The 60,948-nt window shown below is 37.7% G+C and overlaps 4 protein-coding genes across 5 annotated transcripts in view; 1 reads left to right on the top strand and 3 right to left on the bottom strand.

Moving 5' to 3' along the window:
* Nucleotides 1-510: 510 nt before the first annotated feature.
* fkbp11 (FKBP prolyl isomerase 11) lies at nucleotides 511-9,364 on the top strand. The gene is made up of 6 exons (XM_067458278.1): nucleotides 511-1,436; nucleotides 1,652-1,714; nucleotides 3,358-3,445; nucleotides 3,759-3,792; nucleotides 4,121-4,191; nucleotides 8,950-9,364. Exons 1-6 carry the CDS (start codon nucleotides 1,323-1,325, stop codon nucleotides 9,156-9,158), a joined length of 579 nt encoding a protein of 192 aa, XP_067314379.1. The 5' UTR covers nucleotides 511-1,322; the 3' UTR covers nucleotides 9,159-9,364.
* Nucleotides 9,365-16,200: 6,836 nt separating this feature from the next.
* ccdc65 (coiled-coil domain containing 65) lies at nucleotides 16,201-26,615 on the bottom strand. Its single transcript, XM_067458611.1, has 8 exons — nucleotides 26,472-26,615; nucleotides 24,427-24,594; nucleotides 22,726-22,895; nucleotides 21,877-22,015; nucleotides 19,549-19,746; nucleotides 19,233-19,445; nucleotides 16,809-16,961; nucleotides 16,201-16,494 (listed from the first exon to the last, which is right to left on the bottom strand). The coding sequence occupies exons 1-8, from the start codon at nucleotides 26,613-26,615 to the stop codon at nucleotides 16,201-16,203; spliced, it is 1,479 nt and encodes a 492-aa protein (XP_067314712.1).
* Nucleotides 26,616-30,480: 3,865 nt separating this feature from the next.
* Nucleotides 30,481-31,838, bottom strand: sox21a (SRY-box transcription factor 21a). Its single transcript, XM_067458277.1, has one exon. The coding sequence runs from the start codon at nucleotides 31,290-31,292 to the stop codon at nucleotides 30,576-30,578; it is 717 nt and encodes a 238-aa protein (XP_067314378.1). The 5' UTR covers nucleotides 31,293-31,838; the 3' UTR covers nucleotides 30,481-30,575.
* A 12,506-nt stretch (nucleotides 31,839-44,344) lies between these two features.
* The window catches only part of LOC137093936 (ATP-binding cassette sub-family C member 4-like), a 50,776-nt gene continuing 34,172 nt past the window's right edge, over nucleotides 44,345-60,948 (bottom strand). The window contains exons 18-28 of one of the 2 annotated variants that reach the window (XM_067458993.1): nucleotides 60,637-60,716; nucleotides 57,056-57,206; nucleotides 56,813-56,932; nucleotides 56,614-56,724; nucleotides 55,312-55,412; nucleotides 52,829-53,020; nucleotides 52,502-52,747; nucleotides 50,362-50,534; nucleotides 48,443-48,548; nucleotides 47,160-47,294; nucleotides 44,345-44,870 (exon numbers count right to left, since the gene is read on the bottom strand). In XM_067458993.1, coding sequence (XP_067315094.1) covers nucleotides 44,841-44,870; nucleotides 47,160-47,294; nucleotides 48,443-48,548; nucleotides 50,362-50,534; nucleotides 52,502-52,747; nucleotides 52,829-53,020; nucleotides 55,312-55,412; nucleotides 56,614-56,724; nucleotides 56,813-56,932; nucleotides 57,056-57,206; nucleotides 60,637-60,716 — 1,445 coding nt within the window. In that variant the 3' untranslated portion in view covers nucleotides 44,345-44,840. The remainder of the gene's footprint in view (nucleotides 44,871-47,159; nucleotides 47,295-48,442; nucleotides 48,549-50,361; nucleotides 50,535-52,501; nucleotides 52,748-52,828; nucleotides 53,021-55,311; nucleotides 55,413-56,613; nucleotides 56,725-56,812; nucleotides 56,933-57,055; nucleotides 57,207-60,636; nucleotides 60,717-60,948) is intronic. The other variant, XM_067458994.1, reaches the window with a different exon arrangement.

Raw genomic sequence — 60,948 nt, 5'->3', positions numbered from 1 at the left:
TCAGAACAGCTTATCGGAATCCTATGGGTGACATCATGGACACGTCGTCCACATTTTTTTTACAGTCTATGATTAAAATACCCAACTTTACATCAGAAAATAACATGTTTATAACCTGGTACAAATTGTGGTTTTGGTCTACACGGCAAATTTTGCCCTTCATGACAACTGTGAGGGGGTGATTTTCTTTTTATATAACTCATTCATTTACATTATATAAAGTCTTAAAGTTCTGCATAATTAAGGAGCCTGGTCACTTTGAGTGACAGGTGGATAGCCATTTATCTGCTGTCTGTTGCGTCATTGCGTCACCTAAGCTCCGCCCACATCCCGCCTCTTTGTCCATTTTCTGATCTCCGGGCGCACGTGGAACACTTTTATGATGGATAGATGCACTTTTATGGACTTCAACACAGACACAGCCATTCACTGTCATTACAAAGCTTGCCATGTTTTAAAAAATGTTTTAATATAACTCTGATTGCATTAGTCTGAAAGAAGAATGTAATAGGCTACACCTAGAAAGGCATTGAGGGTGAGTAAATCATGGGCTATAATTTCATTTTTGGGTGAACTATCCCAATGTTGGGCAGTGCTTGATTTTGTCCATGGGGAATTGATAGGAGTGTTTGGTGTTTTGCTATTGGTCGATCTAAGTTTGCTCTGCCCTCGTAAACACGTCATCAGAGAGTCATAAAATTAATATACATAATGATGTGCATGCATGGATAAACCATTTATGATAAATACGGCAATATTCTATAACAAATAATAATTGTTTAAGAATAATATTTTTTCATGGTTACTTAGTTCATAACATTGTTTGGTTAAACAATGGCCTGAGTTTTGGGGCCGGGCTATCTGTTAGTATGACCAAGTAATATTTTTGCAGTTCCGTTTAGTGGCGCAGAAATGATACATTTTCCTTTAAAAGAACCAAGGGAAAAAAAACAGCAGAAGGATGCAGTGCGTTTCTCAACCTCAGATTAAACGCCCACTAGCGGGGAACTTCTCTAACAGCAGTGGCCATGTGGAGGGACTTCTGGGATGCTGGCGGATTATGAGGCGGGGATTCCAGTGACCCAGGTATTGGTCCAGTATTCGAGGGTCATCTTACCCGCCGTTATCTTTTCACTAGAATAACACATCAGCTTTAACTGGCCTCTCGCCTTGAGTGACTTCTTAAATCCGATCCGCTCGAGTATTCATTGCCTCCCTCACGCTGCAGTGGCGAGACTCTGTGACGGAAGTGAGCCAGTACAGTAGCTTTTATCCTTTCTGTGGTTATTGTTAGTGCTGGTTTTCACATAACGTGAGACAAGATGAGAATTCGGACGGGGATCGTCCTGATGTTTCTCGCAGCTTTTGCATTTGTTGCAGCCGAGGACGGAGAAAGCAAGGAAGACGTGATCGAACAGTTGGTCGTGGAGACATTGGTAAGTTGGTTCAAGTTTTTACAAATGACTATTATTATTACAAGAGTCCACGTAGCCGATCACTGCATGTGTGCTTTTATCACAAATGCATGTTAACGTCTCTGTGCAAACATGCAATGTTGTACCTATTTTAGTGCAGTCAATGTTCTGCGCATTTCATTTCCGAATACCACTCTTTAATATTTCTAAATAATATATGTTTTTGACTATTTTAGGTGATGCCGGAGGCATGCACGATTACATCAGAGATGGGAGACACGCTTCAAATCCATTACACGGTATTAACACAGCTCTTGTTAAAGCCTATTTATGTTGTAAAACGACGCACGCCCTCTATGACATTTCTTGGTATTATGACATTATAGCATGCGAAATGGACTCATGCATGCGTTTTTATTTTTGCACTTGGAATCATTCAGTGATGTGGCAGCTCGAGCTGACATCTGGACTCGTCATATATAGATTTGCAATGCATGCATTAGCCTACGTGTGAAAGATGACCACGATTAACACCACGAATAACAAATTATCACGAAGTCACGTGCCAGTATCGAAATGCAATTATTTGTAATAGTATTTTAGTTTTAAGCGAAACCAAATGTTCTAGGGGAGGCGGAGCAACACGTCAGCATTTGAGTCAGAGCAGCGTCGAGTCGGACTCGAGGAAATGCACGAGAGGCGTGTGCGCGCGCACTCGCGCTACAGGGAACGTTTTTTTTTTTAAATTCCACTCCAGTGAATTAATCTTAACTTCTTAGTTTTTAAAGTTCCTTTGCCTACAAATATGATCCCCCCCCCCCCCGTAAATGAATAATTAATTTAACATAATTACATTGTGACAACATGCCCCAACTATTTTCATATGGGGTACTAAACGTGCCATTAACAAAAAATGCCCCTGACCACAAAACCGGTCACAGGGGTATTTTAGTTTTTGAAATTGAAATTGATATACCATCTGAAAGCTGACAAAAATAAGCTTTTATTCAGTTTGTTAGGACAGGACAATATTTTGCTGAGATACAACTTTTTGAAAATCTGGAATATTAGGGTTTTAAAAAAGCGAAATATTGAGAAAATTGACTTTGCATATTAGTAATAATAATACAAATTTTATATATTTACTGGAAATTTACAGGAAATTTACAAAATATCTACACGGGACATGATCTTTACTTAATATCCTAATGATTTTTGGCATAAAAGAAAATCTATAATTTTTACCAATATGTATTGTTGGCTATTGCCACAAATATGCCTGTGCAACTTATGACTGGTTTTGTGGCCCAGGGTCACATATTATAAATGAACCAGTGTGTGTGTGTGTGTGTGTGTGTGTGTGTGTGTCTGTGTGTGTGTCTGTCTGTGTGTGTGTGAGCAAGAAAGAATATGAACTTTAACTGAAATAAAAAATAAAAAATAAAAAAAAATCTTCATGTATATCACATTTTGTTTAGTTTCAGAAGTACTAAAAAAACTACATCTAAATAAACAAAAAAAAGAGAAAAAAGAAAGTATAAAAAGGTATATAAAATCTAAATAATCTAAAATATAAAACTATTTAAATAAACATATTAACTATATATAGTTGATTAAAAAAAATTTGATGACATTTTTTTAAAATCAACTATATATAGTTAATATATATATAAATCTAAAAATTTGAAATGTAAATATTCACCAAAAAAATTGTTTTGGCAAACAGAAATTGTAATTAACAAAATGTATAACATTTTTACATATAAAACACATGACAGCTGTGTGACAACATACCTCAACTTGATAATTTTCCTTTTAAAATCTGCCTTCCTTATATAGTTATTTCTTGTCTTGATGCAGGCTGATGTGGTTCTTTTACGCTAGTGTGTCAAACCATAATTCCAGTTACCTGGCAGTGACCTGTTTTTAATCTCCTGTGCAGGGCCGATTAATGGACGGGAAGGTGATTGACACCTCTCTGTCTCGTGAACCTCTGGTCGTGGAGTTGGGCAAGAGGTCTGTTATCACAGGTATAAGGCTAAGTCATCACAATGCAACCCGAAATTCTATGATGTTCATAACAGAAGTAAAACAGAGCAAAAATTTCATATCTTGCATGAGTTTCTTTCTTTTCTTGAACACAAAGATCTGTAACCAGACAGCTGACAGCATCCGTTGACCTAGGAAAGAAAAAAAATACTATGGAGTTCAATGGGTGCCATCATGGTTACCAACATTCTTTAGAATATCTTTTTGTGCTCTTTTGTAAAACCGTTTAATAATCAGCAATGATGTGGTGTTTCCACTATTGTACATACACTTTATTTGTGTTTTGCTTGGCAGGTCTAGAGCAAGCCCTGGTTGGAGTGTGTGAAGGGTAAGTCAACGTTAAAGGGTTAGTTCACCCAAAAATGAAATGGATGTCATTAATGACTCACCTTAATGTTGTTCCACACCCGTAAGACCTCCGTTGATCTTCAGAACACAGTTTAAGATATTTTATATTTAGTCCGAGAGCGTATCTAAGTGTATGCACACTTTACTGTCCATGTCCAGAAAGGGAATAAGATAAAGCCATATGGTGAAAGTTTAGCTATTGAACAATATGTTCAAGACCACTTAAAGAAAAGATCTTCTAGGATGAAGTTTGAATCACTCACTTGAAAGTCTTTTTTCAGTCTTTTCTGTTTACTTTTTTTGCACAGGCAAAAAATCAAGGCCACGATTCCAGCTCATCTAGCGTATGGAAAGAGAGGATACCCTCCAACCATTCCAGGTACCATGGCAACACACTTAAAGAGGACCAATTATGCCATTTTACAAGTCTTGATTTTGTTTTGGGGGTCTAGAATAGAAGTAGAACAGCTTCAAATCCAAAAAACACCTTATTTTCCACATATTTAACATTGTTGCAGCACCTCTCTGATCAGTCTGGCAGTAAAGCTCTGGGATGCATTTCTCGAAGCCAACTACGGTCGCAATTTCTGTCATTACCAACACAATTCAACGGAACTTGCGCCCATAGTTGGCTGATGATGCTCTTGGGAAATGCACTGTCCATGGTCATACCCACCATTGAGGTCCAGACCTCGGCATTCTTCCAAAGTGTATATAATAAAGATTGTGAAATAATAGTCTAATATTAACTCTACTTTGGTGCTGCAAAGATATTGCAGAACAGCAAGATTACCAATCGTCTCATCTGAGCTGCTTCAGCAATCTTAAGACCGCTCATCAATGTCAAAATGTCTGAGATGACCAATTCAATCAAAGTAGGCCGGCTTAATTGATATTCACAGAAAGTACGAGATAAGATGGAAGTAGCTAAACTAAACATTTCATATTTCACAGCTGTTTTACGATAGAAATGTTAAATGGCCAAAATAAATAATCAGGGATGCAAACTACTTTTCTGTAATTTCTCCATTTTGGATTGAAAATAGATTTACATTATTCATGCAATGTAATTCGCAACTGTCAATGTGAAGAGACAAGAAACATTAACGGTTTCATCATATTAGGCATATGATTAATTATGCATATGCACATATTGTAAATTAATTAAATAAACTTAGTTACCTAGCTTTCCTGGTGTTAGCCTTCAGTAAATTCACTTATCTAAAATAATTCATAAAACATAAATATCAGTTTGATTTTTTCTTAACTGACAGACGAAAATGTCTCAATCAAAACTCAGCCTGGTGAGGGATGAGATACACGGCAAGATAAGGAGACTGAGAGAAAAAGAAAGAGAAAAGGTGATGGAGATAAGATAAGGCATGCTACTGCCCACTGATATGGTTTAAACTATCCGTTTCCTCGTTTTGGCATTTAAACATCTTGCAGTTGTTCACAATTGCTAAGACACTAAACGCTATTTTCTGAACCAAATTCATAATAGCCTAAAACATTTGTTGAATAAATCACTATTTCTGCCTATTTTTAAATCTTCAGGCAGTTAGATACACTATTTGCAAATCTCCTGCACTCTTTTTACAAATCTCTAAAGTTTAAACTCATTCTCACTCACAACACAAGAGGCAAAAGTTAAACACAATTAAAACACAGTTGTCATCGTTTACACACAACGATTTAAAATTGTTCGCAGTTATTTCTAATCATGTGATCAAACCAACTGTACAAAGTTAAACTATAAGCCAGTTTAGGTGAAACAGATGCACTGAATGTTGACACAAAGAGCAAGGTGTGGACAGTGTTGTCAAGGCTGGAGATGTCAGACTAGAGGGTTTTCCCTTTGCCTGACAAGAGACAACATTGCGTGTGATGTGGACAATCCTCAGGCCAGAGCCAGCATGAATGCTGAAGCAGAATCAATCTCTCGTTAACTTTGATTTTGCTGTAACACGCTTGTTGTTTCGTTTTATTTTGCAGTTGGAATGCAGTAGTTTTACAACGCTGAACATTCAGTAGACTACAATTAAATATTCAGTACAATACTATAATTGCAATACATACAGTATACACAAATATATATAATATATTTGAAATATATATAATTTATATATTATATTTGATAATATGTAAATATAATATATAATCCACACTGTTGCAATTACTATACTTGTTATGCAATTTTAAAAAAAAATGTTCACCAATATATATTTTTTTTCTGTAATGTTCTGGGGTCTCGTTTATAAAGCGTGCATACAAACAAAACGGGGGTGGAAGCGTACGTACGTCAGTTCCCACAAAGGTTGTGATCTATAAAAACAAACTTGAGAATGTTTAAAGGTGCTTTAAGCAAACTTTGAGCAGTGCGTACTCACATTCGCGAGACAAAGGGAATTGGCGACACAGATGGTGAGGTCGTGAACTGAAGTTAGATTGTAGAAAATAAATGTAAGAAGAACGATTATAAGAATTAATGACATTTCGTTTTCACTCCATTTCATACGTTATATCCACATTATCATGAAGATTAAATCCAACAGTGTTATTTGTCGATAGTTTTAGATTATATACATCTAGTAAAATCCAAACGTAATTCAAAATGTATTAAAATAATAATAATCAGTGCTGCAAATGGAATGCTTTTGAATGTGAGCATACAGTTTTCATACAGAACAAGACATTCATTGCAAAAACGGTGGATTGCATGTTTTGCATGCAAATACCTGTACAACTGAAACATAAAAGTCTATGCAGTTTTTGTAATGTTAACAATACTGCATGTACCTTGTGAAGTGAAAACAAGTGTTATTCTTTGACAATCATTTTGAGTCAGATTTCCAGTGTTTTGATAAACGTGTGAGAAACATGATCTATTTTGAAATGAAGAGTTAAGTATATATTTAACAAAATGTGTTTTTGAGAAGAAAATGGTCTATTTGGCCAATTGTGTTTTGTAGATGTGAGTCTGTGTTAAGAGTTTGGAAAAAGTATCCAAAGTAAGGGTAAGCGCGTGTTAGCGATTGAAAAAAAAACTGTAAAACACAAATGTAATATGTTGGTAAAAACCCACTGCTGTGACCACCAAATAACAGTTTTCAGAGCCTCCACCTCCCCTACAAGTGTTTCAATCTCAGTGTCTGAGAAATGAGTTTTTTTCCTTCTTTTTTTCTTCACCTGTCGCCATTATTCAAAGTAACAGAAATACACGTTTTCACTTTCTTGGAATAATTGGTGGGTCGCATGCCAGTTTTCCAGGTATATATGGGATTCCACTTTCATTTACATGCCGATCAGCAATCATGAGGTGATTTGCATTGACTATTTATGGTTAAAAATGGGTGTGTACAGGGCGGGATATGAGGCTGGTTCACGTACGCACATCTGCGGGTGATCTCTGATTTCTAAAGGGAACATTGCTTAAAGGTGTGCGTACGCACGGTTTTATAAATCAGAATATTTTTTGGTGTACTCATTTTTTGGCTTTTGGGCACACGTAAACTTTAAGTAGAGATCCTACGCACAGTTTTATAAATGAGGCCCCTGGACTCTTCTGGATTTTTTTTAATGTTATGTCTGATGAATGATCTGTGTTTATATTATTGACACGTTTGTATGATCTGAAAGGATTGTTTTACTTTAAGTACAGGAGTTGTTTTGAAGCAATTGTTTGACTTTGCTTAAAGAGTCATAGGTTTAGTTTGAAAATTTGGATTTGTGGTTTATTTTGTGAGAAAACGAGTTAAGGTTTCAACACATAACTAACACAAATCAACCAGGCCTCAGCCTCTTTAGGAATTATATAAATGAAGAATATTGTGACGTGTACGTTCCCTAGAAGAAAACTTAAGACTACAATGGAGGCGTTTCAGGGAGTTCAGAAACGGTGCTGATAGTTAAAGAGAATGACTCCCTTTAGAGTGACTTTGTAACTTTGCAGACCTTTTTCATGCTCAAACAGCAACATTGCACACTAAAGAAAGTTGAAAATGCATGCTGGGCCCTCTTTAATGTGACTTTAACGCTTGTGAATTTTACTTGACAGTGACAGTGACAGTGAAAAAGTTTTTTGACAGTGAAAAAATTGCAATTAATAGAAAGAAAAATTAAGAGTAGAATTACTTAAGAATTAGTTTGCAGTTTCAAAAGAAGCCAGTTTCGTATGCCTCTCACCATCTCGTTGCCTTGCCCTAGCGTACATACAATTGTCCCAACAGTTATACCATTTTCACGGTCTTATCCACGTCATTACTGCAATGTGGATGGTTCTAATTGGCTCAGAGACGATACACAGTCATGGTAAATTTCCACTCATGTCAGTTAATCTGATGCACGTTTCCATAGACGTGTCACTTGTTGACGCTTTCACCCCGGAATTAGGCCGGTAGTGACCTTCCAGATCTGGAGCAGGCGCCAGCTTGCCTAGAACAACAAGTCCACCCATCTCTTAGGGTGCCCATTGTACACCATTCTCAACACTGCTCTGTTACAGAATATTGCGCACATACACAGATACAGTCTCTCCAAGGTTGGAGCTGATTAAGCTCCAGTTCTAACTAAAACATATTGATAACATGTGCTTTCTTTCAGTGAGAGGGACACACAATAGTACAGGCAATATTTATATATTCATCTTGAGTCTTTAGTGTTTTAGTAAAAGGAAATATAAAAGGTATAAAATATAATAAATTAAATAAAAGACAAATCCATATTTTATCTCTGGAAGCCGGGCTAAGTGAGCAAACGCTGTTACCGCACTCCTGACATGTTAGGGGTGTGTGATGCCTCAAAAATCCAAACACACGACCTTGTTGCAAGTGTTTAGTGACACATCACACATCTCTAGGCCAGACCCTCAGTCACTCCTCAGAGACCAAATATACACTTTAGAAAACAAGACACTAAAAGCAAAATCATAACTGGAAAGAATCATTATAATAATATAGGAAGATAAATATTGATTAAAGTTTTATGAAGTTAATTAGGATATAAATATATACAGGTATATTGAAGCGGCAGTGGATTTTAGAATCGCCCTTTCACTAGATTTTAACGTATAGTAAAACTGAATAGTGATGATTAAATCGCATTCTTCTTCATCTCACCATCTGTCTTTTCCTCACAGGGGACAGCACACTTGAGTTCGAGGTGGAGGTGATCTCTCTGTCCCAGCAAACGCCCTGGCAGAAGCTTGTTAACGACGTCCTGCCCCTTTTGTGCTTGGCGCTGGTTCCCACACTACTGGGCTTAGTGGGTCTCTACCTCTACAACAAAGCACACGCACAACCTCAAGGCAAGAAGAAGAGCAAAGACAAGAAAAGCAAGAAGAAGTGAGAGCAAAGCCAAAAAGAATAAACTATTTAAATAAAAAAATGTTTTGTTTGGTGCTTTCTATTTTTTCTTGTGACTCCATTTGAGATGTTCTGCTTAAAGTGTGTCATTCAGCCTACATTTTAGACTTGTCTTTTTTCGTCAACGATATTGCATGTTTATATAACGTTAGTCACAATGTAGGCTAACGTTACGCAGTGACTGATGTAGCCTAATCTGAAATACAAATAAGCAGAAACATCATAGGAAACACCATACTAAATATATAACTTATATTTTTACAAAATGAATAGCCTTGTCAAATGACTATCGTTTTAACTTATATGGTGGAAAGATCTAGTGAACGATCTAAGCAAAGTATCCATGGTTGTATTTTTGTAATACAAAATAATATTAACCTTTGTCATTAGACACACTAATTTATTTAGTTTTGTATGGTACTTGGTGTTTCCTGTTGTTACTGTAAGCATCTTGCATTATCTAGACAATGCTGTCTCTCTAAGAAACTTTCACTTTAATCAGAAATTGTTTAAACAGTCAATAAGTGGATAAATCGCTACTTACTGCTTGCAGGAATACAGTTGCCACTTTCTTCAGTTTAAGACACTGAGCGAAGCTTGCTTGAAATGGGCCGAATAAATGAACAATCTTGGATTAAATTGTTGTGGTATCGGATTATAAACATCAACCATGACTGTTGACATTTTTTATCTGTGGGAAGGGTAGAAAAGTCTCCTGCACAGCCTGTAACATGAAGTGTGTCCGTGCGAGCAGCTTGTTTACCTAATGATTCGCTCCGTCAGTTCCGCCTGACAATGAACATGTTTGGACAGATGCAAATGTTGGGGGCGTGCATATAAATGATCCCCAATGTTTGCATCACTGTTGGGTTTATGTTGAGAAGCACTTTTTTTCCCATGGTGTTTTGGATTCATGAGATTTACATAAGTAGGAGGCAATGATGTTTGAGACCTCACAATATTTGATGTCCATGTACTGGACTCTTATTATTTCACTATGGCAAGGTTCATTCAATTTTTCATTCTAGGGCACCTTCTTGCAACGTCCTTCGGCCTGATAAGAGATCAGAGACCATTCCTTCATACAGAATCTCTCCAGATCCTTCAGATTCCCAGCTTTTCTCTTCAGTTCACACCACTCATTTTCTATAGGGTTCAGGTCTGGGGACTGAGATGGTCATGGCAGAAACTTCATTTTGTGCTCAGTGACATTTGTGTGTTGATTTTGATGTTTGTTTTGGATCTTTGTCCTGATAGAAGATCCAAACACGGCCCATTGTAAGATCAGGTTTAGGTGAGGTTTAGATTTTTTTTAAATCTGTTGTTATGTGCTAGAATCCGTTATACCGTGTATCTGAACAAGATTTCCAGGACCTCAAGCAAAAAATAGGCCCTCAACATTAAAGATCCAGCAGTATATTTAACCTTGGGCATTGGGTACTTTTTATCCATGTTTGCACCAAATCCATCTGGTGGCCAAATTTTATTTTAGTATTTGGCCACTCAAACTATCCTCCTCTTTTAGGCAGATTCGTAACATCTTTAGTTGATTGGAACTTCTTAATTATTGCTGTGATAGTGGAAATGGGTTTTCAATGCTTCGCCTATTTTCTTACATCCACTTTCTATTATGTTAAGCTCAACAATCTTTTGCTGCACATCAGAACTATATTCTTTTGTACTCACCATGATGAGTGATTAAGGGAATTTTGGTTTTGTGTTTCCTCATATTTAGTCCTGTGGAACAGGAATTCATATCTAGACAACTGTATCCTCCTATTCACCCTGGTGTGTTAAAAAACATCAATATGAATGGCAATATACTTTGGAGACATTTTATTTTAAAAATATTTATTTCATAATGTGACTTTCCCCAAACTTTCAATTGTTTTACTTCAATGTAGGGTTATAATTTTGTGATTTTAAAAAAAATCAAAAAGATAAAAAGTGCAGATTTATTTTCACAGCTTCCTTTGCTCATATTCACCAAGGGTGCCAATATTAGTGGAGGGCACTGTAGATTAGGAGTGATTATCCCAAGAAGTGAGTTTTGTCTTTATTCGTTGAATAAAAATTAACTTTAGGGATGAATTGCTTTCATTGTGAACTTGCTTTAGTATGTGTGATGTAGATAACACCAGCTGCCCTTATGACCTGTCCTGTGCAATTAACAGGGAACGTTCTCACTTCTCAGAACTACAGGTTGTTCTCAAAAAAATTGCATATTGTGATAAAGTTCATTATTTTCCATAATGTAATGATAAAAATTTAACTTTCATATATTTTAGATTCATTGCACTCCAACTGATTGCAGGTCTTTTGTTGTTTTAATACTGATGATTTTGGCATACAGCTCATGAAAACCCAAAATCTCAAAAAATTAGCATATCATGAAAAGGTTCTCTAAACGAGCTATTAACCTAATCATCTGAATCAACTAATAAACACCTGCAAAAGATTCCTGAGGCTTTTAAAAACTCCCAGCCTGGTTCATTACTCAAAACCACAATCATGGGTAAGACTGCCGACCTGACTGCTGTCCAGAAGGCCATCATTGACACCCTCAAGCGAGAGGGTAAGACACAGAAAGAAATTTCTGAACGAATAGGCTGTATCAAGGCACCTCAGTGGGAAGTCTGTGGGAAGGAAAAAGTGTGGCAAAAAACGCTACACAACGAGAAGAGGTGACCGGACCCTGAGGAAGATTGTGGAGAAGGACCGATTCTAGACCTTGGGGGACCTGCGGAAGCAGTGGACTGAGTCTGGAGTAGAAACATCCAGAGCCACCGTGTGCCGGAAATGGGCTACAGGTGCTGCATTCCCCAGGTCAAGCCTCTTTTGGGCTACAGAGAAGCAGCACTGGACTGTTGCTCGGTGGTCCAAAGTACTTTTTTCGGATGAAAGCAAATGTTGCATGTCATTCGGAAATCAAGGTGCCAGAGTCTGGAGGAAGACTGGGGAGAAGGAAATGCCCAAATGCCTGAAGTCCAGTGTCAAGTACCCACAGTCAGTGATGGTCTGGGGTGCCATGTCAGCTGCTGGTGTTGGTCCACTGTGTTTTATCAAGGGCAGGGTCAATGCAGCTAGCTATCAGGAGATTTTGGAGCACTTCATGCTTCCATCTGCTGAAAAGCTTTATGGAGATGAAGATTTGGTTTTTCAGCACGACCTGGCACCTGCTCACAGTGCCAAAACCACTGGTAAATGGTTTACTGACCACGGTATTACTGTGCTCAATTGGCCTGCTAACTCTCCTGACCTGAACCCCATAGAGAATCTGTGGGATATTGTGAAGAGAAAGTTGAGAGACGCGCAAGACCCAACACTCTGGATGAGCTTAAGGCAGCTATCGAAGCATCCTGGGCCTCCATAACACCTCAGCAGTGCCACAGGCTGATCGCCTCCATGCCACGCCGCACTGAAGCAGTCATTTCTGCAAAAGGATTCCCGACCAAGTATTGAGTGCATAACTGAATATAATTATTTGAAGATTTACTTTTTTTGTATTAAAAACATTCTTTTTTTTAATGGTGGGATGAAATATGCTATTTTTTTATGTAAACAGAACGTTCGTTCAAAGTGTGGCATTTAATAACGTTAACAGCACAAAAACATTATGTAGGCTATACATCGTTCATGTAATGTTTTCCCCCGTTTTTACTGTGTAAGATTGCTGAAGTGAACAGTGGCGCCTCCAGAAATTTTTCATAGGGGTGGCCAGATGGGGCCACTTAAAATCTTGGGGTGGCACACCAAAACTAGAAACCATAATTTCAGAATTTTATTCTACCGGCCTGTAGCACGTCACGACACATAATTCCCCGTCGTCTTTTATTAAAAAATATTTTTTGACTTATTTACTTACCAGTAGTCTTCGTCTCCTAACGTTAACTTCTTTTGAAATTGTTGACTGACGGGCAAGCGCTGACCTGTTGCTGTCTGAGCGCGCAAAGTTTATTAAATAAGTCTATTAATTTATGAGGCTCTTCAGTTCAAATTATCCAGTACCAAAATAATAATACTCTTTATTTTCCAAGTTCATAAATGATTTTCAAAACGGATTTGGAAAAAAAAAAAACATACACACAAAATGACTTATTTTAAATATAAAATATATATATATAAAAGTCTTGGGCATGTCAAAGATTAGTAACAACTTTAGCTTTGATGCATTGTTAGTTTTTGTGCAGCATCAGATTTTTTTCTCTCTCATTTACTGTTCGTGGCTGTTTTTGCCCCATTGACTTCCAATATAGCCACATTTTTTGATTGGAAAGCCATGACACCATATACTCATGCATTCCTGATTGTTGGTGGTTTTCCCAGTTGGGAAGAGGTAAAATGTGTATTTTTTACAGTTGATAACCAGGTGGCACCATTACCCCTTTAGATAGGCCTGTGCTGAAGAAAAAAAGAAGAAGCTTAGTTTCTGGCATTTGTATAGAGTATAATAACTGCATATAAATGAGGGATTAAAAAAATGTAAATCTGATGCTGCACACAAACTAACAATGCATCAGAGCCAGTGTTGTTACTAATCTTTTACATGTCCAAGACTGTGATAAAAGGTCAAAAAATATCCAGTCCACAATCACTTTTTATATTGAAAATAAGTTATTTTGTGTGTGTGTGTGTGTGTGTGTGTGTGTTTTTTTCCAAATCAGTTTTGAATCAGTTTTTGAAAATAATTTATGAACTTGGCAATTAAAGAGTGATAAGAGTGACAATGAAACAATGACAGCAGCTCAACAATAAACATGGAATCAATGCAACAGTATGTAAACTTGCAACAGAACACATTTTAAATGATTTTACTTTTGATTATTTTATTTATTTCTGAAGAACTCTTTAGAAGCCTGTATTGGTGTACTTTAAAGGGATAGTTCACCCAAAAATGAAATTTCTGTCATCATTTACTCTCCCTCATGATGTTCCAAACCTGTATGAGTTTCTTCGTTCTGTTGAACATAAAATAATATATTTTGAAGAAGGTTTGTAACCAAATGTTTGCTTTGGGGGCAACATTGACTTTCATTGTAGGAATGTGTCTTCATATGTGTTCTACATAAAGAAATGCATACAGGTTTGGAACAACTTGAGGGTGAGGAAATTATGACAGATTTTTCATTTTTGGGTGCACTGTCTCTTTAAGCAGTCATTCTGAACCAGTAACCACTTTACTGACAATTCTGAAATTTAAAAATGTTTAATCCCCTTTATTAATTTACTATTATGACTATATTATTAATTATTTGTCCCATTTTAATCTAAATATTTTTTTAAATATTAAACTGCTAAATGATAACTTGATAACATTAATAGGCTATAATCTATTAATTAACCGTTCTAATGTCTAGAAAAGTAAGTCTGCCAAGCTCTGATAATGTATGGAATATTATATTATATTATCCATTAAAAAAACAATAGGCCTACCTTTAGTTCACGGATGTGTCTGTCATCGCATGCTTTAAGTCAGACAGTCTGAGACACTGAAATGCTTCCCTGCAAAGGGTGCAGTTTGTCTTAGGTTCATCTTAAGTTACTGGACAGCCCAATATCAGGAAATCCTCTTGCGTTCAAACTGTGGACGCGAGCTCGACATGTTTTTAAAAAAAACCGGGCAACTTTCCAGCGCATGTTCTCGAGACTCCGTCGCTATGGCAGCAAAGCGCCGCTAAAACGCAATCTTGTGCATCGCGTCCCGTATTGGTTTGATACGGGACGCGTCATTTTGCTTATTCTAAATATTGATTGGGACTAGTACCTAGCGTCCCCCCCAAACCCCATGGCCAGTGGGGTGGCCAGGGGTTTGCCAGGGGTGGCCGTGGCCACCCCTGGCCACCCCCCTGGTGGCGCCACTGGAAGTGAATCGTACAGGTGTTCATTCTCAGTGAATGCATTCTGATACTTTTAGGCCTAACGTTACCTTGAATGCGATTCAAATCTCTTTGGATAAACAGTTTTAAAATGATCAAGATAACCATCACTAATACTGCATGTGTAGCAGGTTAAAAGTCTTTCTGCTGGCCAACACTCAAACACGAAAGCAATAGGCTCTGTGCACAAAGCGTAGTGACGAACTTCCGCTGTCGCCAGAAGTCGGCATTTCTGTTTCCGGTTTTCTAACGCATCGGCCAGAATGTCTTGCTTTACTAGATGTCATATTTCTTTTTCCGTACAACAACAGCAGCACACATCTTGTTTGTTTGTTTATAGCGGATGAAGACAGGAAGTAAACCGGAAACTGATATGCCGACTTCTGACAATAGCGGAAGTTCGTCACTGCGCTTGTGCACGTAGGCTATAGAGCTCAGCGCGAACACACACACACACACACACACACACACACACGTACTGCTCTGGAAAGAATGTTTTTCTCCAGGTGACAGACAAGCATGCAGACAAGCAGTGGGAGAAGGGTTAAAGTTCAAATACAAAAGGTTAGGAGATTTGCAAGGCACGACAGATCTTAAGGCATACTTTTCATTTTTGGGCGAACATACCCTAACAAGTATTCTCATAAAATGGCTTCATACTATTTGTTGCCCTGTTTTGTTAGTACACCACGTATTTATGCTTCTTTGTCATCATGCATCAAAGTTTGAAGGTTTTCATTTATCTAGTCATGTATCCATGAGTGTTCGATCTATTATTATAGCTGGGCTTATTTGTCATTACATGAGTTACGAATTAACGTCACTTTACATTCCGATTCGTCGACATGTTTTCCTAATGTGTAAAGGACAATCTTCAAAGATTTGGCGCCATCTTGAGGCATCGAAACAGCATCGGTCAAATGCAGTCCTAAAGTATGGTGTATTGCAGGCAGGCAGATAATATTGCTTTTTGCTCTAGAAATGTCACACAATTGCACGAGTTGATATACAGTTGTAAACAAAGGCTGTGAGTAAAGTGTCTGCTAAAATCATAAATTTTATATAAAATATACTGAGATCATTGCAATACCAATTGAATGCCATTTTAATTGCTTCCACAAACACTGCATTACACGTTTCAGTTATTCCTTAATGCTGTTTCTGCACAATATTAGCTGCTTCTTGGACCACATATCGCTTTTGATCACGTCTCTCGGTGGCAGCGGGGGCCTGGAGAGGTGAAGACGACACCACCAGAAGCTTTTGTTGCTGAAAACTTTCATCAGAAACAGAAACTTCATCTAGGTACTGCTTCAGATAGAGCCTCAGTCGTTCATTCTCCTGTAACAGAAGCATTTTCTCTCGCTTCAGACACAAACTGTCAAGCTGAACTTTGTTGTAACGTTGCCAGAACTTCCCAAGAGGAGAGTAGTCATGTATTAGCTGTGGACAGAGGACAAGCCAAGGGGAGAAATGTCAAATGACAACAAAATGATATATAGCCTGGATTTAACAGATGATAAGAATAATGGAATGCTACTTCGAATTAAAGTAATAGAACAACTTGAAATATCCTGTTTTACTTTCCCAAAGCGACATATTTCCAAGGGAAACAGGATATTCATTGAGAAATGAATGATTTTTTCCTATCGTCAATGTATTGTAAAAAGCCTTCACTCCATGGCAGAATGGTGGCAGATCTGAAAGCAAGTTTACAGTAGATTGTGGGATTGTGACGGAGTGTGATTTTAATAAACCTGAGTGAGTTTCTCTGTTGGTGACTTCATGGCGTTGGCTCTCTCCTGACTCAGCTCTTCTTCAGTCAATGATGATTTGTAGAAGGGTAGAACCTTCTCATGCTCCGTCTCCATCTTACTACACACCTCAGAGAGACGCAACAACCTTTCCCCCTATGGACCGGACAGAATTGTGAATGATTGGATTTATTTAAATCCAGAATTACAATCTCTACTCCCAAAACAATTTATGCATCCCTGTTGTAAGAAGAAAGATTCTGGTCTACTAATGATACAAGACAGTTTCTCCTTGTTCAGCTTGATGGAGTTATTAACTAATAGAGTTGTGTAATTTATGCATGAAAATGCTTAAATGGAAACATTAAAAAGCATTCTGTGTTCTGATTATGGTTTTGCATGTAGCATGAAATTATGATGTTTTTGCCAATATTTAACAGGTATGACCATGATTCTGAGCATTTAATTGGATAATATTTTATAGAGATATATCTACATTCTAAGGTTTTGACATCTCATTTGAAGCATGTAAATTATATTAAAGTATAATATTAAAATATTAGTTTATTCTTAGTTAAAACACTTAGCTCTTTCAAAAATATATGTGCTCATTAATGTATATTTACTTCTTTCAAGTAATAAAGTATTTTCGTAAGTTTATAATATGCCATTGAAAATACATACGGGTGAGGGGTTCGAAAGCTGGTCGCCATGTTGCCCCTCCATCTTGAAAATGCATTAGCCAAAGAGGGACATACCCATAAATTCAAGATTTGCTTTTCGCGTTTTAACAGTCGATGGCAGTCATGAACGAGATCGAACTGGAAGCCATGTTAATCTTGGACTAAATCGGCCACCGTAGGAGTTAAAATGAAATCGGAATTGAGAGGAACAGAAACTAATGTTCACTGGATTGTCATATACCTTTACACCACTAGATGGGGGAAAATATCACACAGTGTAGCTTTAAATATAATAGATTTAAAATAGTGGTGATTAAAGTTATTGTCTAGGCTCAGAGGGTAAGAATATTGTATAAAGCAATTTAAAATTGCATCTCACCAAGCTGAACATGTTCCAACATCCTTGCTGATCCTGGAACAACATTCCAATCAACCAATCAGATTTAAAGGCGAAGGTTTACTGTTATTGTCCAGTTCCACCCCGGGGGGGGGGTGAAACACTCAGTTTCAGTTAATCTCATGTCAATCTTGAGTACCTATAGAGTAGTATTGCATCTTTCATATCTCCGAAAAGTCTTTAGTTTTATTATATTTATAAAAGAAATATGGGCTGAAATAAATTGAACAGGAGAAACGGCAACAGCAGGACGTCCGTCTCTGTGGTATTTACTGTATTTAGTGGGCTGTCAACATTTGTGTGTCTTTACTCGCAGTTTATGAGGACATGATTCGGTTTATGGATTATTGTATGCGACTAAACCTTAGTAGTAGCAAGCAAAACTGTTTTGCACATCAGACCAGTGTAACGTTATAAATAGAACAACAATGGAGTCCGTTAGCGCATTTGAATGACGAAGCACGCGATCGTGTCGTTTACTGATGTTTGCATGTGACGATAGCCAACAGCACAGACATTTGAAGCAGTTTTACTCACCACCTGCTTCCAAAGCAGGACCGAACCTTTATCGCTGGGACCGCTCCGTCAAAAACACACTTCTTTGGCATGATTTGGTGAAGTCCTGACAGCAGTGAATGGTGGAGATCCACTTTGCGACGCGACTGAAGCGATGTTGTGAAGCTTCCCGTCATTTCTGCGTTCAAATCGGTTCAAATGCAGCGCTGCCTTCCCGGAATGCTGTGCTGAAGCGTTGAAGTCGCTCGACGTCACCCATAGGAATAAAGTGGAGCGCGGCGCGGACTATAACGACATAAGTGTTCACGGACGACTGGATCTGCAGCTAAGAGAGTGTTTATGGGCGTGCATTTCCTCTCTCGCTCTAGTCACGTGTGTGCGCACCCTACTGGGAGAAGAGCCCATACGGCCCATACAAGGACCTTCCGCTCTATTAATGTCAAGCTGACCCATACTCGAAAAAAACTCTCCGAAACTTGTGAGAAACCGGATGGAGTATTTTAACACAGAAATACTCCATCAAAAGTCCAACATTAGTTTTTGAAACTTTGTCTATGTTTAGGATGGGAATCCAAGTCTTTAACAGTGTAAAAAGCTCAGTATGCATGAAACAGCATTTCACCCTCCCTTTAATAATCTATCATTTCCCTCTGATTTTAGAAGTTATGGTTAGGATTTGGACAGGAATGTTGTTCCAAGATCAACAAAAGATGTTGTTCCAGGAACATGTTTTGGTAAAATCACAGCGACCATTACTTAAAGGGATAAAGCAGTTGTTGGAAAATGTTAAATAATTTTTACATACATTAAATGTTGGTGCAACAGATTTACCATTGATACGGTCTCCTGTATTTTTTTAGCAGCATTGCTACTTTGAATGGTAAGTTTAGTGAGCTGCTTTCTCCGATTGGTTTGTGCCACACCGAGCTGGACTCTGAGATGTTGAACTTCCTGGCCGAGCTCATCACGGTCTGAACGAAGCTGCTGAGCTGATTCTCCGGTTTGACTAGAGCTTAGCTGACAGCGCAGAGCAGAGATGGACTCCTGCAAAAGTTTGAAACATTTGAAATGACAATAAATCATCAAAATTACAAAATAACACAATTGGGAGAAAAATGGCTGTCCAAAGTAGTTGTTTTTGTCTGACCTGCAACTTCTGAATGTGCTTTTTATGTGCGTCAATCTCTTTAGCACTTTGTTCATCCTTGACATACAGAGCGTCAGCTGCGATTTTTTTGTCTTTGGTGGACACATTATATTCATGTAAAACCTCCTGCATGTCTTGCCACAGTTTTTCAATAGCCCCTCCCATCTGATCTTTCACTGTTTGCATTTCCTCTTTGTTCTGTAGAAAAAATCCAACAACATTATATATATTTTTTTCACTCTGTATTTTTTTATTTAGTTGTAAAACCCCCATGAACAATTCAGAATATTAAATTATACAGTTAAAGAATACACTCCCCCGAATCTCCCCCTCAAAAAAACACCTATACTGAACATTTACAAACTTATTTAAATACATACTTGTACACATAAATAAACACAAATTTAACATGTGGATAGAAGTTGTTAAAAAAAAAGAAGGAAAAAAAGGATTTTTAAAATGACAGTCATCACATTCCACTTTATCTACCTATTACCAATTGTGCAAAATGGGACAAAAACCATATCTTTTTAAAAACCTCTGCTTTAACTCTAGTTTAATTTGTTAATTTTTCAAAAGCAAGATTATAAGTCATCTCTTTTGTCCATTGTGAAATAAAAGGTCTTTGAATGTTTCCACCCAAAAATGCAATTACATGTTTGGCCTGTAATAGGCTAAAATCTATAAGCTTTTATTTGCAATAACAGAGCCATTTCCAGCATATATATGCAATAAACATAATTTAGGGTCCAAATGGATATTCTCTCCAGTCATTTCAGAAATCACACCCAAAACGTCCTTCCAGAACACCTCTTTTTACACAGAATTTGAAACAATGTACCAGTTTCATCATTACATTTTTATGCAATCGTCTCTAGTATGTTAGAATTGAGCCTATGAAATTGAACCGGGGTACTAAATGTCCTAAACATCCATTTATTATTGTATTTTTCTACATCTAGTATTGATGGACTGAGTTTGAGCTAAGAGACAAGAGCGCTCCCATTCCTCCACAGTGATCTCCACCAGGAGATCTCTTTTCCATGATGATAGGTATGCCTAAGAGCTCTCCTTTGATCCAATACTTATGATGACACTTATTCCAATTATTATTGAATTACAAAAAAACCTTTTGGTTTACACTTTCAAAAAAAAGATACAGTGCTGTCACTGGGCTGGTACCCTAAGGTACAAAAGTGAAAAGGTACATCTTTGTACCTTACTACTTAGTACCTTAAAAAGTACATATTAGTACTTTAAGAGTGCGTATTAGCACAGTAAAGGGTTACTTCAGCGATTAGCATAAGGCTTTGTATCAGTAGAAACCCTGGAGTATATTCAAAGGATTGTGCTTCCCTCCCTCATATCTCCATGAGACAAGAGATTTATGCATTTTAATTCTGGAAAAATTCCTCCGATGACACAAACTGACAATATTTGCGTCATCTGAGGAAATTTTGGTCAAAGGCTAAAGTCTACAGCCAGCAGAGGGAGCCATTTCCGCATGTTTTACACCTGTGCATGGGGGGGGGATGGGAGATCTCACTCACAGCTCAGCTCGCAGCTGCAGCCATTCATGTAAACGGAGCAGCCGGCGGAGCAAAGTAAGTGTTCTAACTTCTCAAATTAATTCCTATAAAAGTTAAGCTTCCAAAGGCATGAACTGAAAACGCGCCAGACTGAACACGCGCTACCACTGAGAATGTATGCCGCTGTCGCGATTACCTCAGCTCTCATCAGGTGAGCTCCTTTAGCTCATGACGGTGAATGTAATCTGACTCCTGAAGCGTTTGTGCCGTGACACTCACGCGGCAACTCACTCATTATATTGAACAGACACGTTCAGTTTTTAATTGTAGTGTCTGTTCTCTAACTCAACAAATAAATACAGTGGGCTAATGATCCAGTGATTAAGTATAGCGGTGGCTTTGGGAGGGGCCTCGTAGGGCAGCGAAGCATTCTGGGAATTGTTGTCTTTCATCCCAATGAGACAAAAATAAATGTTCTGTCTTTTCTTAGTCTAGAAGGCACCAAATTCAAAAATAATTTTAAATTTCTAATACATTAATGACCCAGCTTAAATATAGATTCATCTTCCCAGCGCTGAAGTACCGTAATGGTACATATTGGCTCCATATTTTCGCCCCAGGGACATCAATGTACCTTTTTTTCTGACAGTGTAGCTAGTGTACTAAACTAGTTTTTACTGAACCTATGAATATTGCTGGCACTATGATTTGAAATTGCTGTTCCTAATTTGTAAATCGTTTTGGATAACAGCATCTGCCAAGTGAATAAATGTAAATGTGAACATAATAAAAGCAGTACCTGTTTTTTAATTTGATTGCCAGTGCTCTCGTAATCACGTCTTGCCTCACTGTCAAGATCAGCATAGTGCTTTTCCATGGAAAACTTCACATTCTCCAAATTCATACTCTCCTGCTGGTGCTGTGAAAGAATTTGCTCCCTGCAATTTAAAGGAAATAACAGATGATGCTACACTGTCTTATTCTTTTGTAGTGCATTTTCATGTCCACATTTATGCTTTATTGTATAAAATATGATACAATTTTTTTTGTGTAAAATCCAGTTCATGACATCACTTTTGGTGAGAAACAGCGTAAACATTATTATTAGTAATGCTCTTGTGAAATCGGTGGTGTTTTAATGGTATTACTTTTGCATTAAGTTTCAAAAATCCTTATGATAACATTTAACAGATAACTGTTAGGGAGCATCAAAATAAAGCGTTAGTAGATATTAAGCAGACAGTAAATTAATAATCTAATGACTGCTAATTGACATGTAGTTTCAAAGTTATTTATAGTAAGTAGAATGTCTAAAGCGGACTATCGAAATAAAGTGTTAACTAACCTTCTTGGCGTTGCATAAATGCATGGATTGCATAAATTAGATAATTTTAAATTATATAATATAATAAAAAAGTTTAAGCCCGAGCTTGACCTGAGTATATTTCTGAAAGTATGGTTTACAATTTGACATGAATTTGTTTCCTTACAACCTAAGCATTGTCATTTTCTAAAGTTATGGTAAAAGGTATATCATAAAATAAATGACCCAATTTATATTGTCAGGAACTGGCAAATTGGCCAAATTCAAGTTAACACACCTTTGAAAACAATGCACTAGATTTTGTGTGTTTGTTTGTGTGTATACCTCTCAGTATTATACTCTGAGCTAAGTTCTTCAAGACTGGTGTTAAAGTTAAACGCTAGTTCTGCCAGCCGACTCCTATGAAGTTCTAACAAACAGTCCACGTTCTGCAGATGAGAACTGCGCGCCAGCTCTGACTGTTGCTCCCTCTCAGACAGATCAACCACCAAACTCTGTAAAACACACACACACACACACGCACACACACGCACACACACACACACACACACACACACACACACACACACACACGCACACGCATGCACGCACACACGCACGCACGCACACACACACACACACACACACACACACACACACACACACAAACAGCTTATAAATCATTATAAGACATGTTTTTTGAAAATGTAAAAATGCAGACATTTTTCTGTGATGTGTAGGTTTTAGGGGATAGAATATACAGTTTGTACAGTATAAAAAAACATTATAACTAATAAAATAATAATAGATTTTATTTATAACGCACTTTTCATTCCGAAGAAGCTCAAAGTGCAACAATGGAAAAGGGAAAAATAACAAAAAAGTTAAAATATAGAATAATACAAACCATCATCACATAAAATGAATGTCAACATGAATGTGTATTGTGTGTGTCAGGGTATCTGTGTCTGTGTGTGCTGTCCAGGTAACCTTTAAGTTATGGGGAGCACAAGGACAAGGATTTTGTTTATTGCCATCTTTTTGTCCACATAGCATAGGGTATACCAGTGGACTGCTGCACAAAGCTGGTTTCAGTTGTTACCCAGGTAAGGGTAGTTCTAGATTCGTTTGAGCAAACTCTGGTGTTTTGGGCTCAAGAAGATGGATTGGTTTTTAGTGGTGTTTATCACCATGGGCTAACCTGCCTTGGAGCAGGTTTTATTCTGGGTTAGAGATCGCAAACCCAAACTGGACCAATCAGCTTCAAGTAAAGACGCAATAAAGCCACATCCCCTGTATCTCTCGTTTCAGATGAGTAGTTTATAATGAATCCTTTGGCACTAATTATTTCTTATATTTATATTATACAAATTATAATTACTTTAAATTAATATAATATATTCATATAATTATTATATAAATTGACAAGTAGACAAATATTAATATGAATATAAAACATGCATTCATAATTCTTTTAGGCTAATTCCTTTGAGCTCTTTGTGAACCTATAATTATTAGGCATATTTCTTTGATTCACATCATGCATTGATATAGTCATACATAGATATTCTTTCAGCTGCCTTCTCAAACTTTTGCCGCAGCAGAAGGGTTTATTCCTGCTTTGTATAAACGTATTTAATGTCATGAACATTTTCAAAAGATCTCTCAATCTTCAGAAGAGAAGTGAATCAAATGGACACTGTGATTGGCTGTTTGCCGCATGTGTCACACTTTCAGGTGCATGCGCTTCAGATTGAATCTCTAACTCTGGATTAAACTTGAGTTGACAGAGAAAGTTTCTACCAAGCTTTGAGAAACGGTTGAACTTGATCTAAACCAGGTTGGATTTATCTGGATTTGTCAACTTTAAACCTACTCTGAAACTCATAGTTTGTTCAGCTAGCTTTATGCAACAGGCCTCTGGACTACACACACACACACACACACACACACACACACACATGTGTTTGTTAGTCCCAGACTCTGTAATGAAATCTATACAATTTAAAATTGTGGGTCAAGTGTGTATTTTTTACGTATAGTCACCTTAATGATGTTGTCTTTGTAGTCGAGGACTCTCTCAAAGCTCTGGCTGAGCACTGACATGTCATTGCGTAGCTCTGCTGTCTTGGTCTGTGTTAAAACAGCACGCCACTGCTGCCGCAGCTTGTAGAGGTTCAGAATGGTGTTCCTCTCCTCTTTTTGCAGTTTATCCTAAAAAAATTCTCATTTCTCTTTCAAAAGACTCATTTCTCAATACTTCGTTCACCTTTTCAAAACTCTTGGCTACAGTCTATGTGGTTAAAACTTTGGGTCATTAATCATTGCTTTGGCACAAAATGCATTCGATGATTATCTTTCAAATTGCATTCATTCTTTTGTCACTTAGACACAAACTCTGTGTACGTACAGGCCAATTTGCATGTTCACTCTTTTCAAAGCTGTTAAACTTAAAGGGGTCCTATAACGCCCATTTTTACAACATGTAAAATAAGTCAGTATGTGAAATTTTAGCTCAAAATACCCCACAGATCATATTTTATAGCAAGTTAAAATTGTCACTTTTTGAGGGTTAGCAAAAACGTGCTGTTTTTGTGTGTATCCCTTTAAATGCAAATGAACGGTTGCGGGGGCGCCTTTCTAGAAGAGGGCGGAGCTTCAAGAGCTTGTGTAAGTAGCTCTTATTACCTTACAGATAAGCATGGAAAATAGTCAGACAATGATGGAGATACTTAAGAAGTGACAACATGTAGAATGCAACAGTATGTTTCTGAATGTTTAGTTGATGAATTTATGTAGTTGATGTGGAGTTAACTATCCTTAAGTCATTGATAAGCATATTCTGTCATGATAATCTATAAATCGTTCATGTGGGAACAGTTTTTTAAGACGCCTTCAGAGCCAGAGAATATATGCTGCATTAAAGATAGAACATGTTTAGTCTAATTAGAGTTATAACTCTATATTTATGACATGCTATTGCATTTGTGTTACATACTGTATTGCAATAAATGTAATAGACGGATGCGACAGCTTGAGCAGACTCCCAAATGTGATCTACTAGGCTACAACAACTCTCCTTCTCAACACGGCCTTATCCCTTTGTTGCGTGTTCCCAGGGACAGGGTTTATGTAAATATTAGGGTTAATGATGTTACTAACCCATGAGGAAGCTTGTTGTAGTCCCTACCAGCTGTTTGTTATAGTCCTTAAAAAGCTTCTTTAAAAGAAAATGTCTCTCTTTGCTTTGAACTTTGAGCGACATAACTTTGCAGATGTTGTTTATGCTGAAACAGCAACATTATACACTTAAGTTAAAAATACCATATTTAAATACCGGTATATTCAGAATATTACGTACTATCAAAACAACTTTATGTAGCAGACATAAACTGCAGTGAATTCTAAACAGTAAAGAGTCATTCATGTTTTGTAAAGAATTTTTTACAAACGAAACCATTGCATAATGGCTTCCTGTTGTTAGTGTTTTTTAGGTTGTTGTTATGAGTGACAAAGTGGGTTTGTTGGGTAAAAACCTTTGCTATTGTTATAGGAGAATGGCTTGATTTGAGATATGAATGAAGCGTCTTAGTAGTTTTATTCCATTTCGAATGGGATATTTACTGCTGTACCAAGTTTTGAAAAAAGTATTGAGAAATTTCTACTGATTATACATTTCTATTTATTTATAAAATGTACTTCAAAAATAAATATTCATAAATAAAAAAACAGAAACAGGAACAGGTATAATAAAAAAAAAATATATATAAAAAAAATAAAAAACATATTTTTGATGATCTTATGCATAAATATGAATTCATAGCTAAATATTATAATATTATAAATTAGATTTTAGGACAAGCAAAATGCCTGTGAATTTTACTATTGTGGACCATGTTCTCAATCAAGACATTTTAGCGAATTAAATGACATGCCTGACAGACATTTTCTGTATGTCAGTCTGCCTTGAAATGATGTGTATTGTGAACAGCACTAACCTAAATAAAAGACATGATTCAACGATTTCTAAATCTACAATATTTATAAACTCAAATTGTATGTTATTTGTTGTCAGCGGCTCAGACACACACCTTGAGGAAGTGGGTGAGCATGTCCTCTTTTCTCTTGGCAGTATCCTCCTCAGCTTGAGATTTTTGCTGCATGTAAAGAAGTCTCTCCTCCTCTGTCATCCCGGCATGTTTTCCACCTCCTTTCTTCCCTGACTTTTTAGACATGTTTGCTGAATTTCTGTGGATCACAGATTCAAAAGTCCTCAAAAAAAGATGCGTCCTTTATTACGCAAAATCAGAACTGGCTTGTCAAGAAACCAAATTAAAAACAAATGATAAAACATTCTCTTTTTGGCCATTAGACAAATTAGATGATAGATAGATAGATAGATAGATAGATAGATAGATAGATAGATAGATAGATAGATAGATAGATAGATAGATAGATAGATAGATAGATAGATAGATAGATAGATAGATAGATAGATAGATAGATAGATAGATAGATAGATAGATAGATAGATAGATAGATAGAAAATAGAAAAAGGTACACAAAACGTGCCCATTTTTATAATTTACAATTGAGTTGGTAAAAGTAAAAATATTTTATGACTACTAGCTTTATTTTCCATCGTCTTACCCTCTGATGTCCGCCTCGGCTCTTACGCGTTTCTGTTGACCGTTTCTTAGTAACCACCAATAAAGGCGACTGCACTGCCTCATGCCACCTGTAGAGCGCGCGTTTTTTCACATCACAAAAAAAAAAAGAAAACAGATTAAAAGTCAATGAAGTATTCAAGGTTTTTTTCTTTTAGAACATCTATGTAAAATAGGCCTATTTTTGTTAGTAGTATTGTATTTTTTATTTAATTTTTTTTATTTTGAGATGATTTTATGGTAGACTATGCCTAAGTAATATTTATGCAATGATAATAATCCTTCTTATCTATCTATTCTAGGCTATTTTTTATTATTATTATTTTAATTTTACAATACAATACAATATAGCCTAATGAATTAACCCATATAATTAAGTAAATGAATGAATCATTTATTTTTTGTAGATCGTTTAAAATGTTATTTTAATGGCGGTGAATATGACCATTTAACCCTTTACTGTCTATGATTGAACCTTATCGAATCATATTCGTGTGTGTGTGTGTGTGTGTGTGTGTGTGTGTGTGTGTGTGTGTGTGTGTGTGTGTGTGTGTGTGTGTGTGTGTGTGTGTGTTTGTGTGTGATATAGTTGTTAGCAGCAGAGGGAGCTATGGCTTTACATGTGTGTTGTTGTTCGACAGTAAAAAGGCTTAAATTAGTAATAGGTTGCAAATTCTCTGATTCATTAGAGCCTATTAACATTTTGTATTGTGTGCGTGTGTGTGTTTTTTTAAAGTTAACTGATGACATTTCTAAATCTGTATTGTTTTCATCCCAGGTAATATTTAATATTTCTAGCATGTTCTGTATATATATATATATATATATATATATATATATATATATATATATATATATATATATATATATATATATATATATATATATATATATATATATATATATATAGCCTATAATCATTCTGCTATGAATGATGTCTTATATAAAACACAAGCTGCAGATGTGCAAATTGTGAAAAAAACCCTAATGATCATTGTGACCTGTATTCATTGCTGACAATAAATAATAATAATACAATATACTACTGGTTTTATAAGGTGTTTTCAGTGACATGCAAAACATTTCACTTAGGCCTATTGCTTGACCTAAAGAAGTCAATAATATCAGGTTTCACATGCTAAAGTTATACAAATTGAAGGTCACTGATGGTTTGTGCTTATTAGTGTTTTAAAACCATGGAGAAAGGCATATTTGTAAACTCAAATAATTCAGGTCAATACATTCATCAATACACATATTCCTTTCTTTACTGTAAAATCGAATTAGTTAGACTTACTTGAAATAAGCAAGTGAAATAGGAATATTATGTTGTCCTAACAAAAGCTTAGTTAGTTCACTTACACAAGAGTTCTAGTAACTAAAAGAGTAGAGAGCACTTGATCTAGGTTTACTCTTGACTTTACCACAGAGGTTACCATTGTTGTGTTTTGCATGGTGAATGTTGAAGTCTCTGTGCGAGTCAAGCATGATCAACTGCAAATTTTACAAATATGGAGCAATTATGTCAACTCAATTAAAAGTTCCACAGGTGTTGGACATAAGTGTTAGCAATAAAATTGTAAACGATCATTATATGACATAAAGGGAAATATTATAGGTTAATTTTAAAATCTTAATTTCTGACTAAATCATTAGTGGTGATGAGGTGCAATATGTAACTTTTCAGTCCGCTATAAGGGGGTCTATTCAAAACAAAGGCGTAGTTTGATGACGCCAAGTTTGAGCTCAGAATCTTGTGACGTGCACAGCACCTCACAGCCAGTGGAAAAGAATCAGGGATAGGACGCATGGCGAATCATGTTTATGGATGCGAATCAGAGCAGGACCGAGTGTTGAGCAGCTAAGCAAGGCCGGTGGAGCGATTGTTAAAAAACACACGGCTCGCAAGCAGCAGGACTTTTATTATGCCACAGTCGCTGGCGGCATTTCCGCTTTTCCGGTCATGGGTATGAGGTATTGCTCAACTCAACAAAATATATAATACTGGCCTAGCGGTTTTTTAATATTTTACTGACATTTTTTTACATAGTGCACCTTTAACTCCAGAATATTAATTATTCAGTCAGAAGCAAGGTCAGCTTTTAAAAGCAACTATTCTTTCTTTAAACAACAAATAACTGTGATTTCTTGTTGCATCGCTGCATCAGAAAGAGAGTTATATAATAATATTAATGTTCCAAGTGCCCAACCAAAGTGAACACTTATCACCATAATGATGAGGGTTTTTTTGAGGGAAAAAATGGCACTAAAACCAACCAATTAATCTTAACTTGGATTTTCTGAGTAAACAAATAATAGTATGCGAATAGACAGTACAGATGACTAGATTTTTACAGTTAAGACACTCAGTAAAGTTAAGTTAGAATCACTGCTGATTTCACTGTTCTTTGTGTCTTTAGTTTAGCCATGCAACAAAAGGATGAGAAGTGCAAGTCATGAACTCTTGAAAAGAGGGGCTAGTTGTGTCCGAGTAGCCTTAGTTTTTTTTTTTCTGGTCTTTTCCTTCACTTCCCTCTCAAGAGCTTCTCGTTGTTTCTCATCATTACTGCTCAGATTCTGTTCTTACTTTAAGCTTTTGAACCGTATAGCTGATTTTTTAAAGTTGCTGTTACAGCCTCATCACTGACTGCATTTGATGGCTGTCCTCTCAACTGATTAATATTTGTTTGCCATCCTGTCACTTGTCGTCTGTTGTCGCAGAATTGCAGAATTGTCTTCAAACAGGTATTTTTTTTTAGAAGAAACTGTTTTTTTTTTAACAACAGATATTAGAAAATGATTGGAAGATGATTTTGTCTGTAAACTAATTTCTCACTAAACATGAAAGTAAATTTAATAAAAAAATGTAAATACTACAGTAAAAAACTTTTAATTGGTTAACTGTACATGACTTAATCATACATAGTATAAAATAACATTTTAAAAGACAATATAGCCCTACTGCACAAGTATGGTGTACTTTAAATAAAAAAAACTATATGCAAATATGCATAGTGAAAGTACAATATCCTAGTGAACATACATATGTTATGTATGAATGAGTATGATTTAAAGTAAATTGTCTTATAATGCCAATATGGGGCATTCTATATTTTATAGCCTGTTTAACATTTATGTGTAATTATTGTTATCAGTTATTTACATTAGAAGACTTTATGTTGATTAGTTGATTGCATTTTTAATCGTGTTGTGTTTGTTTGCACACCATCCCTTTGCATTGTACCACCTGTGATATTATCCCATTTTACAGTAGGCTAACATTACAGAATACCGTTAGTAACTGTAAAATATAGCCACCAACATAATTCTTTTTACAACAAAGTTTTGGCAACCATATCAGCTGCAATTCGTTATACTGTAAATTTCATAAAATCCAGAAGAAAAAAAGCCAACTGCTTTTGCAGAAATAATATTTAAAAAAAAGTATTTATTTTTTACAAATGCAAAACTTTAAACAAGTGCACGTGACCTTATACCACATGAACATTGTGGTTCTTTAATTTCCAATCATATCGTTGCGGCATATGTCAGGTAATGTTCGTGCTGAGCTTTGGTCATTCCTGGTAAAAGCACGTAAGATGAAGGAACGGCAGGTCCAGAACCCGGCCACCCCAGGCAGTTATAGGGCACCATGTGGCCCGGGTTACCAGGAGATTGGTGAGCGTGTGGCGCACCGGCAAGAACCCCCATACCGGGAAACGCGGAGACTCCACCGGGATACCCGAGCAAAGAATAATGTGGGAAAGGTGCAGGGGGTAATTCCGTCATTTTTGAATTCAGGTCAAGAAACGGATAGGGGTTGGACAGGTGGTGGTGACTGAAAAACACCCGAGTAGCAGCAGCAACAGACGTTTTCTCCGCGTTCAGCGAGTCCGTGAGCGCGTCAACGGGTAACCGTCCACTTTTCAACGGGTCGCTGTCACCCAGATTATACGTCACATTAAAATGATACCTGTCTTTTTTGATCAAAGTTTTGGGCTTTCGCCGTGGTCTGTATTTGTAATCCGGGTGTTCTTTCATGTGAACGGCTCTCAGGCGTTTGGCCTCGTCGATAAAAGGTCTTTTTTCAGAGTCTGACAAGAGCTTCCATTCGCCTCCGAGGCGCTTGCTGATCTCAGAGTTGTGCATCTTCGGGTTGTCCAGTGCCATCTTGCGTCTCTGAGCTCTCGACCACACCATAAAAGCGTTCATAGGACGCTTAACATGGTCCATAGGCTTTGCCATTTCTCAAACAGTTTCCTCTGCTGCTCCTTCTTTAATTCAGTCCAACGGAAAGCAGCACAAAGTTCCTCACGCACAGTTCAGTCAGACCTGGTTGTTACCTTTGTAACATGGCACCAAAATCTGAGTCGCCGCCTAGAAATAAGTTTGACTATTTGTCAAGTATCAGTGACTTGCCATCAGATAGGCCTATGTATCTCTTCAAACAAGTGCCAATAGTTGGAGTTGTCATCCATGGACGCACGGTCTGTGTGTGTATGTGTGTGTGGGAGTCTCTGAAATGACCTAGGCTTAAAAGCGCACCGCACTGCTTAGTTTTGTTCCGCATGCGCTGCCTGAGTTAGTTTTGAATAAAGTGGGCGTGTCGTTTCAGCCTGATATAATTGACGTCACTGCGTGTGTGTCCTGTGACAACTAGATACACGATGAGCAGCGGCAGCACTGTGTGTGGGGCAGCTTTCTTCCACTGGTAGCACTACGTTGACAATACATTTTTATTTAATGTTTAACAGATAATTAGTTAAATGTAGGCTATATCTAAATGGTAACAAATAGCATTCGTTTTTAGAATAGTCATCACAACTATATATATAATATATATATAAAATAACAAATCAAAACTATCTTTTTTTTGTTGACACTTTGTCTGTTCTGGCTCTGCACATTCTGATGATTCTCTGAGCAACTTTATGAGGATGAGCAGTAATTTACTACAACGCAATATCAATGTTTTTGTCTTTTGATGTCGTTTAACCTGAAAATGTACAATTTAAATTACTGTATTATCCAAAGTGATTCACATTGCATTCAATGTGTGCACTTTATCATTTTATTTCCTAGGTCTTATTTTTGACATATTTAATATACATTAGCTCTCCAAGGCTAAATGAATAATAAATAAATGAGTTTTCAATTTTGTTTTAGCAACTCAATGCTTAACCAATAGGCTGCTGCCGCTACATTTCCTCACAAATAATGCGCCAAAGACACCCAGAGAGATTCAGTTAACACTGTGTCCATAACTGCAGGTCATATGCTTTTCCCCGTCACTATGTGATTATGATGCATTGTGTTGAATGACTTTCAAAGCACTTTCGACGTGCCTATTATTAAGACAAGCGAGTGGAAATTAGACACTCTGTTGTTTCATGTAATGATGTCTCTTTGTACACTTAAATCTTTATAATCTTCTTGTAACCATGGATTTACTATGTACTATTTGCAGACAATTTATCAGCCTCGCATCTTTGTAATATAAACTAATAAGCCCAAATTACAGTTGGCAGCAATAAAGCATAACAGCTTAACTGTGCTTCTTAAAAAAGTATATTAAATAATAACTGTATTTACATTCAATGTGATGAGGTCATGTGACAAAATGTGTTATTTTGTACATTTATATTGTACAATGTTGTACATTTACAGTATATGTATTCCACAAACATAGCCATGCCATCTCTTTTTTCATATAAGTGCAATAAACATTGACACTAGTTCATTATTGCATACACAAATGAACAAGAAATCAAACCATGTTTTCATCAACAGGAAGTGATAAGATCCTTTTGTAATTGGAGCGGTCACACCCTGAGAACTAGGAGGCGTCTGTCATGAGTCAGGACCACACCAGAACAATATGCTCTGGAGTAATTAAAGGAACAAATGACTCTTAAAACCGGCTCTGTGTTTAGCCTCCTTTTATTCTCCTGAAAACATCTCAGAACGCATCTTGGAACTGCATGAGTGCTCTCGGTTATCTCTCAAAGAGAAGCTTATTTAGCAGAAAGGAAAAGAAGGTCCTTTGGAGAGAACGGAAGAAAAGAACAATGCGTTAAAAGGAGAAATCCTTTAATTTTCAGCTAGAAGAAGGGCCATTGTATGTCCAGCTTTGGCCTGCCTTCAGTTCTTCATCTCCACAACGCTTTGACAGAACGACCAAAGCTTTTGAATGTGCTGCAGAATGAATCAGTTATTTAACTGTGCAGAAGACATTTAACAACAACAATATTGATAAACTAACTATCTATTTACATTTCCTCAAGAAAATGTATGTGTTGATCTGAGTTGGGAATAATGCAGTTCATAAGTGTGAACTGAATTTGCAAGAACCCACAGGAAATTTCATTTGAATTTAAAAAATGTATGTCAGGAGTTTGTTGAATAGTAATTTAAATAAATTTAATGCATTCATGAGAAAATGTATCATTTGCTCAGCCCATAAGGCCTTTTTTTAAGTTATATTTTTGGCCTTATTATATGCTTTAATGGATAGGACAGTTACAGATCAGACACGAAAGCATGGGTGCAGAGAGAGGAACTTGACTGTCAAAGACCTCGAGCTGAGAATCAAAATTGGGTCACCAGGCACAGCTGTGCTACATATCGGAGAGTTGGCGAGGCTATTAGCTCTGAGGCCTGCAAATCTTTACAAAACTTTCAAGCAAGTTTTTGTGAAGCCAGTATTCAAAATATGTTTTGAAAACCTTGCTCTTCTAGTTAAAATCACTATTACATATACATATCATTGAATTTTTGTTTAATTCATTGTGTTTCTTCCTTATATTCAATTGTGTAACGCATTACAAGTAATCCGAGTGATGTAATCTGATGATTAGTTTTTAAAGTAATGAGTAAAGTAATTAATTACTTTCCATTTAACAACAAAATATCAGTTATTTTTTAAAACAATTAACGCAAGTTACTGTTTTCCCATTTATTGGCGCACAGCTCTCCTGTCCCCATGTTGAGAGAAATTGTGGGGAAGTGCAGAGACGTGTGCACCGTCTGAACATGATGGGGATTGCAGTTTATAATTGTGAGCATTTACACATCTCACTTGACCAGAAAGAGATTCAGTATTCCTCAAAATGAAAAAAAAAAAAACCCAGCGAAATGCAAACACAGAATATTGCTCAATCCTGCAATACTTAAATGTTAAATAATACAAATATACTTTATGTATTTAATCTCACTTTAATGTCCAATGTCTTTGCTGATGACCTCGGAAGATCCAATTGAACTATTGAACTACATTAGCAAAATAACTTTATTTAAAAATCATATTGAGGCCTATTAGTTTCACTTTTTGGTGCGAAAGGGCCTTTTAATTAGCCAAAACTAGGATTTTTTGTTATTAAAAACAAACAAGCAAGCCCAGCCCAGATGAGAAAAAGTAACGCAAAAGTATCGTAACACATTACTTTTCATAAAAGTAATGCAATGAGTTAGCCTGACAAGCCAGACCCACATCAAGATGTTTGGTCTGGAAACTCACCATTGACAGGGCTCAATGCGAGATAAACGGTTTCAAACTCCCTCTGCACGGCGTGCACGCAATTGGATAGCGACACAAACAACCAGAGCTAGTTGAAGGATTAAACTTTTGCCGTATCCGGTCGGCAAACTCAGAACACATCTTCCCTTCTCAAGAATGGCGTCAGTGCCTTTGTTTGTTAGCCTCGTGTATAGAGTCGGTGGGCGGGGCCATAATGACGACGGCCAAGTTGCGTTTGCGTGCTTCTAGTAAACACAGAAACTAGTCTTTCGAATCAGCTTTGACCACGACTCTGGAAGACTTGGAGTTAAGCTTTTCTCTGAGAAAAGAACAAAGAACGACACTGAAGTCATTCTTAAGAAGGGAAGATGTGTTCGGTGTTTTGCCAACCGGATACGGCGAATGTTTACTCTATCAACGAGCTCTGCTTCACCTTCGTTGCTCTGGTTGGTGTAGCGCTATCCTATCGCGTGCAGAAGGAGTTTGAAAGATAACCGTTTATCTCGCTCCTCGGATTGAGCCCTGTCAATAGTGAGTTTCCAGACCAAACATCTTAAAGTGGGTCTGGCTTGTCAGTGCCGTTCTTTATTCTTTTCTCAGAGAAAAGCTCAACTCCAAGTCTTCCAGAGTCACGGTCAAAGCTGACTCGAAAGACTGCCATTCGCCAGTTTCTGTGTTTACTAGAAGCACGCAAGCGCAACTCGGCGGCCATTATGTTAAGCCCCGCCCACCGACTCTATTCACGATGTGATTGGCCCGACCAGAGTTTGGCGTTTACAGCTCAGAAGTGTATTGAGAGTTGCTAGACGTCACTCGCGGGCAGATTAGATTCGCTGCCGCTAGGGTGCGTCTAGATTTTTAGGCTAGCAATGAGTTACTTTTATAGGGAATAACGCAATATTGTAACTTTACTTTTAAAAGTAACTAACACTGCTTATATTTAAATTCATATAGCAATTCTGCATTCTTTCAGGAATGGAATTGAGATTCTCAATTCTGAGTGGTGCACAACTGCCGGCTCCAGGAACCAATCACGAAAACTTAAAGAAGTATAACGTCACCCTACGCATGAAAAAGTCGGATCATTTGAATGAAGTCACCCTTGAAATGTCCAGAACATACAGTGTCCGTCAGCATCGAAGACATGCAAGTATCTACCACAACGTACGGCCACCCAGTGTTTGACGTGCTCTCGGCCCGCCATTACAGGGGTCCCGAGTCTTTTCACCCGCTCCAGCGTCAAGCACACAGCCCTCCCATGACGAACCCAGAATCCAGCTGACATCACAAGCTGTTTTGTTGGCTGTCCTTTGTAAGCCGTAATGAATCCAGTGAATGTGAAAAGAGATAAAAGGACAGCTCCAGTGAGAGTGAAGGATGGTCACACTGTGTGGCTAATGTTCTGAAGGGTTTCACTGTGGAGAATGGTAACAATGGGAGCAAATGGCAGGACAATGACCAGTGTTTTTGTCCACTCAATTTGTCTGAGGTCCTTCAACCTAATCACATTCACTCCGAGTCATTTGAAGGTTTTGTTCGAAACAGAAACTGCTGAGAGTTTGGGCCCGTGAACAAAAGGACAGAAAGGGGAAGAATCCCCATCTATCACCATGACAGCCGGACTTCAAGACAGGGATTTGGGTCCAAAGAAAACACGGGATGAATGGAGAGGATTGGAGAGAAAAGCCAACGTTTATTCTCTCAAAAAGTCATCAGACATGCTCGACCATCATGTGCATGAGAACGGCTTGAGTTGTTGTTGAAGTTCTTTGTTTACGGGACTATGAAACCTTGAAAAAAAGTTTGAGTTTATACAATCGATGACAAACTCTTTTATAATTTGCTTTGTAATTACATAATTCAAGCTCTTAAATATACATAACAACACTTTTTATTTGTGAGAGAAAATAAACTAGTTTTCTGATACTGGCACTTCAACAAACATGAGGTACAAAAGGAACACAAAAGCATGGAATATTTTAATATAGAGAATTAAGTAGAAACAAAACAATGTGTTAAGTAAAGATGTCAAAGATAATTATCCCTGATAGGTAAAATACTAGAAGGGCAGTCAAGTGTTAAAAACAGATAAATAAATATATAAAAATGAAAAGTTACAAAAATATGATACAGTGCATAACATAAAGGGGTCATGTTCCCACACTGTAAAAAAAAATATTTAGAAAGAAAAGTGACCTGGTTGCCTTAAAATTTTGAGTTCATTGAAAATAAAATTTAGTTAATAAAATTTTTTGAGATTCGACAACCTTTATTAAAATATTATTAAACGATTTTGTAAGCATATTGGGTAATTATGTGTTTTATTTGTGATGACGCAGCTAAATTGTGCTATTTTCATGATCATTTCATGATTATCAAATTTTTTATGTGGTTCAGATACAATAATATTTTGAGTTTCTATTTATTAAACAAATTTCCTTCATTGTGATCTAATACAGGCATACATATTTTCCAAAATAAATCTAACTTGCCATTATTGATAAATCACAGTCTTTATATTCTGTATGTTTGTCTTTTTTAATAGAAAATATTTGGAATAATCAAAAAATAATCTTTTTTAAAATCTAATTTTTAAGTTATGTTTAATACAAATACAATAGAAGTCTGGGTGCAACACATTCTGCAGGGTTTCATTTTTTAAAACACTAATTCTTATGTAAAATAATGCAAGTATTTTCTCCTATTTGATTGGTTTTAGAGTAAAATTACGCATTACTGACATCATTTCTGTGTTTTATAATCTGTTCATGAAAAAGTTTAGCTGCCTGGCGAAAACACAATTCCCTGCATATGCTGTACAATTCTTTACTGTCAACGTATTGTACTTTAACATTTACACCGGTGCAATGCCTTACCCCACTGACGTCTACTGCAATTTCGTCTTGTTTTTACAATCTTGAGGGATGAGTCAAAACTATTTTCAGTGGTAAACAACAGAAAATCACAGATGCTGTCAGTAAAACTTAATTTGGTTTGAACTGGGGAAATCATTTAAGCGTGTCGAGTGCAATCAGTTATCAATCTAAATTGTCACCGCAGACTGCAGCGTTCCAAAGGAGAAGCGAACAGCTGCTTTCCATGTCACACTGATTTCTAAAGGCACGGTCACCTTCATCAAGGCATTGTGCAGCTTTGCAACTGATATTAAGACCGTAAAGACACAGAATGGAGGTGGTAGCATAACAAATGCTTCTCTCCCTGCTCCTTTCAGCAATTTGCTCCAGAAAAGCAATTTCTGTCAGAAAGTGTTTTGTTTAGAAGAATTAACTTTAGTTCTTTTGTTCTGTTCATAAGGAAATGGCACATATAAAACAGCATGATAAACTACTGAAAGTACTGGGAAACTTAAACCACACCTACAATGTCTTTATGTCTTCACATTAGAATAGCCTACAAAATAAATCAAGTAGTGTCTGCAAAAACAAACTTTGAGCCAATTGTCCAGTTATTTAAATTCGCCATGAAACGGAAGTTGCAATAGTCTTTTTTTCCCTTGTGTGATGTACACTATATTGCCAAAAGTTTAGGACGTCAGACTTTACATGCACATGAACTCTAATGACATCCCATTCTTAATCCGTAGGGTTTCATATGGAGTTGGTCCCCCCTTTACAGCTTTAACAGTTTCTAGTAAGGCTTTCAACAAGGTTTAGGAGTGTGTTTATGGGAATTTTTGACCATTCTTTTAGGAGCACATTTGTGAGGTCAGGCACTGCTGGACGAGAAGGCCTGACATAGCAGTCATCCCAAAGTTGTTCTATCAGGTTGGGAGTATTAAATTGTCCAAAATGTCTTGGTATGCTGAAGCATTAAGAGTTCCTTTCACTGGAACTAAGAGGCCCAACCCCTGAGAAACAACTCCACAGAGAAGTGTGATTGGTCACTTGTCCAGTCCAGTGGCAGCGTGCTTTACACCACTGCATCCAATACCCATTCCATGAAGCTCTCTACACACTGAGCTAATCTGGAGGCCACATCAAGTTTAGAGTTCTGTAGCTGTTGACTCTGCACAAAGTTGGCGACTTCTGCACACTGTGTGCCACAGCATGCGCTGACCCCTCGTTGTGATTTTACATGGCCTTGGCCTATCACTTTGTGGCTGAGTTGCTTTTGTTCTCAATTGCTTTCACATTTGTTATAACACCACTAACAGTTGACTGTGGAATATTTAGTAGTGAGGAAATTTCACGAATGGACTTCTTGCACAGATGGCAACCTATCACGGTACCACGCTTGAATTCACTAAGCTCCTGAGAGTGACCTATTCTTTCACAAATGTTCATTTTATACACCTGTGGGCATAGAAGTGATTTAACACCCGAATTCAGTGATTTGGAGGGCTGTCCCAATACTTTTGGCAGTTTAGTGCATCTATGTGGTGTTTTTAATATGCTTTAAGACGTGCAAATTCATAAGTCAACTCTATTGCTGACCATTTTCTCCATTAAACGGCATTGGAAAAAAAAGAAAAGGAAAAAAAGACTTGAAACGCGGAAAAAATGAAAATTGTTCATCCAGAAATTAAAAATTATGTCATCATTTAATCACCCTCTTGTTGTTACAAACAGGCATGACTTTTTTCCAATGAACCAAAAGAGCCAACAAGGTTCAAGATCCAAACGTTCTTCATACATGTCACACGTTTGGCGAGTAAATGATGGAGGAACTTTCATTCCTTTGAACCATGAACATGTTTGACAACTATAAAGTGTGCAAATTTTTGTCTTCATTTTAAACAATACATATTTTAAAGTGTTTGTGTGTTCTTTCTATAGCTATAGATGTCCTGTTAGCGGGACACTTTGTGGCTTGTTTATTGCCCTTCTTTCCATATCACATATTTAAGTAATTATCATAAATTAGGTATCATTCAAAAGCGTGAAAAGAAAATTCATCCTGTGAAAATCGCATGTAAAATAATCTAATAATCTTAAGGTATTGCAAATATGCAATATTGCAAATAGATTCAATAAACAGAATTAAATTAACTCTGGCCTACTTAACAACATGTTTAAGAGAGAGCGTGTGTGCCCGAGTGAGTGTGTTCAGCTTTGCCATGAGATCATCGCTGTAAGGGAAGCATACCACATATCTTCTATAATAATGGATCTGGCTATCCTTTCATATCTTCTCTCAATTTTTGTGCATTACCAGAGTGTATTGAAAGTGCTGTTTCAATGGAAAGGTAAAGGCAAGCATTCCTTCTTGTGCACACCTTTGAACCGAACACAATAGGATCGTCTACTGCAAAGATCTCACACTTTTGTTTGTCCATCCAGGAGGAGAAAGGCCTACAGTATCGCTTACTCTCCAGAGATGATGGTTACGATTACAGACAAAGCCACAAATGTCGAGGACAAGAGGCTGTGATTCGATGCCTGCTTGCCTAACACATTGCCTCTTGTTCTCAGTCAATCCAGGATTTTGCCTTCAGGTTAATTCCTTTATGCACTAACATAACTTCGTCTCAAAACACCATGAGACATGGATGACAGACTGTAAACAAATACCTGCTGTCACCTCCGGCACCAAATCTTAAAGCCATTATGGGGCGGGATGTAAAGTGACAACGTTTTTTTTCTTCTCCGGGTTATTGGAATACAGGGGGTTTCCCAGCTGTAATCAACCCATATGGAAATGAGAGTTAGGATAACACTATGCACTATGATAATAATGATTAGGGTTATCATTCTATTTGTGATTAATAAATGTTTTTGGAAACATTTAAGGTCCAATTCTCACTATTAACTAGTTGCTTATTAGCATACTAGGATATTGGATGTTTATTAGTACTTGTAGAACACATATTAATGCCTTATTCTGCATGACCTTATTCTACATCCCTTAAAGCAGGGGTGAAATGCTGTTTCATGCATACTGAGCTTTTTACACTGTTAAAGACTTGGATTCCCATCCTAAACGTAGACAAAGTTTCAAAAACTAATGTTGGACGTTTGACGGAGTATTTCTGTGTCAAAAATATGCCTTCCGGTTTCTCACAAGTTTCGGAGAGTTTTTTTCGAGTATGGGTCCGCTTGACGCCGATAGAGCGGAAGGTCCTTGTATGGGCCGTACGGGCTCTTCTCCCGGTAGGGTGCGCGCGTGCGCGACTAGAGTGAGAGAGGAAATGCACGCCCATAAACACTCTCTCAGCTGCAGATCCAGTCGTCCGTAAACACTTTTGTCGTTATAGTCCGTGCCGCGCTCCACTTTATTCCTATGGGTGACATCAACGCTTCAGCACAGCATTCCGGGAAGGCAGCGCTGCATTTGAACCAATTTGAACGCAGAAATGACGGGAAGCAAGCTTCACAACATTGCTTCAGTCGCGTCGCAAAGTAGATCTCCACCGTCACTGCTGTCACAGGACTTCACCAAATCATACCAAACAAGTGTGTTTTTGACGGAGAGGTCCCAGCGATAAAGGTTCACGGTCGGTAAGTAAAACTGCTTCAAATGTCTGTGCTGTTGGCTATCGTCGCGTGAGTAAACATCAGTAAACGACACGACCGCGTGCTTCGTCATTCAAATGCGGTAACGGACTCCATTGTTGTTCTATGTATAACATTACACTGGTCTGACGTGCAAAACCGTTTTGCTTGCTACTGCTAAGGTTTAGTCGCATACAATTGTCCATAAACCGAATCATGTCCTCATAAACTGCGAGTAAAGACACACAAATGTTGACAGGCCACTAAATACAGTACATACCACAGAGACGGACGTCCTGCTGTTGCCGTTTCTCCTGTTCAGTTTATTACAGCCTCCGGATCTGATTCTGGATCATATCTGTATTAGCTGAATCGGATCGATAGCCATGAGTTTCTCTACGCTTGAGGATGTTACCGCTTTGTGTGCGATCGTCATTCTTTAGCTCTGCCCACACGATACGCCTCCAGGCGCTCGTTTTTTTGCGGAAAGACTCGGTACAGCCCATATTTCTTTTATAAATATAATAAAACTAAAGACTTTTCGGAGATATGAAGGATGCAGTACTACTCTATAGGTACTCAAGATTGACATGAGATTGACTGAAACGGAGTGTTTCACCCCCCCTTTAATCCTACCCAATATCTAAATTAACTAACTTAATAAGCAGTAATTAGGAGTTTATTGAGGCAAAGGTTATAGCTAATATAGTGATAACTGGACATAAATGTACGAACCCCCTGCAGTTCCTTCCTAAACCCTAGTTAGTGAAAATCTTTATTTTTCACTAACTATTATATTAGCTAAAATGTGTAATGTAAAAGATTACATAACTACCCACAATTTTTATAATGTTATTTGTATTCAGCAATGGACTACAATGTGCTAGTAATCTACCCAGCACTGTCCCTGGACCTGTACATAAATTCCTTAAAAAGCCATTTTCATACTACCAGTGCAATTCAAGCTTCATGTTTTGGCTGGTTAGCATGACCCTTGTTAGCTCCTGCTGCTAACGATAATAATAATAAAAAACGAGTGGTGCAGGTATGACGTCACTTTGTAGAGCAACTGGCTGTTAGCTTCACACTAGTTCCAAAACCCAACAGGATTTTTGATCAGCCTATCGGAAAAACAACATTTTATGTTACTTAGTTACACGTTTTGTCCAACAAGATAATTTTCACAGATGAGCACAACTTGTATTATTTTTGAAGCCTAAATGCAGCTGCCGGAAGTAAAAAGCTAAATGTAGGCTGTAAATGAACCACGTCCCACACCACAATTTCAAGGTCACATCACTAAGCTTCCGACAACTCTTTCAGTTTTTATCTAAAAACATTTTCCCCAGTTTGATTTAGACTAGTTTATAAGAGCACAATTATGAGCATAATGAGGCTGTAAAAGCGTTTTCATAATGAAGCGTTTTCATAATGAGGCTGTAAAAGAGTTTTCCTGTTCGGTATTTAATCTCCTCGATTACCTCTGAAGTCTCATTTAGCCACTTTTTAGCAACTGTGAAACAGCTTTTTAAAAAATATGTAATAGTGGGGTAATACTAAGGTATTTTATGTCATAGAAGGAAAAAAAACCCAAAAGTGTTCACCAGACCTTATTTCAGCCATAACCAAATCGCATTATTAAAAAAAACAGTGCTAAAAAAGTGCTAAAATGCTAACTCGATTCCGGGTTTTGGCCTATAAAGTGATGTCATACCTGCACCTCTCTGGCGGAACTAGTCCTGCATTCTAAAGTAAATGAGCCAATCACTGATTGAAAAATTCATTACATCACTGCAGCTGCAGTTAGAAGCTCCGGATCCCATAGAAACTTGTGTTAAGGACAGTACATGCGCCTTTGCTCGTAAATCCTGAAAAAATATGGTTTTGTTAACGCTATTTGATCATAAGAAACAACATTTATGGGACAGTTCAGGTTAGATTTATTTGCTGATGAGTTTGGCAAGCAGTTTGAGATTCCAGGATTCCCCCATTCAAATAGATATAGATAGGACTTGGTCTTCAACAGCTTAGATACGGTGCGTCTTCCCTTCTTCTGCTTGTAAACAAACTTCCTCGCTTCTGGGTCACGTGTCCGAACGGCGGACTGCGTCATATTCTCGCGCATGTGTCGTGGTGCTTCGTGAGTTCATGTCCGAGGCATACGCGGAAGACAATAACTTGGTGGATAAAATAGTTATTTCGTTTTTTTTTTTGCGCACATAAACTATTCTCGTCACTTAGTAACATAACTGTACAGCCACTGCCGTGAGATGGACTTTGTAACAACGTTTTTAGTGCCTCTATGATTCGAGTGAGTAAAAAATGTACTGAATGTCAATGAAGGCCTATCTGAAGCCTTTCTCAGCCATCAGCTTTCAACTAAAATATCTTCTTTTGTGTTCCGAAGATGAACGGAGGTCTTACAGGTGAGTAATTAATGAGATCATTTTCATTTTTGGGTGAACTAACCCTTTAATTTAAATTTTTTGATGCGATTATGTTGCAGGATGTAAAGTGACAAAAAAAAAAAATCTTCCCCGGGTTATTGGAATACAGGGGGTTTCCCAGCTACATACATACATTTTCTCATATGACACATGGGGGGGCGGCACGAGCTGTTAAAAAAAAAAAAATCCTCTGCCGCGAAGTAGTTTTCTTTTATCTATAATTTCACTGTAAGGGGAAGTTGAAAATTGGTGCCCTATTAACTTTTGTTTGGTTTGGTTTCAATCCGCCCTAGTATATTTGTTTTTCTTATTACAATCAAATGCGTTCATCAGTGATTTTATATCAAGGGCAGGGACATGTTTGTGTGTCTTTTATTTTGTTCTTTCTCTAGAATGAATAGAGAGTCTCCACAACGGGACTGAAGCCCGCATCTGTGCACGAGCCGCTGCCACTGACAACAGCGACAACAAGCTCTCAGCATGATTTTAAAAGCAACACATTTTATCGCCAGATCACCTTTTATTTTACACAAATGACCGAAAATAATACTCTACTAGTTAACTAGAGATGTTTAATTTGTATAGATATATCTGTACCAAAAAAGTCACTTTTTCAATGATGTACGACTTGCATAGATGGGAATATCCGATCTGTCCACTTACATGGCAGGCGCAAAAATGCGTATCCAATTCATATCGGATTTATTAATTTCCACATATGAGTGAGGCCCGAAACCGATCTGAGAATATCGGAATAATATCGGAATCCATGCACTTTCTTCCTGCTTACACGTTCACATGTCATATCTGATCTGTAGCTACCACATGAGAGGGACAAAAAAGAAAAAAGGAATTTGGTCACGTAACTTTGCAGTGTAAATGCGGCCTTATAGAGTGTGATGACAGTGTAATGTGTAATGAAGGATTTGTGCTATTTAAAATATTTATTCTATATTTTATTTGTAGCCTATATTATTTTAAAATATTTTATATTATGGTTGCTTTCTGCTTGTTAATTTTTTTTACATATCTGATTGTATACATGCCTAGGCTATTTTTGGCACATTTATTTGTAGTGTATATTTAAATTCTGATAACTGATACTGTCATATTTTGTGCAGAATTGTGTTCATTGTCTTTTGTCAATGTTGGAGGTGGAGATCGTGTACCTTAAAAGTGTGTTTCCTTTTGTAATTGCACTAGTTAAATAACTGGATTTTCTCAAGTGTGTTTTTAAAATGTTCTAATGAATGATTTGTGCAATTGAGAAATATAATTTTCTTTGTCAATTATGTTGTTATAGTAAAATATAACTGTGTGTAGAATTATAAAAGGGGGTCTCGGCCATGGGGGAAATTCTATGTAGAACCGCCACTAGCTAGTGGGCCGTACTGCGGTTCATGTAAGCCTGTAAGAGAAAAGAGAGACAGAGCACGGTTAGTGTGACGTGTATGCAGTGCTGGGTTAGTAACTGAGTACATGTAATCTGGATTACATAATCAGATTACAAAAAATAAGTACCTGTAATTGTAGCCCGATTATCATCCAGTTACATATTTATTGATTACATATTCATTGATTCTACCCAAATATAATTTTTTATTTAATTTTCCTGTCTAAAAAGAGCTTATCACTTATATTTGTTGGTAAAATCTTCTGGATTTGTGGAATTGCACACTCAGGGTACAGAGAGGCAACAGCTCTTGACCACTGAATTTACAGAAATCATTTCACTTTTAAGGAGTGTTTTCTCTATTGCATATCTAATCATCAAATCCTGATGAAAATATTATATATCACTTAGTGTGTCTTTGGAAGGCTCTTGTCTTTCAAACACTTCACCTAAAAATGAAATTTGCCCAATGATTTACTCACCCTCAAATCACTTATGTGTATATGACATTCTTCTTTCAGACAAATACAATCAGAGTTATATATTTAAAAAAATCCTCTTCCAAGCATTATAATGGTAGCCTAGAAATCTAGACGCACACCAGCGACAGCAAATCTAATCTGCCGCGAGTGTCGTCTAGCAACTCTCAATATCTTCTCTGAGCTATAAAAGCCAAACTCTGGTCAGGCCAATCACATAGAGTAGGTGGGCGGGGCTTAACATAATGACGGCAGAGTTTTGCTTGCGTGCTTCTAGTAAACACAGAGGCTGGCGAACGGCGGTCTTTCGAATCAGCTTTGACCACGACTCTGGAAGACTTGGAGTTGAGCTTTTCTCTGAGAAAAGAAAGAACGGCACTGAGGTCATTCTTAAGAAGGGAAGATGTGCTCTGAGTTTTGCCAACCGGATACGGTGAAAGTTTAATCTGTCAACTAGCCATGCTTCACCTTCGTTGCTCTGGTTGGTGTAGCGCTATCCTATCGCGTGCAGAGGGAGTTTGAAAGACAACCGTTTATCCCGCCTCTCGGATTGAGCTGTCAATGGTGAGTTTCCAGACCAAACATCTTGATGTGGGTCTAGCTTGTCAGGCTATTATAATGGCACTAAATGGCATCCCAAAATTTGAAGCTCCAGTTACATTGTTTTCTGTAAATCGAATGCAGAAGCTACATATTTTAATTAATAAAGTTTTAAAAATTGATATGTTTCTTGTACAAACGCATTGATTTGCTTCAGAAGGCCATACACACCTATGGCTTGAGGGTGAGAAAATTATGGATCATTTTCACTTTTGGGCAAACTATTTCTTTAAAATGCACAAATTCATGGCATATATCCTGCATAAGTTATTCCCAAACAATTTCCCTTAATATTGCAGAATATACTTTTTTTCTTTTTAAGTTTTTATATCATTATGGTATTAAATAAAAATTGCCCTAAATATGATAAATGAGTTTGGTCAAAAGTAATCTAAAAATAATAAAAAGTACAAAAAGTAGTCGGAATACATTACCTAAATTGTGCAAATTACCAGGTTATTTAACTAACTACAATTTTCATTATGTAATTTGCAAACGCACTACAATTTGTAAGTAATCTACCCTGCACTATATGACCCTTTAATGAGACCTGGAACGGGATGAAAGGCGTCACTCTTTTCCCAAACCTTCCCTGACAATGCTTTTCTAAACATAGGGGACGGAACACAGGAGGCTGAATGGAAGTAAAAATCCCCCCTTATTTAATATCATTATTATGCAGTAATCAAAACCTCTCATTGTATTTAAAAGCACCCATGGCTAACAATGAGCGTAAAGACAAAAAGAAGAAAAAGCACCTGGTGTTCGGACCCACACCCCCTGCAGATACACAGAGAAAAGTCCCAACAACACAAAGCATGGCCGACAAACAGTTGGCCACACTATCAGATATACTCTCAATTGAGCCGGTATTCAGAGCGCACAAAGGCAGAGTGGTCTAATATCAGGTAGATTTGTGCTTGAAAGCCCCGGCGGTCAGCTCCAGAGGGGCCGGCGCGGAGAATGAGCTCACCGGTTGAAGGAGGTGGAGAGGAACCCGATCCGGAGGGAGAACAACATGGCGCTGAGGAGGGGAAACTAATACTGACTGACAGCACAAAGGCCTGGGCTCTTTGAAACACTGCGTATTGTGGCTTTCTGGCACAGGTACATGTGGCACATATTTGGCGATCGGACAGGGCGACATGGGCGGGAGGCTTCACATCGGTATTAAACTGACACAGGGGGTCACCGCGCTCCTGTGGACATCCGGTGATCTGCTTACCTGTTTGGCCGTCTGCAGCAGCGAGGCTGCCTCTGCCTTTCCTGTCTGCTGCACCATATTGTACAAGATCCCGTTCTGGTTCTGTAGGAGAACGTGGGGAGCGTCGTACTCGTGGATCTGACCTGCATCCAGAACCTGCAAGAAAAATGAACATTTATTTTTTATGCCTCCCTTTTAGGATTGAGAAGTGGTACTTTTCTATAAGGGGTTCCAATGCAAAACTAAATCCTGGAACCAAATGATTTGTGACATTAGGATAATATCTGTAGTCTGATTCATTAATAAATGACTTATGATCTGGTTCTTTTTACTGAATCAAACAAACAATCAGTCTGTTAAATTCATGAGTTACTGCTTTGAATTAGTCTTGACTTTCATAATGTCCAACTCAAAATGAAAATGCTATTTTAAAATGTGCATGTAATGCTTGCAAGACATATAACTAGTTACTGAGTGGCTGTTATTTATTACTGAGTGGCTGTTTAATATGCAGCATACATAAGAATTAATATAAAAGTACTTAAAGGGATAAAAAAAACCAAAATTAAAATTAAACCATGATTTACTCACCCTCAAGTCATCCGAGGTGTATATGACATATATCTTTCAGATTAATCAAATCTGAGTTATATTAAAAATGTTCTGGCTCTTTAAAGCTTTATAATGGCAGTGAATGGTTGTTGTTTTTGAAGTCCATAAAAGTGCATCTATCCATCATATAACTGCTCCAGGCGGCTCTGGGGGTTAATAAAGGACTTCTGAAGCAAAGTGGTGCGTTTGTGTAAGAAAAATATAAAACATTTATAGACTAAAATAACTGCCATCCGACGGTCAGTGGTGCGCAGGTCGACTTGCGCTAAAAGAGTAACCCCTGACGCTACTATTTGTTTCGCTCTATCATCTGCGCTTCTGCGTTCGTCAATAAGCATGTGTCAAGGGTTCAAGGGTTACTCTTTTAGCACAAGTCAACTCGTGTAGATACATTTCCCTTTCAGAAAAAAAGATTATACATTTTCAAGTTGCAAAGTTTCATCAATAGGCATTAATGTTTATCAACAAAATTTAGCACCAAAAAGACAAAAGGGTGCACAACTTCATTTTTTGTATTATGATATCTAAAAAAATATAAAGAAATAAAATAAATGATGTGTATTTTTATAGTCTAGGCTCATGTGCAATGCTATGGTTTCTGTACTAAAACAATGTATTTTTTTATGAATGTGTTCCAGGTCATAACGGATCTGCATGCATTATGATAAGGAGCACTCCATCTCTGCACTCACCAGGATGCGGTCACTGTCTATGATAGTGTTGAGTCTGTGTGCGATGGTGAGGACGGTGCATTCCCTGAACTTTTCCCGGATGGTTTTCTGGATCAGCTCGTCTGTCCTGCAGAGCACAAAACATACAGGGCTAGTCATATAATTAGAATATCATCAAAAAGTTGATTTATTTCACTAACTCTATTCAAAAAGTGAAAATTTTATATTATATTCATTCATTTCACACAGACTAATATATTTCAAATATTTATTTATTTTCATTTTGATGATTATAATTTACAACTAAGGAAAGTTCAAATTCATTATCAAAGAAAATTTGAATATTGTGAAAAGGTTCAATATTAAAGACACCTGGTGCCACATTCTGATCAGCTAATTTACTCAAAACACCTGCAAATGCCTTTAAATGGTCTCTTAGTCTAGTTCTGTAGGCTACACTATCATGGAGAAGACTACTGACTTGACAGTTGTCCAAAAGACAACCATTGACACCTTGCACAAGGAGGGCAAGACACAAAAGGTAATTGCAAAAGAGGCTCTGTGTCAAGGGGACATCAATAGAGAGGTGAAGGGAAGGAAAAGATATTGTAGAAAAAAGTGTACAAGCAATAGGGATAAACGCACCCTGGAGAGGATTGTGAAACAAAACCCATTCCAAAACGTTCACAAAGAGTGGACTGCAGCTGGAGTCAGTGCTTCAATAACCACTACGCACAGATATATGCAAGACATTAGGGCTGGGGCAAAAACGATAACGATAATTATCACAAAATAATTTTCCTTGATAAAACGATAACAGTTCGATAAATTCTCGATATAATGCTTATGCGGTATGCATAATGCTGCGCGTGCGTTTTGCAGACCGGGCTTCTGGGTGCCGCACACGGTGTTGTTTACAGTCACAGTGGCTGACAGGCATGGAGGATCGGAGTAAAGTGGAACGAGAAAAATTAGATAGTTCAGTGCTCACGACCAGCTTGGAGGACACAGATATCGTTGACGAGAAAGTTCGCTCAACTTCAGTGGTTTGGAGATATTTTGGCTATCTATAAAACAGAGCGACGTGCACTGCTTATCATAGGTTCACCACAAGGAATATAATTATCAAACTGTCTTTCTTCTTCGAAGTTTTCCATATAACATTGAGCTCAACACAGCGGTAAATCTTACAGCCTATGCATGAATATCCGTTCACGTATAGGCTTATCACCTTGTTAGTTGTAGTGGGTGACTTACAAGCCAATGTTACCAAACTATAATTATAACTAAAACATCGGACTTGTGGAAAAATACATCAGTATCATAATTGTTTGTCTTTGATGATGTATTAATGACTCAGCATCGCCTGTATCAAAAGAGAAATAATTTCATCCAATGTTTAAAGTGAATAAAATTGACTTGACAGCCCTTACTGGAGTTCCACAACTGAACGTTGTATTCTCTCTCCTGGCCAGCCCACTGGCAGTGAGGTGTGTGTGTGTCGGTGAGATGCATGGTGGCGCATTCACCACAGACTGATCGACTCCATGATACGGCGCTTTGCTGCAGTAATTCAGGCAAAAGGAGCCCCAACTAAGTGTTGAGTGCTGTACATGCTCATACTTTTTTTCATGTTACTTTTGAGTTGGCCAAGATTTCTAAGAATCCTTTCTTTGTATTGGTCTTAAGTAATATTCTAATTTTCTGAGATACTGAATTTGGGATTTTCCTTAGTTGTCAGTTATAATCATCAAAATTAAAAGAAAAACATTTGAAATATATCAGTCTGTGTGTAATGAATGAATATAATATACAAGTTTCCCTTTTTTGAACGGAATTAGTGAAAAAAATCAACTTTATTCTAATTATTTGACCAGCAACTGTGCATTTAAAGCTATAGCTCTCAGAGCCAGGTCAAAGGTAATCAGATAAGGACTCACCGAGGGTCCACATTTGCAGTTGCCTCATCAATGATGAGAATACGGTTCCTCCTCAGAATGGCTCTAGCTAGACAGACGAGTTGCCGCTGGCCCATGCTGAAGTTTGATCCTGACTCAGCCAGTTCTGTCTCGAGCTTACTGGGCAACTCCTCCACAGCAGCCTTCAGCTGGACCTTTGAGCAGACAGCATATGCCATAAGTCAGAGATCAATTATTAACTGTGTTACATACATGTTACATGCATAACCTGTCTGCTGAGTTCTTTGTGTTTTGAGTCCCCCCCCCATTGTTACCACTGTGCAGAGTGAATGGTGGTGTAATGGTGCGGGGGATGTTTTCTTGGTACACTTTAGCCCCTTAGTGCCAATTGGGCATTGTTTAAATGCCACAGCCTTGTTTCTGACCATGTCCATCCCTTTATGACCACCATCCTCTGATGGCTACAGGATAACGCACCATGCCACAAAGCGCGAATCATTTCATATTGGTTTCTTGAACATGACAGTGAGTTCACGGTACTAAAATGGCCCCCACAGTCAACATCTTTGGGATGTGGTGGAACGGGAGCTTTGTGCCCTGGATGTGCATACCACAAATCTCCATCAACTGCAAGATGCTATCCTATCAATATGGGCCAACATTTCTAAAGAATGCTTTCAGCACCTTGTTGAATCAATGCCACGTAGAATTAAGGCAGTTCTGAAGGTGAAAGAGGGTCAAACACAGTATTAGTATGGTGTTCCTAATAATCCTTTGGGCGAGTGTATAATCGTAATGTAAGTCTACTGGAGAAAAGGACACACTCCAAAAATTAGAATTTTATCATAATTTACTATATAATAAATATAATAAAGCAGACAGAGCAACCATTGACAAACCATAGTAGGGGAAAAAATACTATGGTAGTCAATGTTTGCTCTGTCTTCTTTATTACAAACATTCTTAAAAATATCTTCTTTTGTGTTCAGCAGAACAAAGAAACAGGTTTGGAACAAGATGAGGGCGAGTAAATGATTTTTAGGTGAACTATCCCTTTAATCAATGCTGGATGGCTTGTGTTGCTAAATGACATGCAAAAAAATGTAAACATTGTATAACGGAGAAAATGCTGTATTAGTGTAAAATAATTTGTTTTCTGTCTATAAATGTATCCAAACAGTTCTTCCATTGTCTAATAAAACAATAGGTACAAAAGGGTAAAGGGTAATGTGGGTATGATGTAAATTATGGTGACGCACGGACACGATCTGTGTCCTGGTTAAAATGACTTATTTCTCTGATTTTAAACATTCTTGGAAACATTTAGGATGATGCAAGTACACAAGTCAATAAAATATATAACATTGTTCTAGTGGTGTCACCCCTCAGATGTCAAGTTAATATTTTAATCATTTAACAGAACATGTTAAAGGTTCTCTATTGTCGGTTTATGGTGATATGAAAGGCAGGTAATACAACTAAAAAAACTAAAATATATAAATCTAAAATATATTAACCATGATACCCATCATGAACCCAGAGACATCCACTCGAAAACTGATCACATGCGGTCACGTGTAAAAATGAAAAACTTCTCCCATATAAACCTAACTGTGCAAGCGCTGCAGGGATGACACATTTTTATAGGCCAACCCGAACGTTAGCATCACTGGTTCTCTCATCAAAAAAACAGAAGGATTTTTCTATTGGGTTCTAATTAAGCGCAGAAAATAAGTTCTGTGACCAACAAAAGTTAATGATTCTTACATGTTTTGTTTAAAATGTAGGCTATAGACGAACTACACCACGACAACTTGACTTTAAATGTCACCACCATTAAGCTTCGGACAACTCTTTAAGTCTTTGTTTAAAAAATAGTTTCCCTAAAAAAGTTTAAGTTAGAATAGTTTGCAAGTGTTATTAAAGACACAATCAGGCTGTAAAAGTGAACTAGTGTGTTTATGAGTTTTTCTGTTTGATCCAATGTGATGATGTTTAATGTTCATGACAACCTCTGCAGTCCCATTTATCCACAAAAACTCATAAAAAAAACAACTGACTTCAGAGCAATGGAACCAGAAGTGCTAAAACTTTTTTTTTTTGCCTACATAAATGCGTCATCCCTACAGCTCTCCATTACAGCGAGTGTGTGCATGTTCACCTCTTCCAGAGCGTTCCACAAGTCAAGGTCCGAGTGCTGGTTGAAGGGGTCTAGGTTGTACCTCATGGTTCCTGTGAACAGTACAGGATCCTGCGGGATGATTGACATCTTCTGGCGGAGGTCGTGTAGGCCGATCTCTGAGGTCAATACTCCGTCTACGAAGATTTTACCCTCTGGCTCCATCAGACGGAACAGTGCTGAAATCAGAGAACTTTTCCCTGCACCAGTCCGTCCAACGATTCCAACCTGATCGATACAGAGCAGAAAACATCAGTGCAAATGTCCTGACAGACTCTCATGATGAACTGAAGCTGGTGCTGGACCCACCTTCTCTCTGGGTCTGAACATGGCTGAGATGTTTTTGAGGATGACGGGTCCATCAGAAGTGTAAGAGAAGTTGACCTTGTCGAAGGTAATCAGGCCCTGTTTGGGCCAGTCGGGAGGGGGCCGTTTTTGGGTTTCCCATGGTGCTTCACTTTCTAGTTCTGTATACTCTAATATTCTCTCCACTGATGTCATCTAGAGGGGCACATCATTCAGAAAGCAAATCAATCCATGTAAATATGCGCGCACACACACACACACACGCACGCACACACACGCACACACACCCCTCAACCTTTTTGACTTCAAGGCCCCTCATTGTCCACAACTATATGTGAACCACCCCCACCCCACTTCACATTTTCTACCATCAGATTTTCTACCATTCTTTTCAGGTCAGAAATACCATATTTGAGAGTTTCTTAAAAGTCAAAATAATTATGTTGCACCGGAACAGTAGTTGTTTTAAACAAATTAATTCACCAAGGATGCATTACAGTAATAAAGAGTAGCAGTAAATACTTTTCCAATGTTACACTATATATATATATATATATATATATATATATATATATATATATATATATATATATATATATATATATATATATATATATACAAACACACAGGTCCTACTCCAAAAGTTATAAAAATTAAACTTTTAATATTTTAGATTCATTGCACACCAACTGAAATATTTCAGGTCTTTTATTGTTTTAATACTGATGATTTTGGCATACAGCTCATGAAAACCCAAAATTCCTGTCTCAAAAAATTAGCTAATATAATTAGCAATTAACTATCTGAATCAACTAATGAACTCTAAACACCTGCAAAAAAGATTCCTGAGGCTTTTAAAAACTCCCAGCCTGGTTCATTACTCAAAACCGCAATCATGGGTAAGACTGCCGACCTGACTGCTGTCCAGAAGGCCATCATTGAAACCCTCAAGCGAGAGGGTAAGACACAGAAAGAAATTTCTGAACGAATAGACTTCTGAGAGTGCTGTATCAAGGCACCTCAGTGGGAAGTCTGTGGGAAGGAAAAAGTGTGGCAAAAAACGCTGCACAACGAGAAGAGGTGACCGGACCCTGAGGAAGATTGTGGAGAAGGACCGATTCCAGACCTTGGGGGACCTGCGGAAGCAGTGGACTGAGTCTGGAGTAGAAACATCCAGAGCCACCGTGCGCAGGCGTGTGCCGGAAATGGGCTACAGAGAAGCAGCACTGGACTGTTGCTCAGTGGTCCAAAGTACTTTTTTCGGATGAAAGCAAATTTTGCATGTCATTCGGAAATCAAGGTGCCAGAGTCTGGAGGTAGACTGGGGAGAAGGAAATGCCCAAATACCTGAAGTCCAGTGTCAAATACCCACAGTCAGTGATGGTCTGGGGTGCCATGTCAGCTGCTGGTGTTGGTCCACTGTGTTTTATCAAGGGCAGGGTCAATGCAGCTAGCTATCAGGAGATTTTGGAGCACTTTATGCTTCCATCTGCTGAAAAGCTTTATGGAGATGATTTCGTTTTTCAGCACGGCCTGGCACCTGCTCACAGTGCCAAAACCACTGGTAAATGGTTTACTGACCATGGTATTACTGTGCTCAATTGGCCTGCCAACTCTCCTGACCTGAACCCCATAGAGAATCTGTGGGATATTGTGAAGAGAAAGTTGAGAGACCCAAGACCCAACACTCTGGATGAGCTTAAGGCCGCTATCGAAGCATCCTGGGCTTCCATAACACCTCAGCAGTGCCACAGGCTGATCGCCTTCATGCCACGCCGCACTGAAGCAGTCATTTCTGCAAAAGGATTCCCGACCAAGTATTGAGTGCATAACTAAACACTTATTTGAAGGTTGACTTTTTTTGTATCAAAAACACTTTTCTTTTATTGGTCGGATGAAATATGCTATTTATTTGAGATGGGAATTTTGGGTTTTCATGAGCTGTATGCCAAAATCATCAGTATTAAAACAATAAAAGACCTGAAATATTTCAGTTGGTGTACAATGAATCTAATATATGAAAGTTTAATTTTTATCATTACATTATGGAAAATAATGAACTTTATCACAATATGCAAATTTTTTGAGAAGGACCTGTATATATATATATATATATATATATATATATATATATATATATATATATATATATATATATATATATATATATATATATATATATATAAAAAATCCCAATAAGAAATGTCTCTTGAGCAGCAAATCACCATATACGAATGATTTCTGAGGGATTATGTGACACTGAAGACTGGAGCATTGATGCTGAAAATTCAGCTTTGCTATTACAGGAATAAATTAATAAATCAAATATAAAATAATAATTTTGAATTTTAATAATATTTTGCAGTATTACCGTTTTTACAGATTTGATCAAATACTACACTACACTACTGTTCAAAAGTTTGAGGGTGGTAAAATGTTTCATGAAATAAATTTTTCAGTAAATTCAAATATTTTAAGGTTCTTACCATGTTCTCCAGCTCAGCACTCTGTCTAACGCCCCACTGGAACATTCCCATTAGGGTGACTGCATAAGACAAGGCCAATCCCACATCTCCCGCCCTCATACCTGTGAGAATCGGACACAATCAATATTCATTCACATATTGGTCTCAAAAAAGAGATTCAGCTGGTACAGTTGGGTACCATGTAAACACATGAGTATGAAACAAAGTTGATATTAGTCAAAAGATGATAAAAGATGTCTCCATCGACCGTGATTTGAAACGTCCAGAAATGTATTTTCAATGAAAGTTGGTGATTGGCAATATAAGGATCAAAGACCATTCATTCTTGAGACATGGGACATTTGCAGTTCATGCTTCATATAGAATATGTATAAACACAAACATATACACTACCATGAAAAAATGTGAGCTCTTATGCTCACCAAGGCAGCATTTATTCCATCAAAAATACAGCAAAAAGTTATTTTAAATTGTGATAAAAGCAAAATTTTCTGCATCATTACTCCATGATCCTTCAGAAACTATTCTAATATAAAGATTTAGAGCTCAAGAATCATTTATCATCGGGTTAGTTCACCCAAAAATGAATGTCATAAATAGCTCACCCTAATGTCGTTCCACACCCATAAGACCTCCGTTCATTTTCGGAACACAGTTTAAAGGGGTGATGAATTGAGAAATCAACTTTCCCTTGAGTTTTTGATATATAAAAGGTCATGGTAATATAAGATTATCCTGTAAGCGTTAGAGCTGAAAATGTCCTTTTTAGTCAAAGAAAAGCTTTTATAGACACCAGGCCCAGAAAACGATGGTGTGCTTCATCCTTACGTCATAGCACTACGCAGGGACGTCGTTAGGCGGGCTGAAGCTACTCCAAAATGTTTATAAGCCTAAAACTAACCCTTTAACTGCTTAATATTTTTGTGGAAACAAAGATACTTTCTTCAGGATTCTTTGAATAGAAAGTTTACAAAAACAGCATTTAAAATATACATTTTTGGTTACAAAATTCAATTTAAATTGACAGTAAAATTTTTTATAATTGCTGAATAAAAAATATCAACAAAAAAAATGGCCCCAAACTTTTGTATATCCATTTTAAACTTGAAAATACACTTACCAATGATATTGCTTTAGCTGTGAAATATTTTTGTCAATACCATTTGATATTTATGAAATGCATAATATTTATAATATTTCTCCCCCTGTGCCCTAGTACTCAAGATTCAGTGCACTGTCACCATGAACGCCAAGGATTGTGTAATGGTGAGTAGTGTGTATGCTTTGATCTGGATTTCTCACTGTCTTTAAGAAGAAGACATCCAAAGGCTGTGGAGGTCACAAACACAGAACACATCCCATCCAAGCGCACAGCAAACCAGCGTAAAGTGGTCAAGAACAAGAACCAGGCCTCTGTAGGAGTACACAGAGCATTTTGAACAACACATTTAGAAGATAAGAGCTAATCTGAGTCCTGTAAGTGACTGACGCTTTTACTGACCTGAGTGCAGATCTTGATGGGCATCAAACGTTTGCTGAAACCTTTCCTCAGCTTTAAAGGCACGAATGGTCCAGAGGCCTTGCAGTGAGGATGACAGATGGGAGAATACAGGACTTCGAGCTGTAGGAATGCAAATAAACAGTCATCAACATCAGACCGACTTAGAGGGCCTTATGCTTGAGGAAACATTACTGAAGATGATGATATTCTCAGATCTGACAGAAGAAATTTAAAAATGCTTACTAGTGGATTCAATGCGCTTGATGTCTCGAGATGTCCTCAGGAAGTATCGGCGTAGGAACAGGAAGCATATAAATAGGGGCAGCACAGGAATAAGAATCCAAGGAATGACTGAAGAAGCCACAGCAATGACGCCAACGATTTGAAGTAACACCTGCAGTGCAGAAAAGAACGAAAATGAAGAGGTATATATTATAAAAATGTAAGTAAATACATTTCATTTATAATAAATAAAATAAAATAGTACAAAGTGTGCTTTAAATGGCAAGTGACTTGCACGGCGGCTGACTGCTGGTTCATTAAAAGCACTTTGTGGTTTAAGCTGCTCCTTTTTGACCACAAACATTTATCAAAGAACACGGAAGAAAAACAGTGAGGCTGCCATGACAGCATGACTCGGCACTTTCTGAGTGAGATCTCACTCAAATTACCCATAATCCCAGCAACCATGTTAACAATTTAAGGCTCGTGTGGGAATGACTATAGACTATGGCAGAACACAAATGGACAAAAGCATTACTGTGTTTGTGATTTTGGGACTTGCCACGTAGATCCACAATAACGTCAGAGCGAGATCTCCCTCTTTAAATCTTCTTTTAAAGAAACCGCTTTGGTTGCAACGTTATGCCCTCATTATGTTGCACGTTTAATTTGGCAAGTGGCATCCAGTCACGATCTCGGAATTTGTGGTTCATTTGCATATACCATGTAATTCAATTTTGTAATTCATAAAATGCCTAAACATTTTGCTGTCAGCGGTACGCGAGTGACCGTTGACGCATACAGACTGACGCAGAAGCGCAGAGGATAGAGCAAAACAAAACACTGGTCATGAATTAGAGTCTAAAACTAGAATTTTTAAAGAGAAATGGTGGAGGATTTCAATATAAGAGAAGAGGGGCTTGAGTTTGTTGCCCAGCCCTATCTGTGAGAGGCGTCAAAGCGTGCAATGCTCCTACATCGTGTCGGGGGTTACTCTATTAGCTCTTTTAAGTCAACTTGCTAACGCTGACCGCCGGAAGTTAGTTATTTTAGTCTATAAATGTTTTAATATTTTTCTTACACAAACAGTTATATGATGGATAGATGCACTTTTATGGACTTCAAAAACGACAACTATTCACTGCCATTATAAAGCTTGGAAGAGCCAGGACATTTTTAATATAACTCAGATTGTATTAATCTGAAAGAAGAATGTCATTCTAAGATGATTTGAGGAGGAGCAAATTTTTGGGTGAACTATTCCTTTAAGCCTAAATGCTAGGCTCTGATATACAGACACATATCAGGTTTTTACCGATAACATTCAGCATAATTCACAATAATTCCTACTTGTATTGTTACTGGGTGCAATAATTCAAAGACTAAAGAAATTTGGTTTCCAGTAAAGGATCCAACGCATTGCAGGCAAAGGCTAAAGGCTGCAAAGAATCATAGAAAGAACATTGTGGCAGAAAATTGGAAAAACCTATTTGTTTGTAGTCATTCACATTTCAAACTGGATGATAATGAACACTGTAGAAGGCCAAATGCAGGGGGGAAACCAAAAGAAACTGCCTATACGACAGTTCTGCTCACAAGCAAAATTCCGCTGCGATACAGTTAAGAAAGCTGTTGCCAGTGTTCCATTTTTACCATAATGCTGTTTAAAGTGATAGACCTACTCTTACAACAACAGTTTTGTTAATAACCCTCTGATGAACTGGCTGTCTATGTGCAGGGATACAAAAATGCAGAAGTACAATCTGTGGTTTTCACAAAAGCCCTGAAGCTGACAAAAGTCCCCTGAATAACACGTTTTGGAACATCCAACAGGAGACTAAAAGTTTAATGACTAATAAACAGGAATTTCAAGGTCCAGGTAACACATAGAGAATCCACCCGTGGTGCAAGCGCAACTGGCTTTTAAAGGGAAAAGGAGATGAGACTCTGATTGGTTTATTGCACATTACTCCGAAAACACACCCATGACTCATTAAGATAATAAATACAACCCTTTTGGACCATGCGCCTAGCCTAGAAATCTAGACGCACCCTAGCGGCAGCAAATTTAATTTGCCCGCAAGTGTCGTCTAGGAACTCTCAATACCATTCTGAGCTGTGTTCCTCAAAATCTGGACGGGCCAATCACATCGTGTATAGAGTCGGCGGGCGGGGCCATAATGACGACGGCCGAGTTGCGTTTGCGTGCTTCTAGTAAACACAGAAACTGGCGAACGGCGGCGGTCTTTCGAATTAGCTTTGACCACGACTCTGGAAGACTTGGAGTTAAGCTTTTCTCTGAAAAAAGAACAAAGAACGGCACTGAAGTCATTCTTAAAAAGGGAAGATGTGTTCTGAGTTTAGCCGACCGGATACGGCAAATGTTTAATCAGTCAGCGAGCTCTGCTTCACCTTCGTTGCTCTGGTTGGTGTAGCGCTATCCTATCGCGTGCAGAGGGAGTTTGAAAGACAACCGTTTATCCCGCCCCTCGGATTGAGCTGTCTATGGTGAGTTTCCAGACCAAACATCTTGATGTGGGTCTGGCTTGGCAGGCTACCATTCGCCTGGCATGCTGACGGTTGTTGTGTTGTTTTTTTTGACCACGCACTTCAGATCATGTGCTTAGATCGGTAAAATAGAGTCTCCTGTGTCAGTTTGCTCATTTTCAACCCATTTGTAATGTTACAGTGTCATAGTAATCTAAATGTAAATGAACAACATTTACTCTTTTCTCATGGCAGAATTTGTGAGCGGAAAGAAAGAATCCTTTTATTTTTACTATTAAAAATGTGCAAATGTGCAGTCGTTTTCAGTTGCCTCAAAATAGCAATTTGTCAACAATGCCCCTGAACACACCTTGTTTTCAGGCCAGCACGCCCATGAGCATAAAACTCCTGGGTTGCATCTACATTGCACAGTGCACAGTGAACAGAGAAACACTAAGTTTATTGGCACTTGTGCAAGAAAATGAAACAAATAATATTAACCTTCTACGTGATTGCTTAAAATACACACGTCCATCTCAAAGTTATCGCTGCTGATTATGACACTGGTATGTTGTAAGTATGATCATTCCAACTTGAAGAGACCAAATACTGAAGAAATAGTACGAGCAGGACAGTGGTATGCTATTCTTTAGGAAGTATTCAACAATGCATGCTGACTTTGCTGTCACGCTAAAAGGAACCAATAGTGAGAGAGGACTGTGGGAAAGGCTAAGTGACTGCACAGTTTTCTCATCCTGAGAGAGAACAAGGAGGATTCTGCTGCCCCACACAATGAAAAGCTCCTTAAAAGAAAGACTATTGTACTTCCACTCAGTCTGTCAAGCTTCAGACAATAGCGCTCTGAGCACATAAAGTGACGCCTGTCACCCACGCATTGACCACATTGTCATTTGCCAGGGGAAAAGCCACAGTATGCTGTTGGACTACAACACTTGGTTTACCAGAGCGAATAATAATGTGTATGGCCACAAGTGATGGGTGTTCTAATATAGCCACGTTAGCAGTGTGCACATTATACAGTGTTTAACAGACACTGAATTATAAAACTTGCTTTAGTAGGAAATACTTCTTAGCAAATTAAAAAGTTAGCAAACCTGGAAAAAATCCACAAATGTCCATGGAAGTAACGAATCAAGGTAGCCAATGTCTTTGGAGAACCGGTTGAGGATTCTTCCTGAAATAAAAATGAAAAAAAGCCATTTAGCAAACAGAACTGCTTCTGCAAAAAAAAGTATATACTATTATTTTTAATAGTTTTTAATTATTATTTCTTATAAAAAGTTACAATAAATGTTATTATAAAATAATAAAATGAACAAAAAATGCTTCATTAATATTTGAATAAACTTTGTCAAATCGAAGTCATGACACTTTTGTCATTGACCCAGGAAAAGTAAATGAAAGCA

The sequence above is a fragment of the Pseudorasbora parva genome, chromosome 12 (assembly GCF_024679245.1).
Source record: "Pseudorasbora parva isolate DD20220531a chromosome 12, ASM2467924v1, whole genome shotgun sequence".
NCBI classification, from domain to species: domain Eukaryota; kingdom Metazoa; phylum Chordata; class Actinopteri; order Cypriniformes; family Gobionidae; genus Pseudorasbora; species Pseudorasbora parva.
The sequence above is the reverse complement of the archived record's forward strand: the minus strand, read 5'-3'. Positions and strand labels throughout refer to the sequence as shown.

Bases quoted from the DNA above. Each gene is read 5' to 3' on its own strand.
- ccdc65 (XM_067458611.1), bottom strand. From the start codon at position 26,615: ATGTCTAAAAAGTCAGGGAAGAAAGGAGGTGGAAAACATGCCGGGATG. The intron at 19,747-21,876 runs GTACTGCTTTTA...TTTTTTCTACAG, and splicing joins GCAATCAAATTAAAAAACAG to AACAAAGAGGAAATGCAAAC. The intron at 16,962-19,232 runs GTAAATCTGTTG...TCCGGTCCATAG, and splicing joins TACAGGAGACCGTATCAATG to GGGGAAAGGTTGTTGCGTCT.
- sox21a (XM_067458277.1), bottom strand. From the start codon at position 31,292: ATGGCAAAGCCTATGGACCATGTTAAGCGTCCTATGAACGCTTTTATG.
- fkbp11 (XM_067458278.1), top strand. From the start codon at position 1,323: ATGAGAATTCGGACGGGGATCGTCCTGATGTTTCTCGCAGCTTTTGCA. The intron at 1,715-3,357 runs GTATTAACACAG...TCTCCTGTGCAG, and splicing joins CGCTTCAAATCCATTACACG to GGCCGATTAATGGACGGGAA. The intron at 3,446-3,758 runs GTATAAGGCTAA...TTTGCTTGGCAG, and splicing joins CAAGAGGTCTGTTATCACAG to GTCTAGAGCAAGCCCTGGTT.